The sequence below is a fragment of the Lissotriton vulgaris genome, chromosome 6 (assembly GCF_964263255.1).
Source record: "Lissotriton vulgaris chromosome 6, aLisVul1.2, whole genome shotgun sequence".
NCBI lineage: Eukaryota > Metazoa > Chordata > Amphibia > Caudata > Salamandridae > Lissotriton > Lissotriton vulgaris.
In genome coordinates this window covers 1311823198-1311895286 of record NC_141694.1, presented here as the reverse complement: position 1 = coordinate 1311895286, position 72089 = coordinate 1311823198, and positions in this window count along the sequence as shown.

Sequence of the window (72089 nt, the reverse complement as noted above, 5' to 3'; positions counted from 1 at the left end):
CAGGGCGCAGGGTATACCACCAACAATCGTACAGTACACCCTAATCCACCCCACTCCAATCCGCTCCACTCCATTCCATGCCAAACCACCCCACCTCACCCCACAACAATCTACCCCACTCAATCCAATTCACCCCAGACCAATCTAATCCACCCCACTCCAATCCAAAACCCTCACCCCAATCCAATTCACTCCAATCCGCCACACTCCAATCCTCCCAACCCACCCCACTCCAAAATAATCTACCCCACTCCAATCCAAAACAATCTGCCCCACTCCAATCCAAAACAATCTGCCCCACTCCAATACAAACCGATCGGCCCCAGTCCAATACAAAACAATCTGCCCCTCTACAGTCTGCCCAGTCCAATGCAAGAATCAACCCCACCCCAATCTACTCTATTCCCTACCAAATCCACCCCACCCCACTCCAATCCAACCCACCCCACTCCAATCCAAAACAATCCAAAACAATCTGCCTCATTCCAATCCATAACAATCTGCCCCACCCAATCCAAAACACTCTGCAGCACCAATCTAAAACAATCTGCCCCACTCAAATCCAAAACAATCTGCCCCACTCCAATCAGTCCCACACCAATCCAAAACAATCTACCCTAGTCGAATCCAAAACAATCTGCCTCACTCCAACCCAGAACAATACGCCCACTCCAATCATTCCCTTACTCCAGTCCTATCTGCCTCACCCAAATCCAATCAACCCCATTCCAGTTCAATTCACCCGACTTCAATCCAATCCACCCAACACAAATCTGATCCACCCCAATCCAGCCAAGTCCAATCTACCACACACCAATCCACCCACTGCACCCTCACTCCATTCCACCCCAATCCACCTCAAAGCAATCCACCACATTCCAGTTCACCCTCCCTCAATCTTATCCACCTCAATCCAATCCACCCCACTCAATCCAATCCACCTCATTCCACTCCAATGCAATCCACCCAATCCAATCCACCCCACTCCATTCCACCCCACTCCACCCCACCTCACTCCAGTCCAACCCATAAAATCCAATCCACCCCACTCCAATCTGCCTCTCTCCACTCCAATCCACTCAAGTCCACTTCACCCCAATCCACTCCACCCCAATTCAAACCACCCCACTCCAATCGTACCCATCCCACACAGCCCACACCACTCCAATCCACCCCACTCCACTGCAGTCCAGTCCACTCCAGTCTACCTCAATACTTCAATCCAATCTACCCCATCCCAGTTTAGTCCACACCACTCAATCCAATCCTCCCCCCCCACTCCAATCCAATCCACCCCACACAAATGTAATCCACCCCAATCCAGCCAAATCGAATCTACCCCACTCCAATCCATGCCTTCCCTCCCCACCCCACCCCATCTCCAATCCACTCCACCCCTCCCCAAACAATCCACTTCAATCCAGCTCACCCCACCTGAAGCCAATCCATCTCTAGCCAATCCACCCCACCCCACTCCATCCAATCCATCTCACTCCACTTTGATTCAAACCACTCCACAACTTTTCACCCCACTCCATTCCACCCCACGCCTGTGCACCCCACTCAGGTCCAAACCACCCCACTCCACTCCAATCCACCCCTCTCCAGTCCACTCCACCCCATTCCAATCAACCCCACCCCATTTCAACACATCCCACTCCAATCTAGTCCACCCCACTCCAATCTGCCCCACTCTACTCCAGTTCACTCCACTTTAACTCAGTCCAATCCACCCACCCCAGTTCAGTCTATCCTACTCAATCCTATTCCATCCACTCCAATCAAATCCACCCCACGACCTTTCACCTCACTCCAAACCACCCCACTCCAATCCACCCCACTCCAAATCACCCCACTCCCATCCAATCCACCCCATTCCAATCCCAAGGTGTCCCTTCCTGCACATAAACTGTCCTGAAAGGTCATTGTGTCATAAAATGCCATTTAAAAAAAAAAGATTGCTTATGTACTGGAAGGGGATCCTCTGAACTGTTGATATAAAGTAAAAAGAGGAATGGGGCCAAAATGCGCCGTCGTTGTACACCCTGAAATACTTAATACGGAAACTGCATTGCCCATCCTCACTAAATCGTACTTTAAACAAAGCGTCCCAGTGGAGGCAACGAAGAAGATCAACCAAAGCCTGCTGAACCCCAAACTCCTCCGCATATGCCAAAGTTCATATGGTTGACAGTGTCAAAGGCACAGGAGAGGTCATAAAGGCCTGTGGATGGCACCTCTCCTGGCCTTAACATACTTCCCACTAAGAAGGGGAAGGTTAAGACACTGTTCAACGCAAACTAAAGATCCAAAAGAGTGTTAGTCTCCTTAGCCCAGGCTTCCGGCTTGGACAGTAAGATCTGGCCTAATATTTTCGAAGTAGCATCAAACCAAGAAATGGGACAGCAACAGGAAGGTTTCTGTTTATCGCCCTTTCTAAGTCTTAAAAAAATGATGGCCTCTTTCCAAGAATCCGGTAAAGGCCCTTTAATAATATTTCAAAGTATGTTAGTAACAAGCGACCCCCGAGTTCGATATTAGATTTAAAAATATTAATCGGGACAGCATCTGGATGCAGTTGCTGCAGAAAGGAGAAGTATCACACATAGGGACTGCATCCAGGAAATGGACCAAGAGATAATGGGGTAAGAGAGAGCAAGAGCAGCTCTAATATCCGTGGCAAAAATGTCCCCCATCCACCTCAGGTCACTTGCCATGGTCAAGAATCTTCTTAAAGTGGTCCTCCCACCTATCTGCACTCTTAGTGACATAGCTTCACATTCTTCCAGGCCTACTATCCCGTACAACCTGGGCAGCTTCAAGTTCCTCCCAGGCATTACGTCTGATTTCATCTTTCTGGGTTTCAAGTGCTTGGCATTTGCTCCCCAGGAAGACTTAACTTCTTTGCTGCACCTGGGCCTTACCATCAGTTAGTTTGAAAGAGATTTATGAGTGGCAGAACAAGCATTATTAAACCATCTGCACTGACTAGTGCCCCCTGGCTGCTTCTTTCTCACAAGTGTTGCACAAAACATTGTGGGGCAGATTTAATAGCCCCTTGCGCCTCTTTTGCGCCACTGTTGCGTCACTTTTGTGACGCAGCGGCGGCGCAAAAGATGCGCCATGGTGCGGGCTATTTGCCTGACGCATCTGGGAGATGCGTCACATTGTAAAGCCCTGTGCCTTAAGGAGGAGTTCTGGTGCAGGGGAGGAGGAGGGGGGGGGGGGGGGCGTTCAGGCGAAGGAACGCCTCCTAAAAGTGGCTGAGTGAAATCTACAAGATTTCACTCAGTCACTTTTAGGCCAATGCTACGCCAAAACCCTGCGCCTGCTTGAAGCAGGCTTAAGGCTTGACGCAGCATTAGTAGAATGGGCCCCCCAGAGCATTGCTGGAGCTGCGTCGCACATGCGACGCAACTCCAGCAATGCGATACCTTTACGGCACAGATGCGTGACGCATCTGTGCCATTTTTACCCCATGGTGCGCCGCATTGTAAATGCGGCGCAACATGGGTGGCGGAGACATGGCGCACAATTACTGGCGCATCCCTGCTAATTTGCAGGGATGCGCCAGTAATTGTAAATATGCCCCTATAAGAATTTAATATAGAGCGTGGGTCCCCATTTGAGTTTAGAAATACACTGTGCTAGGGCGCAGATTTTATCTTGTCATTAAAAAATATTGCAGTTTTAATACAGGCCTGCATAGCGCGTCATCCTCTGTTATCATTAGAATGAATGAGGCCCACATCTGCCCTCTCAAAGGTCTTACACAAATCCAGTCTCAAAATTAGAGCAAGTGGGTTGTGGCCACTTATGCACATATTGAGAATTACAAATTCAGCCATCAAAATAACTAATCTTTTTGATATCAGAATAAAATCAATTATACTAGCAGGCCTGTTCCCATGAATGATATACGAAGGTTAGATGAGGCACAGCAAGTGGGTTGTGGCCACTTATGCACATATTGTGAATTACAAATTCAGCCATCAAAATAACTAATCTTTTTGAAGGTTAGATGAGGCACACAAGTACGGTGCAAAAAACAAAATATATTTTATGATAAGGATATTCAGTGCATCTCCATAGGGGGAGTGATCAAAGTGAGTGATATCCTCATGTTCCCAAGACAGTCACCAAAATCCGTAGATTGTTTATATTGCTTTAGGAATTTTTTTAATCTCTAGCCCGGATAATAGGTGGGTACATCATAGAAATTTCATAAAAAGATGTAATAGGACCTTCAAGTTGCCCACCCACTTCTGTAATCCTATGATCAAAAATATTACGATAGCAGTTATTAAACAAAAAAGTAAACTACAGGATAAGAGAAAGACTTGATACCATTTAGAGCTCTGGATAACGTCTACCTTTGCAAAGGATGTTTTAACCAAGATAAGCGGAGCCAATCCAACCTTTGTCCTCCCAGATGGAGATGGAATTTAATGAAGAAAAAGGAGGTAAACTCATCAATTACAAAATTCTCTACCGACCACGTTTCCTGGCAGAGGACAACGTCGCATTTGGAGTCTAGGCTGATGCATTCTGGATTTTTAGCTCAGTTCTAATTCCTGCAATGTTCGAAGTCAAGATTTTAAACCCTCGACTGCCACAGGCATCATAGACTGACACGCCCACTGGGGTAACTCAGGCTGACCTCAAAGCTGTATCACACCCCACCTCCCTAGACCTGGATCTAGTTCCCAACAAAATTCCCAGCTTAAACTCAATAGGGCCTCATTTATGAGGCTGTGCATCACTTTTACGCAACCGGTGCATCACTTTTTGTGACGCACCAGTGGCGTAAAAAATGCGCCTTGTTGCGCCATATTTGCAAAATGACGCATCTAGGTAGATGCATCACTTTGTAAACCCCTGCGCTACATTATACCTACGCCAGGTATAATGTATGCAGGGGAGGGCGTTCCGACGCAAGAAAGGGTCATAGAAGTGACGCTGTGAAATCTATAGGATTTCACTGCGCCACTTCTAGGACACAAATGCGTCAATTTCTTACGCCTGCCTCACAGCAGGCGTAGGACTGACGCAGGCCCTTTCACATGGGGCTTGCCCCATGTGAAAGGACACATTGCTGGAGTTGCGTCACTTTTGTGACACACTCCAGCAATGCGTCACTTTTGCGCCATACAGATACATCAGAAATACTGACGTATCTGTAACTCCTTGCACCATGATGTGTCATACTGTAAATATGACGCATCATTGGTGTCGCAAGGAGGGCGCAGTGAAAAGTGACGCATCGTTTTTTTCACGCAGCGATGCGTCACTTTCCATAAATGAGGCCCAATACTCCTCAAATGCTCAAAGTAAGGATTGAGTTTAGAGTCTAACAAAGTGGTGAACTTAGTGCAGAGGAGATGGGCTATGTCCGCCCCACCATAAGAACCTGACTCCTGAAGAGCCTGTGAAACTTGTGAGGCATGGGAAGCTTGCCAGGCTGACAAAGTTAGTAAAGAAACACAAATCCGGGCATCATTTGGTCTCGACGTCATATGTCACTTCACAGAAGGGGCAGGCCCAGGAGAAAAAAGGTATTGAGAGGCGTCACTCCTCAACTGCCTGGCCTGACGATCAGCATGCCGGAGATCCAGTTAGATCATTTACATAACTTGAGCAAGGCGGCAGTCGATATATCAGTTCTTACAAGGACAGAGGAGGTAGAGAGTGTCCAATAAAGGAGCGATGCCTCTCCGCAAGCTCTAGCTCCTTTGAGATAACTCCCACCGCTTGTGCCAAGAACCCTTCAATTGTAAAGCCTCTAAATACAGAGATTTGAAGAGACAGGGCGGACACCATCGCAGCATGTGCTTCCCCATCCCTTCAGACCTTAGTCTCCAAGGTCCGCAGGACTAAGTCCTTTTTAGCAACTTCCTTAATAATTTCCTTAGAAATGTAGACTTAGACAATCAACATCTTAGGTCCAGGATACAGTAAATGCTAATGGAATCTAACAAACAAACAAAAAACTGATCACTTACCTCCCTCTCCTATGAACCAACGTCCTTTTTACCAAGCTGCTGCCACCACCCCAACAGACTTAATAAACTAGACTTCACAGACAGGTGGGCATGGATCAAAAACACCCAACGTTTAGCGGTACCTCCAGGATAATATCTGTAGTCTACCTGTGCAACATCTAAGTCGAACTGCTCAAAAAAGAAAAGTAGAGGATGCACACCTGTCTCCCGGCACCCCAAGAAGCAAAACAGTAGTGGCACACCTCTGCTTGCTTCCACAGAACTCGAACAGTAACCAGCACCATCACTCGGAAAAGGCCAAGCTAAAAAGAGACAAAGGGTGGCAAGCCAGAAGAGGCTAGAAGAAGCTAGAAGAAGCAGCAAGGCAGCAGCAACACAGCAGCCGTACATCACAGGCAAAACAGGTAGAAACAGGCAGGTCAGGCTGATGCAAAAAAACTATGTCCAAACCCTGAGTCCCCCGCAGCTGCAGCCTTCTAGCTGTCATGTACGCATATTTAAAAAAAAGCTCCAGAGCTGATCCAGAGCTAACCTGGCACTGATCAGGCACCCGAGACACAAGGGACCGCCACAATGCAATCACTCAATCAAATGGGATTTGTAGAGTGCTGCTTATCATCTCTGGAGGTAGACAGTCTATGCGGGGTAGATGATCCAGCTTGAGATGAGTAAGTTAAGGAGACAAGACTTTAGGTCCTTCTTAAACACCTGCAGGTTCAGGGGTGTGCAGAGATGATAGTGGAAACCATTCCAGGACTTGGCTGCCAGGTGTGAGAAAGCGCATCCTCCACTCCGGATTCTGTGGCCACGGGTTGTGGGCCAGGAAGAGGATCAGAAGTGAAGCATGCGTATTGGTTGGTGAAAGTTCCCCCTGTGGTTGAGGTAGGCTGGACCGTTATTGTGAAGGGCTTTGTAGATGTAGGTGAGCAGTTTGAACTGGCACAGTTTGCTGATGGGGAGTCAGTGTGAAGCTTTGAGGTGCCGGGAGATGTGGTTCTGCCTCGGGAGATCGAGGATGAGCCTAGCTGCTGCGTTTATAATGGTCTGGAATCTGTGTAGTAGTTGAGCAGTGATTCCCGTGCAGAGGACGTTGACATAGTCCAGGTGGCTGGTGATAAGGCTTTGATGTTGAAAGGGAGCTTATTTTTCTGAGCAAGCACAGGGTGAAAAAGGATGAAACAGCATTTATCTGCTTCCTCATTGAGAGCTCGCTGTTGAGTATTATTCTGAGGTTTCTTGAATGCTCTGTGGGTTTGTGTGTTGGGCTGAGCTCCGTTGGCCACCATGAGTTGTCCCACAGGAAGCTGCTGCTCCCAAAAATGAGAATTTCTGTTTTGTCTGTGTTGAGTTTGAGGCACCTACTATGCATCCAGCCTGCGGCACTGGTCATTCACCAGTGGAAATTAGATTTGGTGTTAGTCATGTCTGAAGAGAGGGAGAGGATGAGGTAAGTGTCATCAACGTAGGAGAATACGTTCATGCCATGGAATCTGACGAGGGTGGCCATGGGCGCCTTGTAAGTGTTAAAAAGGGGTAGGCTTAGAGAGGATCCTGGTTGGACGCTGCAAATTATGTTTTTCAGTCCCGCAGGGAAAGGTGGGAGGTGGACGCTTTGGTGTCATATGGACAGACAGGAAGAGACCAATTCTAGAGCTTTCCCTTGGATCGCCATTTGGTGGAGACCATGCAGGGGGTGTGGTGTGACAGAGTGTTGAACGGTGCAGACAGATAGACGGGGATCAGAGCAGGGGGCTCTCTCCTGTCTATGGGGGGTCCTGAAGTTATTTGTGGCTGCAATCATGGTGGTCTCAATGCTGTGATTTGAGCTAAATCCAGATTGGGAGGGGTCTAGCTTGTTTTTCTCCAGGTGGGTGGTGAGTTGGAGGTTTATTGCTTTCTCTAGCACCTTGGCTGGAAAAGGCAGTGAGGAGATGGGGCAGTCGTTGTTTAGGTCCTTGGGGTCTGCAGTGGTTTTTTTGAGGAACGGTTTGATTTCTGTGCGTTTCCATGCTTCAGAGAAGGAGGTAGATGTGATGGATTTGTTGATGATTTTGGTGAGCTCCTTGCTGATGGTACTCTGTCCTAGGTTGAAAATCTTCCGGGTTGCAGGGATCCATGGGGGCTCCTTGGTGGATGGAGCCCATCATGGCTGCAGTTGTGTCCACAGAGAGAGATTACCCATGCTTTTAGTGAGCTTTCCTGGGGGTCGAGGCTGCTGAATAGACCATTGAGATTAGTTTTCAGGGGTCAAAGTGCTTGTAGGCATTTTCGATTTTGGTGTAAAAGAAGTGGGTGAGGGTGTTTCAAAGCTCCTAGGAGGAGGTGACGGCGTTCTTGTGGCTGTGGGATAAGAGAACTTCTTGATGATGCAGAATATTTCTTTGCTGTGGTTGATCTGGTGTCCACGCGAAGGGTTCAGGGCATTTGAAATGGCGGATTTGAGATGGTGGTTGTGCCTGTTGAGCGTTAGTTTCAAGTTGTTGAGGTCAGTCTTTGCTTTGCTGGTGTGCCAAATCCTCTCAAGTCGCTCACAGAAGTGTCTTTGGGATTTGAGGTCTGGGGTGAACTAGCTGTGTATGGAGGATCTGCTGATTTTGGAGGGTTGTTAGTGCAGCGACTTTGTCTGCCGAAATGTTGATCCATGCGCTGAAGTTTTTTGCTGCCGCCCGAGGTCTGTGGTGGTGTTGGGGGATGGGCAAGGTTTTTAGCAAGTTGGTCCAGCTGTGTTCTGTTACTCTGCTCCAGCTCCTGTAGGGGGCTTTGAGCGGGGCGGCAGGTGTGGGGGTGGTGGTTGTGATGTGGAAGCGGATGATGGAGTGTTTTCACCAGGTAATTTCAGTGGAGTGGCTAGATTTGATTCTATCTCCAGCTATGAATATGGGGTCAAGAGTGTGTCCAACAAACTGGTATCTGTGACCAGTTGGGAGAGGCCAAAGTTCTCCTTGCTGTCAAGTAGGTTGGTTGAGTTGATATACTTGGGGGTCTTCCAGGGGGTGGTTGAGGTCCCAGAGGAAGAGGAAGTCTTTGGATTTCATGGCTAGTGGGGTCATGAATCCGGCGATGGCTTTGCAGAAGGTGGGGCATGGTTGTGGGGGGTTTGTAGATGAGGGTGCCTCTGACCATTGCTTTGAAGTTGGTGTTGATCCAGAAATTGAGGGGATCCATGATAAATGTAAATGCCAGCATTTGTAAAGTGCACAGCTACCTCCAACGGAAGTGTCCCGGCGCTTTCCGTATACCGCTTAGGAACCCTTCCTGGTTTTTCCCTGTGAAATGTCCACTCCTGGGCACCCCCAGGTGAAGCCAGGCATCCCAGTGCTGTTGGGGCCGTTGTGGAGATTTAGCAAGCTCTTGCCCGGAGTTGCAGAGTGGGACCCATGATTAGAATAGGCACCGATGTGAGAATTATCAGGTCCGAGAAAATTGAGCCCAAGACCCGCCGAGGCGGGTATTGAACCCTGGTCCCGGGCCAGACCTCTGCATCAGGGTCTGCCGCTCTAACCATTGAGCCACACTTCTCCATGATGGGGGTGGAGTTGTCGGCTGTGGGTGCGCAGTTGAGGGATTCTTTGTGGATGATTTCTATTCCACCACCTTGTTTGTTGGTGCAGTCCCAGTGAATGATCTTATATCTGTATGGCATCACAGTAGCAATGTCGGACGCTGATGCCAGGTTAATTTATGTCTTGGTGAGGAAGATGATGTCAGGCTTGCGGGAAGTGATGGTGTGCCAGAACTCATTGACATGCTTGTAGAGTGATCGGGTGTTGATAAGCAGGCCCTGGAGTTGATCTGTAGTTGTGGCGGTGGGTGGATGCTCCAGGCTGAGGGTTCCGTGCTGCAATAGAATGGGAAGTGTCGGAGGAAGAAAGGCCCTGTTGTGGCTCCTGGGGAGGCGAGGATGCAGTTCTTGCATTATTCAGGGTGGAGGTCTAGAAACTTGGTGCCTGTGTGTTTGTAGATGGGCGGGGGATCAGGGGTCTGGGCACTGGGCGCTTTCCAGGCGCGGATGGGCACAGACAGGCTTGCCTTTGGCACACTACTACAAGTGCTGAAGGGAGCTGGCACAAGCACAGCTTCAGAATCGAAAAGCAGCATGGCGTGATTGAGCATCAGAGGGAAAGTGTGCGGTGGTCCGATATATAAGGATGCAGCCACATGAAAGCAATGATGTAGGGAGACATTAGAATACAGCCATAGTGATTATGGCGTTAGAGTGATAGGAACGGATTAGCATAGTAAATTAGAACATTTGAGGGATACAGTGACAAAGAGACATAGAAGACTGGAAGAAAACAATATGGACATGGAGAAAATGAGGTGGATTTATTGTGGAGGCAAGGATAGGCTAATAAGGAACTAATAGGGGAGGGAGAAAGGTGCATGGAACCACAAAGACGTTATGTGTATAATTTGGCCAGGTATTCATAGTTTGCACACATTTGAAACATTTCGAATAAGTAAGTACACAATATTTGTTTGTTATGCTTATTCATGGCAGACATTTTTTACATTTTCTGTTTCAGGATGTCTCTGAATAGATCATCTGGAGAAAGAAATGGAATGAGTAAGGCAAGGACCCCATGCCTGTCATGATCTTGGTACTTGTCAGGGTGGGCAGACATAGCATTGTTTTGACTTCAGGCGAATTCTGTGACCCTGCTGGTGTTTGGTGTCCATAGGTAATGTGTATTGTGTTTCCTGAAAGGACTAGTTGTGATTAGATGTGGTTGGTTTTCAATGTCTTGTGTCTTTTCCACGAGAGGGAACTTTGGGATCGCTGATTGTGTCTGGTGATGCCAGGGCTTCGGACAGGGAACATGTTGGGTGGCAGCCATGTTGCCCTGAACAACCCCAACAAACTTTCTTTTAAAATTGTGCACTCAATGTAGCCACCCATGGTTTTAAAAACTATTATGAAAGGTTGCTAGACTTGAGGCTAAGTAACTTCACACACTACTAAAAGACACAAGGTCAGGAGAGGATGGAAAGCACTTCTTGTTGAAATGTAAAAGGTGAAAGACAGAGGGGTCCAGGTCATGGGGATTAACAGACAGAGCAGAACGAGGCAGAAGGAGACATGAAGACAGGAGGGGCGGAGAGTAAGAGGGCATGGCCACTGGTATACAGAGACACCATAATGCATGATTTGACTTACCCTAGAACTCTAGAACTTGGCTTTGTATTCCAGAAAGCCCAACACATGCAACATTTAGGGATTAAGGTTTCACAAGTGCTCGCTGAAACTGATCTAGTGCAGCTCTAACATGCATGCTGGTCAACATTTCAGTGAACTGACTGTTCTCCTTTTGGCACTTATTTTACATCTCCAAAAGTGTACACCTTAACCTCAAGTTCCTTCACCAGGTGAACAATATGCTTGAACATCTCCTAATTGTCTACATCATTGACACTGAAAAATGTCACAATGTTCAAATCTTGATAGAAATTCACTACATATGGCACCAGGATGTCTATATCCTTTTCAGATAACTTTCTCCCCTCTTCAATGCATTGGGACCCCTCTTCTTACAATGATCATGACTAAGGTACACGTTCAACAGCAGTTCCTGTTTGTGGCTCACTGCTATGCATGATCTTAAGGTAATAGCACTTTGGTGTAGAAACGTTCAGCACTTGTTGATGGACTTTTCTTTGTATAGATTCTGCTTAGGCTCTTACATATTATAGTCTACCACGGTAATTTTCACAATTTGTCGCTATTCATGCTTACACACAGACAAAGCTGCTCATTTCGAATTATTGAATTCTACGGGCCTGATTCACAAAGGTAACCTACATGTTTAAGTAAGTTATACATTTAAATCAGTTTACTACATTTTTACCTATTCACAAATGTTAAGTTACTCAAAGGTATGAGGAAAATTACATGTGTAAATTGCTCAAAACTGTAAGTTTCCTATGTGAATCACACCTGCAGTTTCTGAAAAGCCCCAGGCCCCTTCAATTTTGTGGAGACATGTAAGTGACACTTTTGGGTTAAATTTACACCCGGAGTTTTGAATATTCACAAAGAAGTCAACTTACTCAAGAGTGTAAATTACTCAAAAGTGTAAGTTACCATTGTGAATCAGGCACATAGGGCATACATTTCTGCTTGAAGAAATATATGTGCCTTAGAGCTATGCCGATTCAGAAAAGGGGGTGGTGATGAACAGAGTGTCTGAATTAAGCAGACCACTCTTACCCAGTCCAAAGATCAGGGCTTGATCCATCGCCGTTTTTTAGCTCACTGCACCATACCAGCTCAGAACCTGGCTACATGCAAATTAGTCTGACCCTGGCCCAGTGCATCATGGGAACAGGGCAGACCAAACTACCAAGCCAATTCTTATACTGGAAAGGAAACAAGCTTCCGGGGACCGGTTTCTGGCATTTCAGCCGTCTTCGGCCCGGCTTGCTTGAATCCTGATGGTGCAATGAGCAAGGGACTCACATCTGAGTATACCCTTCCACGCTTATGGTGGACAAAAACGATTCAGAAAAGGGGGTGGTGATGAACAGAGTGTCTGAATTAAGCAGACCACTCTTACCCAGTCCAAAGATCAGGGCTTGATCCATCACCGTTTTTTAGCTCACTGCACCATCCCAGCTCAGAACCTGGCTACATGCATATTAGTCTGACCCTGGCCCAGTGCATCATGGGAACAGGGCAGACCAAACTACCAAGCCAATTCTTATACTGGGAAGGAAACAAGCTACCGGGGACCGGTTTCTGGCATTTCAGCCGTCTTCGGCCCGGCTTGCTTGAATCCTGATGGTGCAATGAGCAAAGGACTCACATCTGAGTATACCCTTCCACGCTTATGGTGGACAAAAACGATTCAGAAAGCAAGCCGGGCCGAAGACGGCTGAAATGCCAGAAACCGGTCCCTGGTAGCTTGTCTCCTTTCTGGTGAAGAATTGGCTTGGTAGTTTAGTCTGCCCTGTTCCCATGATGCACTGGGCCAGGGACAGACTGATTTGCATATAGCCAGGTTCTGAGTTGGGATGGTGCAGTGACATAAATAACGGTGATGGATCAAGCCCTGATCTTTGGACTGGGTAAGAGTGGTCTGCTTAATTCAGACACTCTGTTCATCACCACCCCCTTTTCTGAATCGTTAGAGCTATGCCTGCATCTCTAGATTTGGAATTCCCATGTATAAGCCACGTCCTATAGATCCAGTTGTGTCTATGCTAGGGTGACCAGTCCTCCTGGATTTCCTGTTTCTCACCAGCTGTCCTGCAGATTTCAATACATTTAGCTCATGTCCCAGTTTTTAGAGAGGGTGGACTGAAAACGGTGGGATGTGCCTTTTTATGTTTTTCAAAAGCAGAGATAGTTAGCAGCTGTTATAAGAAAGCAATTTAATTAACAGGCATGCTACTGGCATTAAAAATTGCCTTTTATTTATGTTCTTACTGCCTCTTCTGCAATTCTCTGCTGAGGATCGCTGTCATTTTGTGCGCTCATTTGAAGCAAAATTGTAATCCTTCTTTTTTTGTGAAAAACTCCACATAAATTCCCTTGTAATTCTCAGTCTCATTAAATCGACGCACATAGGTCAGTGTAAATTTGTGTTATGTGCAAACTCAGATTCTATATTTTATCGATTCAGGTCCTTTTTTTTTTTTTTAAAAACTTTATTGTTAGGAAGGAATAGTGTTCAATCAATTGCATACATTCAATTTGTAATCTTGCATTTCTTACATCTTATCTGTGCAATAGTTCGCGGGCTACAGATTCGCAATTAAGACATAGTTCCTGCCGTGTCACGGGTCTCGTCTAAGCATTCAATATTTGACATCTGTTTACAACGCGCATTTCTTCGATAACCCCTCCTCCCAAGTTCAGTGACGACTATGTCTCCTTCCCCTTAACTACTAAGAACAAACCCCCCAACTTATCCCCCCAACCCTGCGTCATCATATCCCCCAAATTCCCCCCACATCTCGTAGTCACCTGTGCCGCTGATCGTATCGCAAGAGATGGCCAGGCCAGTGCCACCTATGTACCCGTGTTATATGCCTGAGGCCTCCCCCTCGCAGTTGTTCATTCACTCCTCTTCCCCTTCGGAGTCAGATTCCTCTCCCTCTGGTAAGGGCTCACAAAGTTCCCCTCTGTACAAGTTCCATGCCGCCCAGACTTTGTTCCATTTCCGGGGCGCCGCTCGAAGCACATACACCGCTCTCTCTGTCACCATTAGGATGTCCATGTTTTTAGCCCACCTATTGGCGGTGGGTACTTCCGGCGCCCCCCATTTCTGTGCTATATCCCGCTTAGCTACGGTCAATGCCAGTGTCGCCCAAATCAGTTCATATCTACCCAGGTCGTTCGGGTCCCAGATGTTTAGAAGGCATTTACGCGGTTCGGGCAAAACAGAAAGTTTGAGGGCCTGGGAGATGGATCGGAGCACCTGTCTCCAGAATTCGCGTATCTGCGGGCAGTCCCATAGTGTGTGGAACAATGTCCCTTCCTCTCCGCAGCCTCACAAACAGTAGGGGTGTGGTGCTCTTTGTATTTTGTGCAGCAGTGTTCTGGTGTAATAGATGCGGTGTAAGATTTTTAGCTGTACCAGTCTGAGCCTACTAGAGATTCCCACCTCTTTCGGGGAGGCCAGGGCCTCATTCCATTCAAATTCGTCTGTCTCGCCCAGTTCCCCTTCCCATTTCTCCTTAAGTTTTAGCGTCGGGTCCTTGAGATTGTTGACTAGCTTCTTGTATGTAAGGGAGGTGGCGCTCTGGAGCATGAAGTCTGTCAGTAATCTATCTTCCAAAGGAGAGGAGTCTGGTAGTGTGGTGCCGGCAGGGATGGCCTGTAGTAATGCATGCCTAATCTGGACATACCTAAACGTTTCTGTGGGTCCGAGGTTGTATTGCTGTTGCAACTGTGGAAATGGTAATATTGTGTCGCCTTCCCAGAGGTCTCCTATCGTAGAAATACCTATTGAGTCCCACCGGTCAAACCCCTTACAGCCTCTCAGGTTCCCCAGTGCTTTCGTGTCCCACAAGGGTGTCATTTTAGTGAGTCGGCCTGCCCACCCCAGACGGGCCTGTGCCACGTGCCATAGTGCCGCCGTGTGTTTGGTCGGACCGATCAGGGCCTTCAGTTGCGACTTGTTGTAAAGTACGGACAGCATACAGTCCGTCCCCAGTTGCGACCAGTCTGCCCGATAGGCCGGGTCGTTCTTCGGGGCGTGGATCCAGTAATTTATAATCTTGAGTTGGGCCGCCCAGTAATAGAGCTGTATGTTGGGGAGCGCTATGCCACCCTCGTACCAGCTCTTTACCAGTTTGTCATAAGCTATGCGCGCCGGGCCTGTGTTCCAGAGCAGGACCGTGACCAGTGCCACTATCTGTTGAAAATAACGCTGTGGTACCAGGTGCGGAGTATTTTCCAGTACGTAAAGGAGTCCTGGGAGGGCCATCATCTTGTATAATGCCGCCCTGCCCAGTAGGGTCAGGGGGAGGGCCGCCCAGTGCTTAACATCCGCTCGTAGGCGGTCTATAGGAGGTTTTAGGTTGTTCACGAAAAAGTCTGTTTCCCCGCTCGCGATGATGATACCCAGGTACTTGAAAGAGGCCGACGTCTTAAGCATAGGACAGTTCCTCTGTAGTCTCGGCTCTGGGCCTTTTAATGTGTACATGGTGGATTTCGACCAATTGAGAGTGTAACCCGACGTGCGCCCATGTGCGTCGCAAAGGTCCAGTAGGGCTGGGATGCCGGCCTCAGGTGTGGTCATGTATATGAGCATATCGTCTGCGTATAGCGAGACTTTGTCCTCCCAACCCTCCTTCCATTTGATGCCCGCGAATAGTGGCGTTGATCTGATTTGGATGGCCAAGGGTTCAAGTACCAGCGCAAAGAGCAGGGGGGACAGGGGGCAGCCCTGTCTGGTCCCCCTGCCCAGTGGGAATCTAGGCGACGTGTGGCCGTTGGCCACCACTTGTGCCACGGGTTTTGTGTAGAGCAGCCGTATCCACCTAATGTATTTTGGGCCAAAACCCATGCGTTCCAGCACCACAAAAAGGTATTCCCATTCTACTAAGTCGAACGCCATTTTGGCGTCGAGGGAGAGGATCACCGCTTGTTCCGTGAGGAGGTGTGCACGGGCTAGCACTCCGTGGACTCTTCGGAGATTCAGCGCCGTACTCCGGTGGGGCATGAAGCCCGACTGGTCAGGGTGGATTAGGGTACTAAGATGGGGCATTAACCGGGTTGCCAGAAGTTTAGCTAGTATTTTGGCCTCGATGTTCAGTAATGATATCGGGCGGTATGAGGTGCATTCCGTCGGTGGTTTTCCGGGCTTGGGTATTGCTACAATCGTCGCTGTGCGTTGGTCCAGCGGTAGCTCTAGTTTGTCTCTGCTTTCTAAATACATAGCTAGTAGTGGGGCACTGAGGTCTACGGCCATGGACTTGTACCATTCTACCGGTATTCCATTAGGGCCCAGTGCTTTACCTGACTGTAGCGCCTGGATCGCCAGCTGGATTTCTTCCCCCGTTGGGTCTAGTTCTAGGGCGTCACTATCCTCCTGTGTAATGCTGGGGATGGTAGTGTCTGCAAGTGTCGCTATCGCCATTTGTCGTGTGACCCTCCGTCCCGGTGTATAGATGCCCTGATAATGACGAGCCAGTTCGCCCACTATTGCTTCCGGGTGTACCAGTGTCCGCCCATCCTCCGTATTGAGTCTATGGATACCTCTTACTCCATTCCCTCTCTTGTCCAGCCACGCTAGCATACGCCCCGCTTTGTCGCCCACATCATAGATTCTATGTCTAGTGTTCGCGATGTATCCCTTCTCCGTCGTTTTGAGGTGGGCTAGGTATTGTTGCTGCCGGAGCATGAGTGTGTGTGTCGTGGTCGGGGAGGGGTCTGTCATATGAGCGTTATTGGCCGTATCTAGTGCAAGTTCTAGGTCTGCAAGTTCCTTCCGTGAGTCCCGTTTGTGTCCCGTAATCGCCGCAATGGCCGCCCCCCCTAAGGACAGTTTTGTATGCCTCCCATAGGGTGGAGGGTGAATCCACCGTGCCTGTGTTTTCAGTAAAATACAGTGACGTTGTTAGTTTGAGTTTCTTTTGGATCTTGGGGATTTTCAGGAAGTTGGGGTAAATCGGGTACGGTCGTGCATGTCGTTTCCCTCCGGTGGTCAGTGATAGGACGATCGGAGAGTGATCTGAAACCCCCCTGGGTAGTGTGTCTAATTTTTCTACCATATCCAGTCCCAAACCCAATGTCATGAAGTAGTCTATGCGAGACAAGCTGTTATGTACCGCTGAGTAGTAAGTGTAGTAAGTGGTGTCTGTGTATATTTGCCGCCCGAGGTCTACAAGGCCCAGGGCTTCCACAAAATCCGACAGAGGTGCAATACCTCGCGGTCGGGTTCTGGAGGGAAAAGTGTCCTTAAGTGGATCCATGACTGCGTTAAAGTCTCCCCCAACAATCATGTCGCCATCAGGGAGATCAAGAAGGAACTTGCCTAGTGCTGGTAAGGCCACCGAGTGTAGGGCTGGGGAAATGTATACTGAAATCACATTTAGGGCCCTGCCCTCCCATTGCCCGTGGATCGCTGCAAAACGACCCTGGTCGACTGCCACACGGTTGGATACCATAAGGGGGGAGGATCTTCTCACCAGTATGCCCGTTCCCCTGGAGCCAGTAGTGAAGTCGGCGTGGATCGCCATTGTGTACCCACGTCTGTCTAAGGCTTTGCAGGTGGATCCCGTGAGATGGGTTTCCTGTAGGAGGACCACATCTGGGTTCTGCCGTTTTATGGCCTGGAGGACCAAGCCTCTCTTGATTTTGTCACCCAGGCCCCGGACATTCCACGTCATTATGCGCAGTGGGGGAATCGTTCCGGTTGCGGAGGGGCCCTCCGCGGGCGTGTGATTAAGTGGCCTGGCCATTGGGTTGATGAGGGAGTCTGGCACACAACGTGTGCTGCGGCTTAGCCCAGGTGACGACTAGTGTCGTGTCGTGTAGGAGGCACGCTGATGCCAGGGTGATATTACTGTGTAGGTGGTGAATGATGACTACAAACAAGAATAAACATTTCAGCAAAAAAACTTCAAACCCATCCCCCCTCCCTGCTACCCTGCTCCACGGACAAAAACCCGCCCGCATCCCCAACTTTGCAGAGTGCTTCAGCCCCCCCCTAAACATCTTACTTGCTCGTAGGGTTGGTGAGTCCCCTCTGGGCACTGCCTGTGCCCACCCTACTCAGCTACGTCCGAGCCACGGTTCCGCGGCCCACACAGTTCCAAGAAACAATACAGGTAAGTGTTACACCGGAGCTGATTGTCCAGAGTCCAATGGATCCCTTTCGAGGTCGGAGTCAAGTTCTGTCTCGCCTCCCTGGTGTGGTCGGTGGGAGGACTGGCTAGGCGATGTCCGTTCAGTCTGGTGTCGCGGCTGGTCTCGCTGTGAGCGGTGTCGTCGCCCTGCTGGTCGCCAGCCCTCCAGCCATTCTTGAGCCACCTCCGGCGTGTCAAAAAACCAGGTCTTCCCCTCGGCCACTATTCGAAGTTTCGCCGGGAACATCATGGAGTACGGCAATTCTCTGTCGCGCAGTGCTTTCTTAACCTCTGTGAAGGACTTACGTCGCCTGGCCACCTCTGCCGTGTAGTCCGGGAAGAACGCTAAGGTTGCATTCTGAATCCGTACTGGTGGTGAGTTCCTCGCCGCCTGTAGTATTGCGTCTCTGTCCCTGAAGTTGAATAGCCGGGCTAGGACCGGTCTTGGAGTTGCCCCCGTCTTAGGTGGGCCCCCCGGGACCCTGTGCGCTCTCTCTACCGAGAAGAAGTGCGACAGGCCCTTGGGCTGGAGCTTGTTCTTGATGAGGTCTTCTACATAGAGGTCCATGGCCCCCTTCCCCTCTGTCTCTGGAAGTCCAAGGATACGCACGTTGTTACGGCGTGAACGCCCTTCCTGGTCGTCCAGCTTGTCGTGCAGGAGTTTGGTGACTTTTTGCATCCTTTCCATGGCCAATTGGAGCTCTGAGGTGTCTTCTACGAGTGATTTTGTGACCACTTCCACCTGCGACACCCTCTCCGCCATTTTGTGAAAGTCCGCTCGCAGCAGAGATACTTCTGAGGAGATGGCGCCCACTGTGGTTTTTACTTCTGAGCGTTTTCATGATGTCTTCCAGCGTTATTGTCGTCGTCTTTTCCGCTACCTGGGCATGGCCCATGGAGGATCGCCCTGTAGTTTGCTGCTGCCCTTGGTGTCCATAGGCGAATTTATCCAGTTTGGCTTGTGTGGATCCGCTCCTGAGGCCTTTTCCCGCCATGGTGCTGGGGCCTGTGGGTGCCAGAGATATGTCCCAGGTGACCGCGGCTTGTGGGCCGATGGAGGTCTCCGATAAGCGTTATCAGCCAGCCAGGAGCAGGTCTCACTGGACGGCAACGCGGGAGTCTAGGAGCCGCTGATGCGTACCGTGTCGTTGTCCCCGATATTCTCTCTCCGGGACGGAGCCGTCACTGTGATCCCCCCCCCCCTGCTGTTCTGCACTGCACCTTAATCCGTGCACTGGACTTGCCGCCGTGCGATGGGTCACTATTGTCGTGGCGACGCTGCTGATGGCGGGCCCGGGGGTTCCCTTTGCGTTCCTCGTTGCTGCCCGGTGTTGCGTCGTCCCCCCGGGGCACCTTCCAACTGTCTTCCAATCCGGCTCGTTGTGCGGGCCCTCCGTCTCCCCGCTTGCATGCGGTGCCTGAGATTGCCCCCCGTAGCGTCGCGGCGCCAGGTACGTCTTTTTTCGGGGGGGTGGGGGGGGGGTTGCTGCAAGGCAATGTCCCCGTTCCGCGTGGCCCAGGCTGGGGTTGCACTGACCTCTGCACCGGTCTGGTCCTGCTTGGCGTTAGCGGCAGCCTGCTCGTCACCTGAGGGTTCCGCCAGTAGTTGTGGGCTTGGTCCGAAGGTAGCGCTATGCACCGGGGTGTGATCACTGTTTCCCGCTGGCTCCGCCGCACTTCCGCCGGGGCTCAGACTCTACGCAAGGCCGGTGCTTCGCCTCCCGCTGCAGGCCCCAAATCGCCTCACGATGCTGCTCGGGCTCCGGTGCTCCGATTTCTTCGAGACTTGGACCGGTGACACCGCTTGGGTCCCGGACTCGAACGCCGCCGCTTCAGGCGCGCTTGATGGCGGATATATGTGACGGATTTATGAAAAGGCTGCAGTGCCCTCGGGAGCTCTCACGCTATGCGGCCGCCATGCTTGGCTGCTAGCCACGCCCCCCCATTCAGGTCCTTTTTTAATAGATTTGCTCCATGTAAATAAATTGGACCCACAGAAATTAACAGTTTTCACTAACCCCGCTCTGTTTGGGAAGTTTGCAAATTTTTCTGCACTCCATGCTCCACGTAGATCGCAGAGTTCCTAAATACTCTGCTTCGCATCCACATCTCGGCGAGATTGCTCCAACCGCTTGTGTTGAGAAACCTTCTGTTCGCGTTGAGAAAATTTCCACCGAGCAGAGAATCTACTCGTGGGCAGAAAAGAAGCAGCGCCGTCTTGCGCTGCACATGGTGCCTTTTGCATTGATTTTCCAGAGCGGGACAAACACCCTGCACTTAAAATCAACGCAAACAGGCATGACCAATCACACTCCACCGCTTACGGAACTCTGCGTAGCTCGGCCGAGTTTTTTTGTCACTAAGCTCTTAAACCTCACCTGCGCACAACAGCCACTCAGGAATTCAAAATGCTCCTGCTAAACTGCCGCTCGCTGCCCAAACACAGCACAGAAATGGCCATACTGATAGAAGAGCACACCCCGGACCTGCTCTTCCTTACGGAAACCTGGCTTACCAGCGAATCCAATCCAGCGATAGTTGAGTCCCTCCCCACGGCTATCAAATAACTCGGCAAGACCGGCCAAAAGGGAGAGGAGGAGGCCTTGTTATCATTTACAAGGAGCAATACCTCTGTCGCCTCTCCCCGGAGTCCATCTCGGACTGCGAGAGCATGGGCTTTAACATCAACCTTTCACCCAACATCTGCTTTTCAGGCACTCTCATTTATCGTCCGCCCGGCCTTCCGAAGCAATTCCTCCTATCCCTTCCATCGAATGCGGCCAGTAGAGTCAGAACCTCTTCTAGTTACACCGTGTTAGGTGATTTGAACCTACACTTCGACTCCCCCTCTGATCTTGCAGCTGCTATCCTACTAGACGACTTAGCAGCTTTACAACTAACTCAACGCGTCCCCACTCCCACTCACGAAAAAGGTCATTTATTAGACCCAATTTTCTCAAACTGCTCTGAGATCACAGTGGACCCAGGCATCACCCTACCATGGACGGACCATTTTTTAATCCCCTTTAAATGGACCACGCTTAAACCCTCTCCTCCGGCTCCCACCACCAAACTTAGGCGGGCCTGGGCACGCCTTGAGGTGGATAAGTGGTGCACAAAACTGGCCAGCTCACAACCAGAAATCCAGGATGATCCCGCCTTAGCAAACCAGGCATATACCAGCTGGATCTCCCAAACCCTTGACTGTACGCTCCCAATGAGCAAGACTGTACTGAAGCGGCCTCAGAAAAGCGCCCCGTGGTACACCCAATCCCTCAGAGAAAAAAAGCGTCTCTGTAGAAGAGCGGAAAGAAGCTGGCGCTTAGACCGATCAGTAGATAACAAAAATCGGTACAGTGAAACCCTAAACGAGTACAAATCCCAAATAAAAACAGCACAATCGACCTTCTTCGCAAAAAAGATCCTGAACGCTAGATCGAAACCTAAAGAGATCTTTCAAATCATTAAAAAGCTAACTAATCCATCCCCAACAGCCCATGTCGAGAAATCGGTCACCCAGTGTGATGACATCGCCGAATTCTTCTACCAGAAAATAAACACAATCTACTCAACTTTTTCTTCCTCAAACACCGACCCGCCCACTCAACCTAATAACCCCTCCAGCCCACCGCCTCCCCTACCCCTTACAAATTAACTCACTTCCCCCGCTAGACCTCTCCACTTTAGAATCACTGGCCCTCAGTGTTAAGTCAGGTTCCCCGTCCGACCCTGCCCCTCCGGACATCCTAATGGCAGCATCCCACACTACCTTGCCTGTCATCAGAGAGGTTTTAAACTCCTCCATCTCCTCTGGCACTGTCCCACCCGAGTGGAAACGGGCCATGGTCAGGTCTCTGATCAAAAAACCCAATCTGGACCCGTCTGATCTGGCGAACTATCGCCCCATTTCTCTTCTCCCTTGGCTGAGCAAGGTTTTGGAGAAATATGTAAACCAACAGCTGGTGTCCTATCTTGAGGACCACCATATACTGGATCCCACTCAGACGGGTTTCAGACCCAAGCACGGGACAGAGACCGCTCTCCTCATGGTCGTAGAGGAAGCGAGAAAAATCTTGGATCAAGGAGGATCAGTGGCAGTGATCCTCCTTGATCTAAGCGCGGCTTTCGACACAGTGTGTCATGATACCTTACTAAACCGCCTGTCTAGTGTGGGGATTGTGGATGGAGCCTGGGCCTGGTTTGAATCCTTTCTGAGGAACAGGTCTTACAGGGTGTTTGACGGCGACTCAGCTTCCTCCAGTAGACCCCTAAATTGTGGAGTTCCTCAGGGCTCCTCTCTGAGCCCGGCCTTGTTCAACCTATACATGAGGCCACTGGCCAGTGTCGTCCGCCCTTTTGGAGTTACCATCATCTCATACGCGGACGACACACAGCTGGTGGTCTCACTGGCGCAAGAGTCATCCCGAACAGCGTCAGGTGGGCTCAGAGAATGCCTAGAGGAAGTGAGGAGCTGGATGGCGGCATCAGCCCTGAAACTAAATGGAGACAAAACCGAGCTAATGCTCCTAGGACCCTCAGAACCGGCTCTCCCCCCTTCCCTTTGGCCCTCCAGCCTAGGGCCGCCGCCAACCCCAAAAAACGCAATCAAAAGTCTTGGAGTGTGGCTGGACAGCTCACTCTCCTTCAATACCCAAGCCACTAAACTCTCAGCTACATGCTTTTCCATTCTGAGGGTATTAAACAAAATCTTCCCCATCCTCCCCCTGGAAGCCAAACAGGCAGCCATCCAAGGACGCATCCACTCCCGGCTTGATTTTAACAACGCACTCTACCTGGGTGCACCTGAATACACCCTTCCTAGGCTGCAAACTGTTCAGAACAGCGCTGCTCGCCTTTTACTTAAAATCCCTCACAGACACTCAGTTAGGACCGGCTTAATAGCTCCGACAGAGGGTTCTGTTCAAGGCGCTATGTATAGCCCACCAAGCCTTCTGGAACATGGGTCCTATCATCACCCGTAACCTGATCTGTCAATACATCCCGAAGCGGAATCTCCGTTCTAGCCAGACCCTCTTGGCAGTTGTCCCAAGAATAAAGAGATCCAGAACAGGCGGCAGAACGTTCATGTACAACACAGCTAAGGCCTGGAATGCTCTACCACTTCATCTTAGAGCCACCCAGAACCTTAATATATTCCGCAAACAACTGAAGACCCATCTCTTCACATCTGTTTCACTAAACTTATCCTTCTGTCCCCTTCATGTGCACTGTAGGTTTACGATTTCCCCAGCGCTTGGACGCCCACGGGCAACAACTGCGCTCTACAAATCCCCAAGTTTACAAGTTTACAAGTTTTATAACTCCACTTGTTCTTGCCAGGTAGCCCCAAATTTAGAGCGAACATGACCTAAAATTTTCATCTTATGCATAACTATTTTAAATAAATAACCAAATATGCCTTCTGTAACGAAGCATAGCCAACCTTTGTTATAAACAGCGCTGCCCTGCACTAAGGAACCAAGTGCACACCACATTATTCAAATTTAAATGAAAATAAAAACACAAACGTTAAGATGAGAATGCAGAGGGGTAGAGGCTATACATAGCAATGTTTCTGCCTCAGCTGCGATGAATATGAAATTCGTTTTCCCTTCACCTGGTTGGGTTAATGCCAGGAGAAGGGGAATCTGTTCCATTAACCGTAGTACCAACATGAGCTGTCTCCCTACTTCTGTTGAACACCTTTCAAAATAAACAATTCACGTGTCCTAATCTCCTGGACCAGCAGGGAACAGCTAAACTGGACGTTTGAATGAAAATGAATCATCCTCCAGCCAGCTGGAGCGCCGTGTCCTTCAGCGCATGAGTCACAAAAACCTTGGTTATTCCGCCTCGTACAGAGCATACACAAAAGGCCTTCAGCAGGACAAAGGAAAGTGCAATTAGACCACAAACGCACATGTGGGAAAGTGCACATGAGAAGACATGTGAACGGTCTCACGCGGAAAGATGTGCATGTGATCGGTGTGATCGCATGCATTCAGACAAACTCTGAATCAGGTGGCTGGCCATGCTTTTGCATCACATGTTCCCGCGCGTGACTTTTGAAGATGTACAGTAATACAAGAATTTTTATTTTAATTTACGCAGCAAATAGGTCTTCAGTCTATGTTATGATTTGAAAGAAATGCTAGCTTTATTTGTGAGGGATTCACCTTTCGGTGCATAATGTAATCTCTGACTGACATCATGTTCTCCTTTTCACCAATGGCCAAATTGTCTATGGGGCTTATTTCACATTTGAGACGTTTTAAGGCATGGGCAAAGTGGGCTCTGGCCCAGGGACCCAGCCTTTCAGGGGACCCCCTGAAAGAGCTAGCTCTATTCTACAGAGGCTTAGCCTGATGACCTTGAATGTTAATTAAACAGATTGTTTTAACCCCTTCCCTGCTGGGCACATTCCCCCGCTGTGCTGGAGGGGGCGGGGGGCGCGCAGTGCCCCGATGCTCATGACGAGCTCAGCTCGTCATGCAGCACAGTGCTCGTGTGCTCACGACGAGCTGAGCTCGTCATGACCACACCCGTTTCTTTAGAACGCTCGCACAGCAGGGGAATTAGCCCAGCATGCGAGCGTTCTAAAGGCCATGACGAGCTCAGCTCGTCATGAGCCACGGTGCTCCGGTGCTCTTGACGATCTGAGCTTGTCATGAGCATGCAAGGGGTTAAATACCGTTTTACTTTAATTTATTCTTTTAATGTGGGTGATGTTTGAGAGTCTATTACAGACATTTTGCAGAGAAATGTTTTTGTTTAATGCAACAACCATTAACCCTTTCGCTGCGGGGAAAATTCAACTGTGGTGCGAGGGAGGTGGGTTTGAGCTTGGCGCTCCAGTACTCATGACGGCTCCCGGCCGTCATAAATCACGATGGGCGTGTGCTCATGACTGCCGGGAGCTGTCTGACCTCTGCCCACTGATTAATTCTCCTGCACAGGTGGGGAATTAACACCGCGTGGGCGGAGTGGCAACGTTCGGACGGCTCCCGGCCATCATGAGCACACACCTACCTTGACTCATGACGGCTGGGAGCCGTCATGAGCAAGGAAGGAGTTAAAAAGTTCCTTTTAGATCAAAACAGACCCTCATATATGAGAAATGGGAGAGTGTCACAGAGATTATTTGCAACAATATTAGTACGATGCTGCTGTGTTACAATATTGAAAATATGGCATTATCCCTGAATATTAGATGCAAACACATTTAGAATTTGGACAGTGTTTCCATGCACTATCAGAGACCTGGCTAAAAAGGGCATAAAAGAACTGAGGCAATGGCATCCCCACTACCACAAAATCGCCCACATACTTAGAGATCCCTGCCTGCCTTGCGCAGATATCTGTGCCAATGCTGCTGATACTCTGTTGAGGAGAGTTGAATGCTGTGTGATGAGCAGTTGAAATATTTTCTTGGTACAGCTTGGCATTTTCTTTTGCATTTTTGAGACAAGCTCCCGGGAAGCAGTTGGTTTCCATAAACAAAACATAAGTAGTCCTTAGGTGCAAGGAGTTTTCTCCCTGCACTGCAGGACATTGTTTGATTTCTGTGCCCAGGCAGGGAAAAGCAGTGATGGCCGCCCTTCCCTAAGCAAGGTGGGGCAACTGTAGTGAAGATGCAACGCCATTACAGTAAGCAATTGTATTTATTACTCAACATCAGCAACCACCAAGTCTTTTAAGGGGGTTTAGCAGTGCTGGGTGAAGGTTTTCCACTGCCAGAGCCAGCAGATGTTCTATCTGAAGAAACATGGGGCCAAATGTACATAAACATCCGTTGGCGATTTCCTAATAGTGAATATTTGCAATTCACTATTAGGAAATCATAAACAGCTATGTACAACACGTGTTTTACACTGCGATTCCCAATGGGTCACAAGGGACCTGCCTCATTAATATTCATGAGGCAGGTCGCAATTTGTGACCCAATGGGAGTGGCCTGCGCTCACAGTGATGGAGGCCTGCTGGGGTCAGCAGACCATTGTGTCTGTGACTGCTTTTTAAATAAATGTTGGCGCCCACATTCACAAAGGGGAAGGGTCCCTTGAGGACCACTTCCCATTTGCGAATGGGTCATCACACCCTTGGCCCACCCCTTTTTATTAGCGACTCGCAAACTCGCAATGCCCTTGCCACACTGCAGTTATCACTGCTCTAGATCAGGAATATCCAATGTAGGATTTTTAGAATCAACCCTAACAGTGTGAATGAGCACCATTTAGATTCTTTTTTGTGTTTGATGTTTTGCTTATCCCAATAATACTTAGCATGTGAAACCACCTGAATGTCCCTTCAACTTGCATACACAATATATACTGTGACCAACAAATAATTCTCTTAGAAGAGACTCTTTGAGTGGCCATTTCAACGACAATATAAGGGAAACATTAAGAACATCAAAGCTGAACCAAAATATAAATTATTTTTACCCTGGGGCCAGATTATAGTCAGTCTAACTAAACCTGCTCCTTTTTGAATACTTGTTGGTCAGTCACAAATATCAGAGGCTGACAAGGCTTCACATTATCCCAACTCAAATCTTCTACCAAGCCTATGCATTCTTCACCCTTTTTTCCCCTCTACTGAATTTGCAGTTGATTTTAAGGCATCCTCCAGAATGGATATTCTTTTCCATCATGGGTAACACAGGGTAGACCAGACCAGCAATATTTCCTTGGTGAGAAAGATCTTTTCCATCACAATCAGGCTCTTACTCTATCTCATTGTTTGGCATGCTGGCTCAGTGGATAACATGATTTTGCAGCCCTCGAACTATAGATCTTTCCCCCTTTTGCTGCAACATCATACAGAAAACACATGTTAGCACCTTCCTTATCTGTCCCAAGAGGCTTTATAGACATAACATGGAAGCAATTTTTTTACATAGAGGTTGTGCTCCTGATTTAGATCCATTGTTTATAGATCCATTTTACATTAACGAGGAATGGTTTTTTAATTCAGCTACCACAACTCTGACTTGGTTCTGACTAATCAAATGTGCTAGTTGGTTTATTCTGTTGAATGAGGGCTTTATTCACTTCGACCAGGTAAGATAGTTTTTTTTCAAGATGGTGATCACCAAATCAACCTGCTTGTGGAGTTGGGTAACTCCATCTAATCTACCCTCAATGTTGCACATCATTCGCCCTCCCCTCTCCCACTGAGAAGCCCTCTTGTTTTCAATTTATAACATAGAGACTTTTGAGTACCACCCAGTGCCATCATGTCCCATGTGACTGGATGATTGATGGATTTGTAAATTTATAAAGCACAACGAATGCCCGGAGGCGTCTTGGCGCTGAGAGCTAAAAGGTCGGGTCAGGATGGGTGCGGGCGAGTTAGAGGTACAAGGGCCTCTGGTGAGGTATTTCGATGTTTCTGTTTGGGTTTTAACCCTTGTGGGTTAGACTCCCGTCTAGAGTTGTTGTATGTTATAATCTATTATGAAAGATTTTTTTATCCTAAAATCTCTCAACGGGCTAACTCTCTCGTATCTACATCAGACTACCCAGCAGGGGCGAGTCTTAGTAAGAAATATTGGGTGAGGGGGGTCTGTCTTTTAGATTATCCAACAATGATGCTGGCATATCCAGCTAAAGTAGACTATATGACAAGCATGCCATAAGGGGTGCTTAAGGGGTAGTTGCATGGGAGAGGAGTGTAGATTTTTAGGGGTACAAAGTGGCAGGAAAACAACTAACGTTCTTGAACACCTTAAACACAGGTGGGGCAGGAGGGAGAAAGGGAAGAAGGGTGCGAAAGAGAGAGAGCGACTGTGTGTATTTCATCTGTGTGCATAGTTTAAAATTCGGATGAAATCAGACAGAGACCTTACCATACCTGACTGTGAGCCCCTGTATCCAACTGTTTACTACAGAATGCATTTATTAGGGGGTGCAACACCCCATACACCCCATGAAGCTACGCCCCTGCTCTCTAGCACTATAGTATGTACTTTAAGTGGGCATTTTTCTCAATTTTTCTGCAGATAAATAAGGTAAATAAGACCCCATAAGGCTAGACCGTGGTCTGTGCACATGTGCAAATGTTTTAATCTCGTTCGAGCGTTTGAGAAAGGCGAATCTACACCCCAGTGCCACAGAACGGGCCGAATAGTTGTTCCACTATATGGATTTTGATCAATGGCTTCCTTCAGCTCAGAGACTACTGCACAACTGCATGCTGAGTGGGCATCAATGTAGGTATGGTCTCCATAGTTTTATGTTGCCTACGTGCATGGTTGTTGTGTTGAGGACTCTGCCTCTTGTTTCTGTCCTAATTTTTATATTCACCTTGCCTTAGAACATGGTTTGTATTGGTCTGATTGCCTTCCTTGGTTTGAATACTATGGCACGAAGGTGGAAACGTAAAAGTACAAGTGGAGATTTACATCTACACCATATCATACATTTATGATTTTTTAGAATCCACAAACACTCCCATAGGTGTGCCTTGAAATCAGATGCCGGTGTCCAGACATAATTCTGGGAAAGTCATGCGACACATTCCCTTAGTTCTTATTTCCATACACAGGAGATAAGAGGCTGTTGCGCCAAGGCCCATATTAAATTGCTTTATTTTCTTCCATTGCAAGATCAATTCTTGGAGTTAGATCAGAGTGTGCAAATTCCCAAAAGTATGTGTTTGTGGTGTTTACAAACTTGCAAGGCTACCCAAACCTTTTTTCTTTCCCCTTCCCACCCCTTGCCTGGACTCTATGGTGGATATTCATAAGAACGTGCGATAAATACCGTAAAATTAGCTTAAAGCAACTCCACATCGCAGTCTATTGCGGGAAAATAATGCTGTGCTAACATGGTATTCACAACAAGGCGGTACCATGCGATAGTCTCACGATAATGCATCAAATGTCCGCAATAACGTCAACGCAACACCGCAAAAATGCAAAACACGAACGCAAAACAAGTTTGATGAGGACAATCGCGATACATAAATCAGCGAAAACCAGCAACAGGCCTGTAATTCCCACGCGTCAAGCGGAAAAGGCTCCATAAAAGCAGAACAAAAACAAAGGGAAACAAAAAGAAACTGCATAGCACCATGGATGCACCCCGACCGAGTGCAGAGGTCAACGTGAACACACAAGCCCCACAGACCATCAGCAAGGAACTTCTGCGTCGGGGAAGGCAAAGAAGAGGAATAGGAAGAAGGGGTGAAGTCCGCATGAAAACCAGATCAGCGTCAGGGAGGTGACAGAACACTACCATCAACTGAACGTCAATTTGACAAACGTGAATGCAGTCGGAATGTCGAGGAGGGCAATGGAGGAGGCCAAGAGGCGCTGGCATGGTGTGAAAAACCAAACCAAGCTCAAACCCGCTGCCAACAGTAAGGCAACAACGGTGACTGGAGGTGGGAATCCTGCACCACAGGAGTGCCTGGAGGAAATGGAGGCCACAGTTATCAGTGTGGAGACGGTGCAAGGAGTTGGGAGTATGGACACAGCTCAATAGGACCTGACACAACATCAATAGGGCCAGTAACAACCAGGGACTGGAGGGGCAGGGGGAGATGGGCACAATGGCACACATGCACAATGATGTGTAGCACACTGCACACCCACAATGATCCAGGATCATGTCCCTGATCCCCATGGTACACTGCAGCACACAGACATAGCAATAACAGCACATCCAACGACAATGTGGTACAAAGTGCAACATCGACACTGCATAACAGAGGACACAACTGCGTCCGCTCATGCGCAGAAACAGGCCAATCACATCTAACATAGCAGGAAACTGTGAGATTGAAATGTATGTGTACAACCTCACATCCGTCATGTAGACCAATTGTCCACTCTCCAGAATCAAATTTTCAGCACCTCCCAAACAGTCACAATGTACATTGTCATACAGTCTGCATGTAAACAAGAAAAATGAGCCAATGTACATGTCAACACAATGTCAACATGCATCTCCCCTTCACATTGCAGAGGGACAAGCAACACCTCCAGCAGAGCAGACCAGACAACTCATCAGTGATGCTGGAGAAAACCACCATACCTTCGACACCGATGCCCTACAACAGCTCATGAACATCTTAGGCAACCCACCCCCAGGAGCAGGGCAGCCCAGCTGCATCGAGGAGACCCCACCCCCTGCACAGACCACACAGCAGGAAGACGCCGCCACCACGGCTGGCTCCCAGCACTCCACTGAGGCACACATCACATTCCAATGCCAGGTATCAGAATGCCAAAAGGAGGTGGCTGAACAGGTGCGGGTGGGGTCAGAACTCATGGAAGACGAACCACATCACATAGGTGGGTGTCTACGTTCCATCAAGGACCGCCTCCACCCCACAAAGGAGACCCACACAAGAGACACATGCATTTGCACATTTCCTGTGCTGAACAACGCCCAAAGCCCCGGAATTATCATTCACACACCCATGCTGGACCTCCGTACGATGCCCAGTCCACTCCTCTTACGTATTGAGTGGGTGAGTATAAAGCTACATGTCCAAGGTCGTACCTGCAGCCAGCGGGGACATGGTTGCGTCCGCAGTACACAGCACAATGTAATGCTGTAGTGCCCGGGGCCCTCATGCATACATTATGACCACACAGACAAACGCAGATAGTTTGTGTGACTGGCTACGGGCACATGCGCCCAACCCCTTTATTGGCAGGATCCCATGTACAGTGATGCCTGTGCTGGATGTGTGTGAGGTGAGTGTAAGCCAGCCCGCAAGGAGTGGTTGGTGCTGGCAACACCTACAACAGTGAACACTTTTAAAATGGAAACATAAAACACCAGCCTTACAGAGACAGCTGCGGAGCAGCATGGTGGTAGTTGGAGCAAGTATAGAGGTCACCCAATGAGCAAACAGAAGTGTCCTTGAGTTGCAGTGCATTGAGTTTGGGGCACTAGAGCTGAACGCACTTATGTAAAGAAAATGTCTAGGATTGTGTCCCTATAGGATATTCCTGATGCAGCTGCAGTGGGGTGTGTTACACCTTCATCATCTTCCTCATCATCGTCCCAGGTCTCCCACACTGCCTGAGGTGACATTGCTGCAGGAGCTCTCCACAGCTCAAAACTCAATCAGAAATGGTCCATGAGTTGTGGTGCACTGAGTTAGTGGCACCTGGAGAGCTGAGCAAGGGATCAGGTGGATGATGGGATCCACAACAGGTGTGAGCAACTCTGATAGTCTGGCAGTAAGACTCTTTCTGCTCTGGCAGTTGGCATTTGGAGGTGGTCCTGGCGGTGGTGGCGTGTGCCTCCTGCGGCGATGTGACGTCCGGGCCGGTCAGGGCTCAATTTGATGTGTGAGCCCTGGTGGACTGCATTTGTGGACAGAGGCAGCGGACAGCGCAGGGCCACATACACAAGGCGTTGATGACCCAAGGCCATCGTCTTAGAGGTTATCCAATATCTCAGCAGACAGGGTCCCTGACTTGAGCTGCACAGAGTTAGTGGCCCAGGGTGCACTGCAGCCAGCACAGGCACACCGCCACGGGGCGGTGAGTTGCAGTTTACTGAGGTAGGGCCACGTGGACTGGGCAGGTCCTCATCGATTTGGAAGGTGAATGTGGCGGAGGGTTGCAGGGGACAGTGGAAGGTGTCCTCCAGGACATGATGCAGAGGGCAGAGGTCATCCGAAAGCAGCAAATGGAGGAATGGAATGCTAGAGCCTCGTTTTCACCACCAATTCGGTATCAGCTACATGGGGATGAAGACAGCCCCCAGTGCAGATGCCACCAAAGTTCAACCAGAGAGTGTCCATGAATGTCGGGGAACAGACTTAGCAGCACCGAGGCTGAGAGGGGATGCAGTCTGTGAAGAAGCTGGTACAATGATATGAACTCTGCCATTGCTAAATCAAGACTCTTTTCCAAATCTGTGACCTACTCGAGCGCAGTGTGGCCCGAGAGCAGGTAGTTCACGTGGGACCACACACATATGTGGTTGGAATGCAGACACACAATTGGTGGCACCACGTGGAAGGGAGTATAGTGATATAAACTCTGCCATAAACATTGTACTCTGCCATAGTGTAATCAAGACTTAGTTCCAAATGTGTGTCTTACTAGTCCACTGTGTATGCCGGTGGAGTACATAAATGAGAAAGGAGTATTGCAGGCCTTTGTTGCGGATGGTCGGAGCAGGCTGCCATGGTCGCCGGCCTTGGGCTTGGAGCTTGCACCAGCACATGGTCGGCCCTCGGCCCGGGGTGCAGTAAGCGCACTGGATCACAGGCAACACTGCTCACGGAGATAATGTCGGCCTCGTGGCGGAGTGAGAGGTGCCGCCCTGGAAGAGACATTGGGCATTTCTGAAGAGAACCACACCCAGAGCTACATACTTTTTATTCACAACCCTACGCTGGCCTGGCATATGCCGGGCCAGCCCACTCTGCTCACGCTTACGGGGGGAAGGTAACAAGCTACATTTCCGCAATCTTCCCCACTGGCTGGGGTGACATAGTTGCGTCCACTGTCCACTACACTCCATACACTAGCAGTGCATGTTGACATTGATATGTGTGTGGTCTGCATACTGCAGTTTGGCCATCACATCCACGCCACACTTGGCATTGTGTACCTTCTCATTCATGGGTCACTTGCCTCCTTCGCACATGCCTAGTCCCCACCTCTCCCCAGAATCTGCTATTGTGTGGCTGAGCTGCCATGCCATTGATGGCTTATGTACATGGCTGGCCCAGGTTCCCACAGTAAGTTGTGCTGTTGTGTCTGGTGGATGGGCATGTTTCGCATGTTGTATGTGAGTTTGTAATGTGTACATTCCCACAGTTGTGAGGTGCATGATTGTGGAGTTGAGGTGTGTGGCGTGTTCATTTGGTACTTGCCAATGAGCATTGCTTTTCCATGGGTGCCATCCTGGTAGTGCTGGTTGATGATGGACTCTCAGTAGATGTAGGAATCATGCACACTGCCTGGGTAGTTGGCGACGATGATGGTGGAGATTCCCTGGTGGTCCACTATTGCCTGCTTATTGATGGGATGTGTGTGCTTTCTGTTGCGGTTATTGTGTGCAGTGTTGCCAGGGAGCACAAGTAGGACATGTGTGAAGTCAATTGCCCCCTAACACATGTGGGGAGCCAGCTATGGTATAGACTCCTTGCTTGGTCTCCAGCTCTTCCTGTGCAGTGTGGGGGAAGTATAGGTAGTGGGGTACCAAGCTGATGATGTCATCCAAGACTGTTGTGAGGAACTTCGATTGGGCTGGCTGTGAGACTCCTCCGACTCTGTTGGTTGAGGGTTGAATCTACCAGAGGCCAACAGGTGCAGCACAGCCAGCAGCTTTGTCTAAGGTGGGATGTTGGTTGTCCGCAGTGATGGTACCGTCAGCCTGTGGGCAATGATGTTCAGGATACGGAGGTTGGTTGTCCTTTTGAGCCTGTAATGGGCAATGCCATTCTCTGGTGTTGGGTTTGTGAGGTTGGTGCATTTTCTAAAGGTTGCTGTCTTTGTCTGCGCTGCCACTGTGGTGGTTTGGGGATGGGTGTGGGTCCGTAGTGGGGGGTTCCTGGGGGAGGTGGCATAGGCGTTGTGGCCCTCTTGTGGCCCGGGCTGCAAGATCAGTGGCTCCATGTCATCTGTTGTTCTTCAGGTGTGGCTCTGGGCTGGGCTCCCTTTTCTGGTGCAGGCTGTCGTCTGACTTTACCCCAAGTCAGAGCAGGTGTTACTTTCCTGCTGCTAATACGCCTTATCACCTGTTTTGGGTTCTTATTGCCGATCTAGCTGGTCATAGAAAATTTTGTGGAGTGATGTTATTGTGACTTTAAGCACGAGAATGCTTACTCTGCATCTCATTAGCAATAGTTTCTGGGGTCATCTGTGGCGATGTTTTTTGTGGCTGCTATCGCAGGTAAACTGGTGCTATGGGCTGTTAGCACCAGCTTGTGAATGGGGCGATGAACTTATCGCCACTTTGGCTGTGATAAAGTGCTGATAACTCGGAGATACATCCTTGAGAATATGCCCCTGAATCCCTACTCCAAAGGTTTTTGCCATCCATCAAAAAGAAAAAAGGAGCAAAAGTAGTGGTGCATGTCCTTCCTCAAACAACAAACGTTTTGCAAATTATTGCATTTAACTTATTTAATTTTTCCAACAAGGTAGAAATTCCAAGGGTGTGGTGTGGATGCAGTAAAGATTGCAGACAAAAAGAGAGTGATGCCTTTCCTCTAAAAATCCAAATGCAAAATGACCAAGGGCAGTACAAAGTAGAGCAAGGAGCCTTAAGGACATGAAGGGAAAGTACCTACTGAATGTACAGTAGTCTGTTTGTCTTTTTGGCACTCTCCTACTGAAGAAAAATGAGGAAAGGGCATTACACACAAAAAAATGACACAAGTGGTCAACTCAGGTAAAGATTCCACTTGGAAAAAAGAATAAACAAGCATTTACGATGCAACGGTTTCGCCTTTGGAAAATTTAGAGCTATTGGCAATGTAAATGACAATGCCATTTATTTATCTGTTTTCAAAACCAACACATAAATACAAATTTTTTCATTTACAACGCCAATAGCTCAAACCTTTCCAAAGGCGAAACCGTTGCATTGTAAATGCGTGTTTGTTTTACTTGCGGCTAGCATCACATGTACGTTCTGAGAAAAGGAATGAAGTTAGTGTGAAAATGCAAAAAGAAACAAAAAAAATAGTGTCAAAATCCTTTTATGCAGTCTTAAAAAGCTGGATCTAGGCCCAGAGGCATTGGAGCGCTTTATGCGAGTACCAGAAAACATTACATAGGGTCATATATATATATTTTGTTTAGTTTCATGTAGATTAAGTGATTGCCCAGAATCACAGGATGTTGAATTGACGCTAAACTTGAACCTAGTTTCCCAGTTTCGAAGTCAACTATGGACACAACATGTCCTGGTTGACTAAAGTAATTGTCATCTGGCAGACAAAGGAGAAGCGCAGAGCCTGATATCTACTTTGCTTGTATGGAGTGGATGAGTACAAAATTAAACTGAAGAGTTCCCTTGCTGGCCCTCACCAACCTCCACCACCCATTGCTGAAGTCCTCTCCCCTGCTGCAGTACCCTGAAAAGTAAGTGCTAAAGGCTTCCCTTTAGCAGCTCTTTGCAGACATTCACACCTGGAGGGAAGGGAGGCAGGCACAGCTCACGCTGTGACAGTCGGAATGGAGCAGCCCATTGTCATTCTGCCTCGAACATTGGCCTGCTGGCATGACTTCATGGGCATGAGAGGGCCTGTTTGCTAGGGCTGTAACAACAGCCGTTGACGCTGTGCACCAGGGGTGGAGTCCATAGTAGGCCAAAAAAACAGTTCCCCAACTGGCCTCAGCCAGAGGCCCATCAGCCGATGCCAGACTGCCTGCCTTGTCAATCCGAGGCTGCTCTTAGAACTCTATTACCTAATTAAGATAGACCATACTCACGAGCAGGACTTTAAGCAGGATGAAAAAACTGGGGAGTTTGCAATGGCCGATGCAATTAAAGGCGTGACTTATAAAAACATAAGCTAAAAATCTCAGGGTAGTGTGCCGCCCGACTGGTATTTTGCTTTTTCTGCATCCAGATATATGATACAACAAATAACATTATACCTACAACAAGCCAGGGCTATTGGCTTTGTCAGTGGTTTTTAGTTGCATAAGATAAATAAGCAGCAACCATGGCTTTGTTGTTTATAATAATGAAATTGCTTCAGTCCTCAAATTATGAGACTGTGAAAGAATAAAAAGCGTTTCTGTGAAGTTATATCAAAGGTTTTGAGCAGTGATTCTGCAGCAGAATTACGTTTTTTTCATCCAGAAGGATAGGGCAAAAATGGAAAGCCAATAGGGACCTGTCTCAGCGCCCACTTTTAAGAACTGACGGTGCTGAGCACCAGAATGGCCCGGCCCACTTACAGCCCTGCCCATTAGCACTTAAAAGAAGCCCCCAACATCCTGCACTGTAAAGAGAAAAGAAAATACACACGATAAGGTGAAATGTTATGAAGTCGTTTCTACCATATTCCTAGTTTTTTCTGTTAGCAGCGACATCAGGTCAGTACAATGTTTTAAATAAGCTGGTACCGAGTACTGGCAATTTTATTTATTGAGGGAGCGTACCTGCACTGCTGAAGAAAAACCTAATACTTTTAGTTGGAGAGTACCGGCACTTCTCAGAAACAACCAGGTACAGCACTTCTATTTTTCCATTTCAATACCTGCACTTCTATTATTCAATTTCAAGCACTGGGTCTGTACTTAATGGTAATGCAAAATGAAAACATTGTATCCCTTTAATAAATAATTGAAGACGGTTTGCGTTTCCAAAAATAGCCCCGTCATGAAAAAGACTCCAATTTTGAGTAAATTGCATTTTCCCCACATATTCTACTACTGTTAGAACATGCCTCCACCAAATCCTCTGAACGGAAATGAAAGTGGTGTCAGATTAACAAGGACAGTTACTTGGGGGCACGGGAAAAACCATCATTTTCAACCAAACCACCACAAACACCTGTGGCCACCGCTCTGGCTGAGAGCATCATAAGGACACGGTGGTACCAGCTGACAAATTTGCACACCATTCAGCGTTACTGTACAGTCTCCTGATAGGAAAACCGCGCGGTTATTCCAGTACCTGTCAGCCAGCTCCAGCACCTCTTGCACATTGCCGGTGCAGACGCGGATGCTGCCAGTGTACATGTACTGGATGACGGCCTCAACTGTCTCCATGTCGGGGCCAGTCTCGGAGCTACACTTGCGCATCTCCACGCAGCCGGAACGCGCCTCCTGGAAGTGGCCAGACAGCAGCGGGCTGAAGTAGTCAGTGGCTGCGGCAAGTACTGACCGGTGCGCCCGAAACTCGCGACCCTCTTCTCCAAAGGCCAGCGTCACGTCGCAGAAGAGCCCCTGACGCCGCTGCTCATTCTGCCGTGCCAAGAGCTCAGCGCAATGCCGGGGGCAGCGCAGTTCCTCCGCCTTGGCCTCTGCCCCGCCTGGGGCTTCCGCCTCCTTGTCCATGGAGCCGTAACTTGGCCTTCGACGGCCCCCGGTCCGGGACTCTGTGGCTTCGGGGAGCCTGAGGCTGCCACTGTCGCCATCTTTCCTACCCTGTCAAAGCTCTGCACCGCCCAGCAATGGCGGGTGCCAAGGAAGTGATGTCAGGACGTTACGTGCAGTGGCGACGGGCTGAAGGTCAAACACAAGTTGAAGTGTCATAGTGTGACCAGGTACAACAAGTCAGATCCCGGGCCGGCAGCCAATCACAGCGTGGCCCGGGGAATGACGACACGGGGGTGTCCCGGCCGGCAGATTCGGGGGCGTGTGTTTCGCGCTCTCCCCTTCCCATTGGCTGTAAGGTAAAATTCCAGCCAATGGGAAGAGGAGAGGGCGGTACTTACAAAAAGACACAGAAACGCCCCCGAATCGCGTTTTCACGGGGAAAGCGTGATTGACCGCCACTGTCTTCCAATGGCCAGCCTCCATTTATGGAGCTAGCCAATGGAAGAAGGGGCGGATTCAAGTCCCCCCTACTGTAAACAAAAGCTTTCGCCTGGGCGGGGCACTGCTTCGCAGTGCTCCGGCCAGGTCGAAACCTACAAAACTGCTCTATTTTTCTTAGTTCCCAATACACACTTTCCATCCAGCCATAGTCAAAAAATACTGCACAGGATCCACATTGGGTCCTGAGCCCTGCCCCACCCTGAGTCAACCAATGGAATACCCATGAGAGTGCTACGCAAACAAATGAAGGACGGAATGCTGAATAAATCATTCATTCACCCCCAGTCAAGAGATCCAGCTCTCTGATACCTTAGGGGGATTTATGCACTATATAAATGTAATTTACATTACATTACATTACAAATCCATTGTTCTTTAGCTCACCATGCCATTTCAGGTTAGACCCAGCCTTATGCAAACCAGTCTTGACCCTGTGCCTCATGCGAACAGTCTAGACCAAACTGCCAAGCCAGGTCCTCCCTGGACTGGAAACAAGCATCCTGGGTCCGGTTTCTGGGTATTACCCTTCATCAGCCAGGTTAGCTTGAATCCAGTGGCACAGTGAGCAAGGGACCCACGTCTGGGCATACCCATCCCACTTAGGCCTGGCAGATCGGGCTGGATTCTTCCCATCGGGCGGAGGGTTAAGACTGATTTACATATGGCTGGGTCCAAATTAGAATGGCATGGTCAGCATTTTGTCCATCAATTGTTCTTTTTGTATTTGTCACCTCAAGTGGGACGGGTATGCCCAGACGTGGGTCCTGTGCTCTCCATGCCACTGGAGTCAAGCTATCCTGGCTGATGAGGGCTGGAAGCCCGAAACCGGTACTAGGATGCTTGTTTCCAGTCCAAGGAGGACCTGGACTGGCAGTTTGGGCTGGATATTCTCATCGGGTGCAGGGTCAAGACCGATATGCATATGGCTGGGTCCAAACTGGACTGGGATTGTACGCAAAAAACAATGGATTTAGGCCCAGATCTCTGTACTGGGGTGAATGTATGGCAATGTTCTGCATTCTGTCCATCAATTGTTCTTTTTGCATACCCATCAGAGTGACCATGGAGCCACCCAAGGTTCCTCCACCAACATTTCTCTCCAACCACAACATCTCACCATACTCCCGACTGTGTTATAGTCTAGGCACAGAGTTGGAGATAGCTACTTGTGCCAGGAATGTGAAGCTTGGCAGATTTGGTTTGTTGTCCCGTATTTCTTAGTGGCATGCAGAAGAGAACTGCAATTCTCACTAGAGTAACATCTGGATTGCAAGATTTGTGGCCCCAGACATTTTAACCATGCACAGCTTCCAGCTTGTGCCACTCCTTCAAGGTGGTCTTGCTTGAGGAGGTCACTGGTTCTACTTCTTTTGTGGACATCTTGAACCAATTCCGGAACATCTTGCTCCCACTCTTGATTCTTGATACTAGGAGAGGAAAAAGATAACAGAAAAGGTTAGTGTTGACTTTGCTCTGCAATTAAATTTGAGTGATGTACTCACTTGTCAAGACAATGCCCCATCACAGGCAGCATACTCACTGTGCCTGCTGCTGAATTCCTGAAAAAGAGACCAGACAGTCAATCAATGCAGGTCAATCCTAGGGGATATACTTGCATGTGTACATGAAGAATGGGCAGATTTTAACAGTGCATGAGTACTACAGACTATCCTGAAAAGTCTAATAAACTACTTCAAGCAAGTGAACTAGTCTCAGTGAACATAATACAAACCAAAGAGGGATAAATTGGGCAGAAGCTGAATAAATTAATTATCTTAGGTCAGTCAGTGTTACATCTTCTGGTTAAGTTTGTAGACTTCACTGCCTCACCTAACAGTAATAGAAGCAAGAAATTACTATCGTTCGCAGCTGTCAAATCACCATGAAATAAGGAGTTATATGATTATAGGGCAGGTCGACATTTAAAAGCTTACAATTACATGATCAGGGCCATACCTACTATTATTGAAGCAGGTGCATGCATTTCTGGGGCCCAGTAGTTTTAGGAATCTCTGCACCAAAATTATGACTAAACCTAACTATCCATCCAATGGTCAGGCACATAGATATAAGCCTCTCTGTTGGTGTGAACGTCCAAGCCCAGTGTTGGAATATTGCTTAAGCGAGATGAGGCATCATGAGATTTGCATCTATCCTGCAAAGACCCAATATCACAAAGGTAACTGCACTTGTGAGTCCTGAAATGGAAAGAACCTGGGAATATTCTTCCAGAAAGGATGAAACCCTCTTTGCCACAAAGTGACATTTTCTCACCTCATCTAAACTTCTCCATGTAAATCAAATAGTCCATGTTGTCAAATGTTGAGTATAGATTCAACAGATCATGCTATCTGTGTTGGCATTACACTGTTATATTTCATATCGGTACTAACCCTGGGCGTAGTTCGTGTCTTAGCGTTACACGTAGCTATGCGAAGTGCACTATGCACTAAGCGAGCTACGCGTAGCTATGCGAACTGCGTAGTGCACTGTGCAAAATACTATTCGCACTGATTGCACAATGCCATATGCTTGTCCGCACTGTGTAATCAGTGCAAACCGCATCTTGCACAGTGAAAGCGGTTGCTTTCTGCCGCTCGAGTAGATTTCTATTTGGGCGGCAGCTTTCTCAATGCGGACTGGTAGTTTCTCATCGCGAGTGGTCGAGACCACACGCGACCACTCTCAATGAGAAACCTGACATCCGTGCGTTGAGAATCTCGCTGGGAGGTTCATTTTCCACGCTTGCGAAGGGCAACTTGATGTTGCTGATCGTGAACGAGGAAAAAGTCTTGCCAGCATGTCATTTTGCTTGCTCGCGGTCACAGTGCTACGTGTAGTGCGAAATAGCGCAAACTTAGCAAACTACGCAAGCATAGCGTAGTACTTCGCCCAGGGTTAATCATTACCCTGATATTGGTGTAGGGAACATTGTACACTTTCCCTCCATCATCTCCCCATCATTTCATATGAACAAGCCTTATATGGACACAACTCCAAATAAGGGCAGACTGCCTTGTATGGACACAACACTTTATAATGACTATAGCCTTTTATGGACTAAACCGTTCACTTATTTCCATGCCGAGGGTGAGTTTTTCCTAATCTATATTGCTAAGACGTCATCCACAGCACATATGAATTCCATAGCACATATGAATAATTTATTAGTATACTCTCTAGGAGGTCCACTTCACCTCTCCCATCGACGCACAAGGTTTAATCCCCAACGTCATCCTCATAATGAACAATGAGGAACATACGCACATAGACTGTATAACTACAGCACCTCTTGCTATCAGTGGTCAGGAGGAAACAGAGACTTCAAGGCTGACACACTGACCAGAGACATTGCGGCTTCAGCATGCGATCGTTCCAGCTGACAGTGGTCTAATGATCCCTTTTGGGGTGTCCAATTCAAGTCCAGGACGAAGTCCCACACTCCCACTATTCAGGTATGGGGGATTGACTAAATCCTAGTGGGATTCTTGGCTCTTAGAGTTATCCTCTTAGACTTAGGCTATTTCACACCTACTCACATGCTGGTTACACTTAGATACAGCTAGACAGGCATCTTAGGAGTACGCCCTTTATGTTATAAATGCATTTCATATTCATGTATGTGTTCTAGACTATTGCAAAATGGTAGAACAATACTATTTTTTCTTATTCACTGTATTGCTGGTTCTATATCCCTGCTACTGTGTTACAGTTGTAGCAGCGCGCTTATTATACATGAGAAGAACTATGGTACAATAAATTATATTTGTAAACACGCTCGACAGTTTCTTCTGTGTATCTCTCTGAGAGCAAAATAAGCAAGTACGAGTGACTGGGTGAAAATTAGTATATTGTTTCCACGAGTCTGAGGGTATTATGTTCTGAAGTTGCTAAAACTAATCTCTCTGATAACAGGAGATTCTAGTAGCACTGTGAGCTAGTTAATGCGAAAATATAGGCTGCCATATTTGGTGGGGGTGTACAGACTCAGTTTGCCACCAAGCCCACAGTATATGCTATCTGTAAACAGAGTAGGTCCTGCATGAAAGGGTACTATTGGAACTACACTGCAGCACCAGATCCTCCTTATGCAGCCATTACAGTAACAAGGATGGTTGTGGTGCACTACTATGGACCACGTTTTTTCAGTACTCTCTTGTAGTATCATGTTTAAAATATGTAACTAATGTATTAAATTACATGTTTGTTAGAAAATATTGCACATGTTAATAATAGTTGTATAACACAAATAGAAATGTATGTAAACTACAACAATAGTATATGTGTAATGTTAATGAACATAAGTATTTTTTCTTAGTAATGAGAAATAATCCAAACACCTGTTGTAAATATTGAAATACTGTAGAAATACATTCACAAGCAAAGAAACAATCCATACTATAAATTATTATAATATTTGAATATACAAAATATTTTTTAATATGCTAACAGGTAAACTATATCACATTTGATATCCCCCCCCAGAAAATGCCACGTTAGTTAAAGTGTTATATTTTGGGGAAGGTCTATTTTACTACTACGTTGGATTTGGAGTGGTTCATAAGCCTCTCCCTCATGTAGAAAGTGAAAAGAGAGCCAACTACACACCCATTGCAGCTGAACTACTAAATATTGTTTTTCCAGATATGGCAAACCAAGGCTTCCACTCAATATTGTGTTGCTAAAAGAGAAAAGCCATAGTAAAGGAAGCTAAACATTGCTTTTATCTGCCAATGCATGACAAAAACATTTTCTAGCTTGGATTTCAGAAGTGAAGAACTTAACAGTCCTTCTGACTATTGTTTTAAATCTGGCGGGTGTCAGCAAATAAACTTCAAAGCGTGTTTCTCGGAAAGGCTTGATCAATTACCGAAGGCGCCACCTGCGTTCTACCGTAATATGACAGAAATCTGGGTGATCAAAAAGAAGGTCCAGCATAAAGGATTGAATATCATTCCTCCCATGCCTTCCGCAATACCAAGAAAACGGAGATTAGTCCTTCTCTGCTGTTTTTCCAAATCTTCTAGCTTCCACAGGACATCATTCAGTTGGGCATCATGTGACTTAGCTTGCTCTTTCACAGTTAACAAATCAGTTTCCACAACTGTGGTCCTTTCCTCAATGCAGTTGAGCCACTCACCAGTCTCAGAACAAACCTTTAAAATCTTCCTGACAGCGCCTTCCAGCTTCTTTGTTGCCTGCCTAGCTATTTTGCCATCTGCAGAGGTCTCAGCGCGATTTGCTTTAATTGACTTCAAATGAAGCCCAAAGCAGGATTTAAGGCCGCAATTCCCACAGCCTGCGGTGCTGATAGAGCCATCTCTGCCTGGAGCAGTCAGTGCTTCTGGCGTCCCGAGTATCTTTATATGAGAGTAGTCCTATTTTAGCTGATCGGCGATAGTTTGCTTGTCCCTACTTTTTCAGGAGTCTGTGTTGCCCTTGGAGCCCTTTTGATGCTTTTGGCATTTAAAGGCTGTCTCAAGTGCTTCTAGTGAACAGGAACCAGATGCTGAGGAGCTTCCCCTGGCCTGAGCCATCCGTGAGCCCCATCAGATGTAAGTTCCACAGCAGCAGCCAATCTGGGTAACATGTGTAGCCTTTCACTCTTTTCCACGAGTCACCTGAAAGGTCTCTGTAGTGCTACTAGCCACTTCTCCCCGTTTGCCAAACACCATTTGTGAGGGCTGCCCAATGCCCATGAAGATGATACCTCTATATTCACCACCTCAGGGCCCTCTAGCAACACCAGGAATCCCCCACACAAGTCATCAGCAGCTGGGCCAGCGCCCAGTCCCGTCTTGTTGATATCAAGCTTTTTAGCACTCTCCTGGGGGGCAGGCCCCCCCCCACTGTGTTTTTAACTATAAAAACTCAGTGATTGCTGGATGAGGTGGTGGTTGGAATTTTTTAAACCAGGTTTTTTAGCCACGATCTGAGAACGATCTGGCAGATTCCTTCTTCACTCATCACCCAAGTTTTCTGCCCGATTTTTCTTAGAGCGAGAGTCATTCGGCTTTCGTGCACTATCACCAGCATGATCTAGGGGAGATGCCTGTCTTGATCCCAGTGCCAGTGCAGCTGACCACGATGAGCATGATGGCACTTCTCCCTTCTCCTTTGAATGCTTGGCAGCCTTGGGGTCCATAATATGAACAGCACACAGCAATATAAGAGTCCAAACCGTGGGAAGAAACTGAACCGGAGACTCTTCTGGCAAGGCCCACTCACCTGTTCAGCGCGATGCAACACATCCGGGTCAGATGCTCCATGATCCCGACCAACACTCCGGCACAGCCACTTGAGGCGACCACAATGCGAGAGGATCCCAGCTCCACAACCATGCCGCGCCAGGTGTCATAACAGGCACCAAGCCGATCCGGACGGCAACACCAGGGCTGGACGGCACCTCATCGATCGATACGTTAAGATGACCAGGGGAGAAGAGCCATAGGTGGGAGCTCAGCCACTGTACTCCTACCCTGGATCCGATGTGAACTCGGGATCGAATTACAGTGTACCTTGTTGCGAGTGTCCGAGGCGTTTCAGGCACGGCCTCAGGTGAGGGCGGACTCAGAACGAGGCCTGCGGTTCTCCTGGGGTTTATCCGGCTCGGAGCCCCCTCGAGGTGCGAGGCGGGTGAGCAGGACGGTGGAGGGTTGCGGCGATCCAGGGTCTGGAGCAACTCACGGGGCGAGGCGCCGTTCAGGCCTCCGGGACGTACTTCTTCTTAGTACGCCAGGTCGCACCTGTGGATCTGAGTGGGACGTCGTGTTCTCGGGCAGACGGTTGTAGCAACGGGCCTTCGGTACCAATGTACGGAAGACCTTCTTGAGGTGCGGCAAGGGTCTTGGTATGCAGGAGGGCAAAGCGAGACAGTCGGGTCCGATTCGACGTACGGACCGTCCGAGGCTATTAGATGCGCTCCGTGCATATTCCGGTGGCAGAAGATGAGGGGCGCACAATGTGCTCCGTAGCAGGCGAGGTGTCAGGAGAGCGGGCGGCCCGGCACTGAAGTGGGGAGCTACTCAAGCTTGAGCGGGACTCTCTGCGGCGGGTCGACCAGGCTCCGAGCTGTCACGACCTTAGGAGTGGGAAGGCACCCGAGTCACAACTCCGGCGAGGGAATAAGAACTTAAGGGCTCAACAGCAGACAGGCACAGGCAGAATTGAACCCAATTGTCCTGGGGTTCAGGTCAGGGGGCAAGCTTGAGATTAAGCCCTTGGAGATCGTTTCAGGCACAAGTCTTCAAAGTCCTCTCTGGTCTTTTCCTCTCCGTTCTCAGCAAGGCACCACTGCAGGTTTCCTTTCCTCAGCTTCTCTTGGTCCTTCTAGTCAGGCAGAGGTTCATCGTGGTCAAAACAGGATCTGCTTTGGTAGGAGCGGAGCTCCTCTTTTTATACACTGTTTCTTTTGTCTTTCCCGGCCAAGGGGGGCCTTTGCATAGTCCATCGCAGCTCTTGAGTACTTTGTTTTGCGAAGTCTGGGTTTTCCTTTCAGTGAGCAGGGCAGGCCTCGCAGACGCTCCGCAGGAGGTGAAGCCAGCATTGTGACGACAAGTACAGTCCAGGAGTATTCTGTTGACGGTCTTCCCCTCTCTCATTACAAGGTGTAGGGAAGACGTCAGCCGCTCCCCAGGGGGCTGAGCCGGCATTGAGGTGGCAGAGCACAGGCCTATTCAGAGTCAAGGGGCACTCCCCCCACCCAACCTGGTGTAATCTTTCTATTCACCACTTGTCTTCTCCCAGCCCTGTCACTCACACAAACCAGACAGCAAATACACATACGAGCAGAGGCGGGCCGAGATGGTTAGGCCAGCAAAGGCTAACTTTCTAAAAGTAGCATTTGCAAACACAGTATTTTAAAATAAACTTTACTAAAAGAAGTATTTTATTATTCTGAGTTCAGGCATACTAAACCTGACTTCCTACCATGTTCCCTGAGTTAACTGGGATTATAGAGTGTAATAATCCAACAGCCCATTCTGGCCTACGAGAACAGGTAGCCTTGCAATAGTGAAGAACGAGAATGGCTCTAATTCACTATTAGGACATGCCACGCACATCAGAGCTTGTCCTACCTTATGCTTACAATGCACCCTGCCCGTGGGCCTACCAAAGGGGTGACTGATATGAAGTAAAGGGACTGGTCAGAGGCTGGTAAGTGTGTGCACTTACCCAGCCGGCATGACAGTACGAGACTGCACACAGGTTCGGCAATGGCAGACCTTAGACACATTTTACAAGGCGGCTTCTGTGAGTGGCGCAACCCACGTTGCAGCCCCACGAGCCATATCGGTATTTACACGCCCTGGCACTCCTGGTGCACTTTACTGGGGACTGACAGTAAATCCAATAAGCCAATCATGGAAATCAATTACACGTATACACTTTACATTGGGAGCACTTGCACTGCGGCACAGATTGGCAATGGCGCAGTGCCCTGAGCGTCGAATACCAGCAAAACATCTGAGGCACATCAGCAAAAAGTGGAAGGGAGACTCACGCCAAAGTGCCAGGTCTAACAATCTCCCATCTGCAAATACTGTGGGAACTGATTCTATTCCTTTGGAATTTTATAAGGTTTTCTATGCAGAACTTCTTCGTGAGATGTTGGGGCTTTTTAAGGAAGTTAGAGATTAGGCATCCCCCCTGGGTCCTGGGGTACTGCAAATGTAGTTTGTCAAGCATCCTACAGCTTTGGGCTCTTATAGGCCAATTGCATTACTTGATAGAGATGTTAAGTTTTACGCTTTTGCCAGCCAGCTGGGTAGTGTAGTACAGCGATAATAGTGTCGGTCCGGCAGCTTGGTTTATCCCAAGGAGAGGGACCTCGGATCACGTGTGGCGAGTAATGTCATTCTTTGATGCCACTGAGGTCCTTGCCAAACCCATGGGGATTGTCCTGCTTGACGCCAAGAAGGCTTTCAACAGGGTGTTGTGGAATTACCTCTGGCAGGCTATGAAGGCTAATAGCCTGGGGGGACCTCTATTAATGCAATATGGGTAATGTATCTTAATCCTATAGCTTGTTTACAAATAATGCAAATGCATTGAAACCCTTTCAAGGAGCTGCAGTTCCACTAGTCGTTACTAGGTGTCCCTCACGAGTCAAATGCAAAAGCATTGAAATTATTACATCAAGCTGCAGTTCAACTAGTCGTTGCTAGGTGTCCCTTAAGTCAAATGCTTTTGCATTTGACTCGTGAGTTTTTGTTCAACTTCGTGGAATTCTGCTCAGCAGTACTCCGCCAACTTGGCCACCTTTCCCAGGAACAGGGAAAATTGCCAGGTGCCACCGCAATTTACGTCCTTTGTCCATTAATACGCATCCCTGATTGACTGTCCTCTAATGTTTGTGGGTCCCTAGACATAGATGAGTTTTTCCGAGTGATGGGCAAAAACAGTGTGAATCTCAGTTACACAGACAGCTACCACTCTGTTGCAACCATGACTCAAAGTGATGACATTAATCCACATCCCTGATTAACTGTCCTCTAATGTTTGTGGGTCCCTAGACATAGATGAGTTTTTCCGAGTGATGGGCAAAAACAGTGTGAATCTCAGTTACACAGACAGCTACCACTCTGTTGCAACCATGACTCAAAGTGATGACCTTTAAAAAGATCAGTGCTTGGAGAACGAAAACAACAAGCAGAGAAGTTGGTAGAAACAAAGTTCAAAACGGCAGTACAATCTCACAATTTAACTCCTTCTAGAGAACATCTGTGTTAGAAATGGGGTTTCTGTTTGTCATAGTAGTTACCCGATACAAGCAGGAATCACCACTCTAGTCAAGATAAGCAAGATAGACACTAAAAGATAACCTGTGCTCACCCATGAGAAGTTTGGCACAGGCTAGTGGGGCTTAATATGTAAAGTATTTGATCAACACACATACACAGTAACACAATGAAAACTCCCCACAGGAATGGGGAAATAGAATATATTTTAAGGAATAGAACGAGACCAAAACAACAAAAATCCGATCAGTAGAACCAGAGTTATGAATTTGTAAAGAATAAATAAAAAACTAGTGCTTAGAAGAAAATAGCGCTTAAGGGTTACTGGCGGTCGCGCTGGACCGGGGTAAATACGAAGTTCAGTCCCAGTGATGGAGGGCAGACCGGCTTATGGACTCATTCCGGTCCCACTGAAAAAGTACCTTAGATAGAGCAAGCTTTGACGTTGAAGACTTGATGTGTCGTTTCTGAACCACGCAGTTGATGAAGGCTTTGTCAACTAACCCCTTCACGATGTAGGTACTGGGTTATAGTTGAGGCACACGATCTGTTGTCATCGAGTTGCATGTCCGTCGAAGTGATATTGTCAATCAGTTCATGCGTTGAAGGGCAATGTGTTGGTTCCGGTCATTTCGAAGTCATCACTGCATCGAGTTTTAAAGTTCTGTACAGTAAACGTTATGTTTTTGGGCCCAGTACTGGATTTTGACCTTTTGGCAGGGCAAGACACACAGATGACAGTATCCAGGTGTTGTTGCAGGGTTGAAGGAATATTTTATTGGCCCTGAGAATAAGAACAGGGGGCAACCCAGCAAGCTCTTGGAGTCACATTGGGTTCAAGTGAGATGGGCCCAAACATGGTCCTCAGTGGAGAGAGATCACCAGGCAGCAGAGTGGCACCAGAAAGCAGAAAAACAGTTCTTGCAGAGCAGCAGTCAATCAGAGTGGCAATCCTTGTGGAACTGCAGTCTTTACTGCTGGCAGAGTTCTTCACAGGTCCAGTTGTGTACTGTCTTGGTGGGGTCAAAGTCCCAGTACTTATACCAAGTTGTACCTTTAAAGTAGGAGTGACTTCAAAGCAGGCCCCTGAAGGTCCCCCTTTCCTCCCAGCCCTGGCATCAGACTATCAGTAGGGGGTAATCAGATTTTGTATGGGAAACAGGATACTGCCTATTGAGGTATACGTGTCTACTACTTCTTCCCTCTCTTCCTGCACAGGAAGAGCTATCAGAATATAGATGAATGCAGATGAGTTCTCTGTCACACCCACCCTTACTGTGTTTGTGACTGTCTAGAGGGACGCACAAAGTGTAGCTGTCACCTACCCGAAATGTGTATTGGAGACAGGCTTCAATGCACACAGAGCAGTAAGACCAGAGAAAGACCCACTTTCTAAAAGTGTCTTTTCTAAAATAGTATTATTAAATCAATTTTTACCATTGTCATTACTATTCCAAAGACATAAATCATGATTCAGCTACCCCTTTCTGATCAGGAATTGCAGCTCAAAATTGTATTAAGGAATTCCGCCAGCCTATGAGAGGAGTAGGCCTAACAGCAGTGAAAAATTAATGTAGCTGTTTGTCTCTACCAGAACATATAAAACTTAAAAGTACATGTCCTACCATCTATTTACAAAGTACCCTGCCATTAGGGCTACCTAGGGCCTACATTAGGGGTGACTTAAGTGTAATAAAAGGGTAATTTAAGGCTTGGAAAGTAGTTTTAAATGCCAAGGCGAGGTGGCAGTAAACTGTACACCCAGGCTTTGCAATGGCAGGCCTGAGACAGGTCTGAAAGACTACTTGTGTGGGTGGCACAACTGGTGCTGCAGGTCCAATAGTAGCGTTTGATTTACAGGCCCTGGGTAAATGGTATACCACCTTAGAAGGGACTTCCAAGCAAACTAAATATGCAAATTGTGTATACACCAATTACACACATGTTCAGGGGAGAAGCACATGAACTCTAGCACTGGTAAGTAGTGGTAAAGTGCTCATAGTCCTGAGGCCAACATAAAGGTTCAGCAAAAAGACCATCCTAAGGAATACTGGCCTAACAATCTGTTTCTGCCTTTAATTGCTCTCCACACATAATACCTTTTTTTCTGTCTCTTACTTGCTGTCACTGTCCTGCGATGTACTAGTGCTTATATGGTTTAATTTTCTTTATTGAATTTTCAACAGGGTAAAAGGAAAGGGGGGAAATGTGCATCAGTGGTTTAAAGCTCGTTGAATACAGGGCTCTGTGTAGTATGAAGTAACAACTCAAACTCCCCTACCCCTGGACCTGATAATCGAAGGAAGAAGAACAAGCATTTGCAATGCAATGGTCTCGGCATCATTAAAGGTAGAGCTATTGGCATTGCTCATGACATTTTTTTTCTTTAAATCATAAATAAATGGCATTGTCATTTACATTGCCAATACGTAGCACTCTGCACTCAACAGCACACACCACTCTGCACCTGCACTCACTACTCTGCACTCACTACACTGCACTCACTACTCTGCACTCACTACTCTGCACTCACTACTCTGCATTCTGCACACTCACTCTGCACTCACTACTCTGCACTCACTACTCTGCACTCACTACTCTGCACTCACTACTCTGCATTCTGCACACTCACTCTGCACTCACTACTCTGCACTCACTACTCTGCACTCACTACTCTGCACTCACTACTCTGCACTCACTACTCTGCACTCACAAGAACTTACAAAAGAACAAAGTGAGACAAAAATAGCAGCTTGTGTTTTTGCAGTGCTGGAGACAGCCATGCTTCAGCTTGTAAAATAAGTACTTAAAGCAACAACAACAAATCTATACCAGTGCTGCATGCGGTGACTTCCTGAACATCTCAAAACCAGCGTTCATTGTGTAGCAATTCGAGAACGCGCTTTGAAGGCGAACAATTTTCAAGGACGAACATTAAAGATATTTTACCCTTAGACTGTAAGTTTACAGTTTTCTCGAAAATTGAAGCAAGCATCAAACCTTGAAGGACTTGATCGAGCATGGTTGGGGAAAAACATCTTGACCAACCACCTGTGTAGCTGCCCACGTGTGAATCGAGCAGCGGATGCCGTTTCTTCGGGCATGATTCACACAAGTAAATAAATATGCAGCTCAAGTGTGTGATGAGGTCACTGGATGGGCACGTGCAGAAAGAACCGAGGGTGTAGTCGTGAACACTGCCAAAACAGCTTTCAGACAAGGGCTTCAAGAGAGGTTTAGTGCACTAAAGTTTGGCGCGCATTCCAACAAGCACTGGTGAAGCCAAAAGGTGTTGCCTTTTAATCAGATTGTCAAGTTATTGACTTTGCAAATGCTTGCTAGCAAAGAATTGTGTAAAAAATAAAAAAAAACTGTTCAAAATACTGGAGGAATAGGAAATGCATATCTTATGGTGATTCGAAAATGTATAGTGAATTCACTATTTTCAGTATTTGATTTTTTTGGGTGCTTTATTTTGCAAATACTTCTTGCTCAAGAAAGTCTGAACATCATTTAAAAAGAAAAGGGAACAGCCATAATTTAAAGGAGAACACTGCGAAAAGCCTAATTTACTTTCCACCACGCTCAGTAGTAAAATAAATGTTCCAACTTTTCGGTCTTAGCAGTAGCCCAGGGTGCAGATCAATCAGCCTGCAGAAGAGACAGCACCTTCTGTTCCAAACACTAGTTAAGTGAGGGCATCGGCTAGCCACTCCCCCAGCGCCTTAAAAGCCTTTATGTGTCAAGGCCTGAGCTTTCATGCTATATGTGGACTGTAGGAGATACAACAAAAACAACACTTAAAGTCTGCCCTTTAGCCATACCCGGGAAAAAATATATATGTTGCTGTGTGTTTACAGACAAGCTGGGACGGATGGAGAAGAACAGAGTCCTGGGGTAAGTATCCGAGTGGGAAAGCAGCACGAGGGTTAGGGCAAAAAACGTGCTCTTGGGGAGTAACGAATTAAAAAGGAAATATTCGTTCCCTGAATGCAAGCAGTGGAAGGCTACATATTGCCCTTACCTCAGGGGGTGTGCCAGGGTGAACCGCCGCTGCACCTGGCTGCTCCGATTCAACAGCAGCTTCCGAAACAGCAGAGGCGAGTTGCGGGGCGAGTTCAGCGGCGAGTTGCGGGGCGAGTGGCGGGGGGAGCTGAGCGGGAAGGTCCGCAGAGAGATCCGCGGTGACATGACCCGCGCCACCGGGGTCGGGACCTTCTTGGAATTCAGCATCTTTGGCGTCCGGGGGCCACAAATCCTCTCGAGAGTCAAAAGCCACCAATTGGGGGGCGCCCGCTCCACAGCCAGGTGGAGTAACTCCCACTGCCCCCGGAATTCCGCCGCGGCCGCACCGGAAGTCAGGCAAGGTCGCCCATGACGGGGGCGGAGCCGCGACCGGAAGAGGAGGCAGGCGGAGGAAATGCGTGGAGCGGCCCGGGGCTCCTGCGAGCGTGGAGAGCCCCGGGGCCGACAACAGGACGTTGCACACGTGTTGCGGGGCTCCCTTGACCAAGAGGGAGTCCCGGGAAAGGAGCCGCAGCGTCAACTCTCCCTGCCGGTGCGGAGAGCGGAGTCCCCCAGATCGCCACAGTAAGTTAAAGGGGAGAGGGGGGGGCCGGTGCGCGCGCGCGCGTGTGTGTGTGTGTGTGTGTGTGTGTGTGTGTGTGTGTGTGTGTGTGTGTGTGTGTGTGAGTGGGGGGGTTCTGTATGTATGTGCGTGCGTGAGCGCTTCTGTTTCTATGTATGCGCATGCATGTGTTGTGTGGGAGCCTCGCGCAGCGCTCGTACTAATGCGCATGCCAGTTTAGATTCGCCTGCGCGCGGCCAGGAGTGTCTCCTGGGAAGCACGCTCGGTGACATAAGATCTCGGCGGAGACGCGCTTCCGCGCGTCTTTAGCCGAGACCTAAAAAGGAAACAAGTAGCTTGGTTACCCTTTTGTGGGATGATCTCATGTAATGGCTCTTAGGTGGAAGCAAAGTGGGCCTCAGACAGACGCAGCAGCCATAGGTATTTAGGACAAGTGAGTTCCTGAAACTCCAGTGTCAAGAGGGTCAAAAATGGTCCACATAGTTTAGAAAATGCCTCCCCCTGATGTGACAGAGACAGAATGATGTGTTCCATCCCTAGTATGTACCACATACAGTGTGACCAACCTAGATGCTATGGGATCTGCCCTGAACCCCAGTAAGAAAAAATGTTTGGTAAGGCCACTCCCAAGGCCTTGCCCCGTTATGACTTAAGAGGAAATGTGAGAGGGCTAGGAAGACCTAATATTAGGTAGGAGGGAAACCTAGGACATTCTGTGTCAAAGTGAGTATCAATATCTGTGAGCACCTGTGACCAATAGGTGCTGAGTTTCGGGCAATCCCATAAAATGTACATATCTGGGGATCCACATTGACCCCAGCATTCCGGGGATTTGGACTGGTTGCATCTATAAAGCCGGTGTGCTGTATGGTACCAGTAGGTGTTGTTTTTCGCAGCTGTCTCAATACTGACAATGTTTTAGGCAGTGTGCGGGCCCTATAATAGATGTCTCCCCATTCTTTGGTCATAAGTTCCCTGACTATTTCTGATTCCCATCTTGCTTGGCATTTGGATCTGGGGACCTACGCAGGCAGGTGTATCAGGTTGTACAGGCCCGAGGTCATGCGCCTGTCGGATGTCCTTGACAGGAGCCAGCGTTCGAAAAGTGTGAGGTGTCATTCTGCGCCCGGGCAAATAGAGGGGTGCAGCACCCAGTTGTGAATCTGGATTTAATGCCATTGCTCCATTTCTGGGAGCTTATACTCTGTATGCAGGGACTCAACAGAAAGAGGGCCTTCCAGATCAAACAAGTGGCTGACCGACCTGCAGCCTGCTTGCATCCAAGCCTGGAATGTGGGATCCCGGATACCCGGGTGAATATCTGGATCCTCAACTATGGGGGTTAGAGGTGAAGGAAAGGATGCAAGGTCCCTGTGTGTCTCTATTCAATCCCAGACCTCCAGTGATGCCTAAGTGATGGGGGAAAGATTAGGCAATTTGGGCCTTGCTTGTTTGGGGAGGAAGGGAATGCACCATAGAGTTTGACCCGCCAATGCACAGTCAATAAACAACCAGTTACTTTCAGATTCTACATGTGACCATTCCACAAAGACCCTTAGTTTACTGGCTTGAAAGTAGCGATGAAGGTCGAGGATTCCCAGCCCCCCCCCTCATCCGGGGATCTATAACTAAGGTCTCTGCGGATGCAGAGGCGCTTATCTGCCCACACAAATCTATTAAACTCCTGTTGAAGGAAGGGGGCGTCCTGGGCAGGGGAGCAGCCGAAGGCACCTGGAAGAGAAACAGGATCTTGGGAAGGATCATCATTTTAATCGCCGATATCCGCCTAGTCAGGATAGAGAGTAGAACCACCAATGACACAGATCGGATTTGATCTGTTTGGTTAATTTTTGGTGATTGAGGACTACGGTGTCTGCAATAGTGGAGGTTATCTGTAGGTCTAGGTGCATGATGGAAGTCGAAGCCCATTGTATGGGAATGGTTTGTCGCAAGTTGTCTAGGGTTTGTGTTGATTTTTGTATATTTATCTTAAAGCCTAATGCCAGACCAAATGCCCCCAGCTAAGTCAAGAAGGCAGGCAGTGAGGTGGAAGGCTCCTCTAAGAATGCTATAACGTTGTCAAAGCAACGGCATATGGTATGCAGTTCCCCTCCAAATTGGTCTCCTTTTATCTGTGGATTTGAGTTGACTTTTTGGGCGATGGGTTCCATATAAAGGGCGAACAGCAAGGACGACAACGGGCACCCCTGCCCAGTACCCCTGCTGATATGGAAAGCGGGCGGGTGAGCATCCATTGACACAGACTACAGCTGTGCGGTGGTTGTAGCTACTAAGGATCCACTTTTGTAGCGATCTCCCAGACCGAAGTGCACCAGAGTTACTGCCAAGAATGGCCAGTGGACCTTATTGAATGCCTTCTCGGCATCAACTGTGAAAAGCATTCTTTCTTGGGTGCACCTTTGAGATTTATCAATAATGTGCAGTATCCGCCTAGTGTTAATGCTGCACTCCTGTTGGGGCACACATCTAGCCTGATCAGGATCAATGAGGCCCGGGAGGGGAGGACTAAGCCGTGCCACGAGAATACAAGCAAAGATCTTGAGGTCAGTATTCAAAAGGGAGATGGGTCGGTATGAAGAGCAATGGGTCTTATCCTTTCCTGGTTTGGCAATTACTGCTATTGCCTCTTGGAACATTGAGGAGGGGAGCTGGGCTGCATTCCCTATCGCATTAAAAAGCCTAGTAAGAATGGGGGTAAGACTATGGTAAAAGGCCCGGAGTCTTGGATAACGTTTGGCGGGCTATACTAGAAGTAACTTCTTCGATATGAATCGGTTGATCCAGGTCAGACACTTGCTCGGACATCAGGGAGGCAGTAGCGACCTTTTTAATGTATTCAGGAATACAGTCTGAGTGGACATCCTGAGCTGCATAGAGAGTCTGGTAATATTCACAGAAGGACTCCACTATGTGCACATCATCCATCCGTTCCTCTTCCTCCTTGTCTAGAACCTTTCAGACCCCTATCTCCTGACGTTGGGCCCTAAGTCAATTCGCCAGGAGGCGACCCGAGCGGTCGCCTCCAGAAAATAACGGTGCCAGAGTCTAAGTGTGGCATCCTCTGCCCTATCCACGTCCAGTCCAGCCAATTGGGTTCGGGCTGCTTCTAGCTGCCTCCTAATCCTAGGAGCCTCTGTTTTCTAGTGTATATGCTCCAGTTCCGCCACTTGGCGGGACATGCTCTCCCTTTTTACACAGAAGATTCTATTATCTGCGGCAGCTATGGCTATGAATTCCCCCTGACAAGTGTTTTTAGAGCATCCCACAACAGGGAGATTGAAACCTCAGGGGTGTCGTTAATCTCCAAATAATTTTTATTTGTCTCAGTGATCTGGTCTATAATCTCTGGGCATTGGATTATGGTGTCCCAAAGTCTTCAAGTTCTGTGGTATGGGCTAGGGGACGGTAGTGTGAGTGTCACTGTTGCTGCGGCATGATCCGATAGGGAGCGTTGCTCAATCTCTATCCACTGGACCACCAAAGCCACTTCGGAGTTCCTAAGAAATAATCAAGTCTGGCAAATGTTTTATTGGCATGGGAATAATAGGTAAAATCTCGAGATTCAGGGTGAGACATTCTCCAAAGGTTTGCTAGGCGCACGTCTCCCAACCAGGTCCGTCCCGCTAAAAAATAGGTCCCTGCCTGCCCATGACGTTGCACCGATCTATCTGAGTCAGCGTTGAATACCAGATTCAGATCTCCCCCCATAAGCACCAGCCTATCCCGTATGCACAAAGTCTCTATCACTGCTTTGCAGAGGAAGGATTCCTGTCCCTAATTGGGGAAGAATATTGTTCCCACTGTGATGGTACTGGACCCAATATGTAGGGAGTATGCTAGAAGCCTGCCTTTAATCTCTGCCTGTTTGGGCCCCACTTTTCCCTTAAATGTCTGTGAGATCAGGATCGCCACATCAGCAGTCTTGGATGGGAGAGAAGAGAAGAATTGATGCGGGAATGCCTTTGAGTGAAGTCTATGTTAATCTTTGGGGACAAGGTGCATCTCTTGTAGCAAACATATGTGTGCCCCAGAGTTTTCTAAGTAGGATAGGATAGAACTCTATTTTAGCGAGTGGTTGAGGCCTTTGACATTAAGTGTGAGACTCACTAGTTGATTAGTCATGGTAGTTTCCAATAGGGAGCAGCATTTTGTTTAGGCCTGAACTGTCCTGACCTAGACCTGTCTGGTCTGGGCGTACAGACAATCAGAATGCGTGTGTGACAGCAGAAGTGAAGTGTGCATAAGCGCCGGGTCACCACGTCCAACAAACCCATGTAACAAAAGGACCTAGAGGCCCAAATAAACAAAAAACTTTATTGTCCCAAGGAAGAATATTGTCCAGGGTGGGTGTCTCCATGGAAAAAAGTAGAAGAGGAGGAATCTCCGTGGCCCCCTTCCCTGCCCCCATCGAACCCCGCTAGCTAAAGAGGAGAAAGCAAATATGAGGAGGACAACAATGAAAAGGGAGAACAGGTAACAATGTACATTACGCAGTCGTCGGCCCTGCTGAGTCTCCCTCCAGGTTAACTTGGACCGCCTGCCTCTCCCTGGCAACGGTGTCGGGATCCGTGTGCAGACCTGGCCGCGGGGACCGTGAACGTCCCTGGCCGCAAGGGTCCCCTCCACCACCTTGCCTCCTGGTACTGGAACGCTCCGGGGGGGCGGGGGGGTCTTTCAGGTTCAGTAGGCGACATGCTTCATCCTGTGAGTGGAGTTGGTGCAACTTCCCCTGCAATCGAAAAACAATGCAAAATCAGTGTCCCCATGAATAGGGAACCCCCAGTTCTTTAAGGTGCGAGGTAACAGGTCGGAAGGCTCTGTGCTTCTGGAGATTGGACGCTGCCAGATCCTGATACAGAAGATTGAAGGTCACCTTGCAGCATTGCGAAGAGCGCCTCTAGGTATGGGCAAATGATGGGTGCCTCCGCCTGTGTGGTGTCTGTCAGGTTTTCCATGTTCAAGGTGGAGGCTGAGTCCCCAGTGTGGGCACCTGTTTGTTTGAGGAGCACATCTTTTACAGTCCAGTCCCTTTTTTCTTCCTCAAGGCCATGAGAGGGGCCAGGAAGTCCATCACCCCCACAGATGTCTGCGCCTGAGCCAATCCCAAAGGCTCAGGCTAGTGGGGGTGTGACTGCAGCATCAGATTTCAGCCTCAGAGAGTCCCAGGGCTTCGAGTCAATACAGTCCAAGGAAGGTTCGCCTCACACAGAGAGGCCCATGGAGGTGGGACACTCCACTTCCACAGCGGAAACGAGCTAGGGGAACGGGTCTCCACGTTGCAGGTCAGAGGCAGGCAATAGAAACTAGATCCCCAACTGAGCCCCAAATCATGGGGACACATAGGGTGTGGTCCTCCAGAGGTCTCACTCCAGTTGGGGCCAGGCTAGGGGAGGGCAATGGTGTGGTGTTATCTTCAGTGCCAGCTCGACACCCGGGCAAGCCCGGTGCCTTCAAGTGCCCTCATGGCCTTGTGGAGGTGCCCACATTGGTCTCTGCAGGGGCCTGCTTATATTGGAAGATGGCAAAACAGGGGGGGGGGGGGGGGCTCACACAAACAGCACCTCCAACGCCAACCCCCCCTTCTCCTCACCTCCTTTGGCGACTTCACACAGGAAGTCCTCGTCTTTGCCCCTCCTCAGTCCCCGGCCTGGTTGAAGACCCTGTAACCCCCCGTATCTCTGGTGAGCCCTGAGGTAAGCCACTCAAACTGTGGGTGGTGGGCAGAAGGTCCCCCACCGCTCGGCCTCCGGAGCATGTTCCTCCAGACTCCAATAAGCAGCAACAGCAATGCTGTCAAGGGCACGTCTCCCAAACCTCCAATTGGCGGACGCTGTCTGCGTAGCCACTCTCAGGGGCATATTACCAACAACTAGTGATAATTATCGCTATGTTGGCTTAGCGGCAATATTTTTATCGCCGAGCTGCGGCGATTTTTATCGCTTAGGAACCTTGCTATTATCAAGGTTTATCTCCTAAGCGATAAACATCGGCCGAAATGCATGAATATCGCTGAAAAGTCAGCAATATTCATGCATTACCGAGCAAATGCTATTAGCCATGTTATCCACCTACCATTGGATAACATGGCTAAGAACTGCTCTGGGGCAGGTGTTAGCTTTTGGAGATATTCGCGCTTGGCGCGAATATCTCCAAAAGTTTGTAATAGGAGATAGCGATGTTAGCGACTGTTTCCAGTCACTAACATCTTGGCACGCCCACTTTGCATGTCATTAGTGATACATTTCACTGACATGCAAAGCGGGGCCCAAGATGGTCGCTATCTCCTACTAGCTGTCGCTAACTGGTGTTAGCGACAGCTAGGTAATAGGGAGATAATTTTATCTCCACTTTCTTGGCTTTTAAAGCCAAAAAATCGGAGATAAACCCCCTTGATAATATGCCCCTCAGTTCCCTGCCCTCTCCGTCCATGTGGGAGGGCCTGAACAGCTGTCAGGGTGATCCCTTGACTCTGAGGGTCCCTCTGCTTCAAGCGGTAGCTCAACTTCCCTGCTTTGGAGGCAGCTATTGGTGGGGCCTGTGGGCAGGGAGAGACGAAAATGCATCTCACCCGTCTTCCGTCTTGGCCACGCCCACTAGTGCTTTTAAACACTTATATTACTTTTAGAAAACCTGGGTAGTATTCATTTTGTAGACCCGAGAAGATTGAAAATCTGAGCCATCTTAAAAGGAACAGAGCCTGTAACTTACAGGCTACATGCGCAACGGGCATCGCAGCAGCGCATTATTGCAGTGAACTATCTTACAGGCTTTAGGAGCATGAGAGAGATGGCCTCTATAAAGTGATCTTAATTACCTATTCACATATGCGTGGTTGTAGCTAGCTATCATTAGTTCAGCCTATGCAGTGACTACAAGACCAGTCATGCAAGAGACCCACTTCTATCACCCCAAGTATGGCTGTCTTTTTCTCCCCTACAGTGGGGCATGGCACACATCTTCCTTGCCTTACAACCTGTGGCACCCTTGCTGCTCTTTGCACTCACTCACATACTAAATTCACATTGACACTGGGACATGCAATTATCTCTGGCAAACTTACATAGTGAATTGTCTTCTCCAAAATAGAAGGACAAACGCATTCTGCCTAATACAACAACAACCATATTTACATGCTCAGCATTTGCGCCAGTGTGTTGCATATTCACAGGTGTTTCACCCCTATTCCTCCAGTATTCCCCATAATTCTAATACCCCTCCCTATTAATGTTGGTATCCAAGTTAGAGCTCACAACGACGAAGCATTCCACAGTGCAGTGAACCAACGTTTAAAGAAAAGCACCAGCTTTTACGCAGAAGTAAACAATAGCATTCTTTCATGTTTTTGTGTCGGTTCCTGGAAAAGAGATTAGCCGAAGAGCAATGAACCAAGCCGTGGCATTTTTGAAAGTAGCCAAAGTTTAAACTCTATGGTCTTAACACCTAATACCATATTTAATGCAGCCCTTTAACGCGGTTGGCACATTTACGAGATAACGTTGACGTTCCTGATTTGCTGCGTTGCATTTGCTTTTTGGGTGTGTCGAGAGGCCAGCACGACCCCCGCCCTAAACAGAGGGCATTTACACAAAGAATCTGTCCCTCATTTGTATCTCAATGGGGCAGCACCTGCAAACGTTGTGCTCTGGACTTGTTAGTAATAGTAAGCACTTCACCTTAAAATGATTTCTCCAACTAAGACCCTGGGATAATCTTTTAAGGACCAATTCTAAATATAGGCTTAGTGTGTGCAGGAGGCTGCAGGTGGTAGGTAACAGCCACCTTTTCCATGCACTAGTTCCTATTTTTTATATTAAAATTTGGACCAGAATGAGAGAGAGGGAGAAAGGGAACGAAGATAAATAGAGAAAATATAGGAAAACAACAAGGGATGGAAAAAAGAGGGGTGATTAAGAACCTGCAAGAGATAGGCAAAGAAACAAGAATGCGTAGGGTAGTAGAAAGAGGTATAAGGCAGATTCATAATAAGGTCGTCTTTGTATTCAGCACTGTGCTCCATCCAGTGATGAAGCTACATTTTCTTTTCAATTGTAGGTGTGTATCATAATCACGTTTAGAGCACATCCGCATATAATCACTTGTACTAATGAGAAGTGTTAGAATTTTGGAATGTATTAACATAAATATGAGGTGTATTTTAGGTCATTCACAATTAATATGAAGGATTTACATAGAAAATGAATGTAACAAGTGTGACGCATTAATGAAGAACTTGTGTTGTGCAAGTGACAATCATTCATTTATTTCGTGTGACGTCCTTTCATTTAAGTAAATGCATGAATTGAAATTGCATTAATGCTATGTGATTTCCCAAAAGATCATATGTTATTTTCTTGTTAACTACATTTCGTTGGCCTGAAATGCAAGTCTCTGAAAACTCTCACTTTGGATTTAACAGTTTGAATTTCATGTGAGCTGTGGAGTTTGTTTTTTCTCAAGTTTTGTGTTGCAGGTGAAGAAGCACTCATTTAGATGGAAGAATGTCTTTCGATTACTAGTCAGGCAAGGAGAGAAGAAGTTTCAATAGTGTGATTGGAGTCAAAAAAGGAAGGTTGTTGTGCTTCAAACTGGAGAAGGCCTGGTAACCAAGGACAAATGCTATCGAGGAAGGTACACCGACAACATTGTGGAACATTTCCTTCAGGACTGTACCCAGGGTGGATGGTGTGATCCGAGGTGCATAATGGGAGTGCCACCTGAGAAAAATTGTATGATGGAATTAGGGATAGTGCGTCACTTCTTTTCTTACCTTCAGAGAGTGAGAGAGCATCTTAGAACAAGCTCTGTCTTTCATAGCTTTATGCTTCTCGATCTATTGATTATGGGGATCACTCTTAGTGAGACTCCACGTGCTGACACCTTTTACTCTTCCTCCTGAAAATGCGTATTTATGGATGTCACCTTAGTGATAGTGTAGGGATAGATTTAATGCTTTTTACCCAGCAACCCTAGATTCAGGGAAATTTGGACCCATGCTTCCTGATTTTCTGTATCTTATTTCTTGAATTGATTGTGTTGTTCATGCTGCACTGTCAAAAGTTGATGGATAAGCAGATTTGCCTTCGTGCTGATCCCTCTTTATCTCTAAGCACTTATGTTGAGGTGTCTCTCGCAGTTCTTTTTGGCTTTGTAACAAATTAACCAACCTTAATCAGTTGTCCGTGGGTTATACGGTATTCAAAGGAATTTATGGCTAATTCATTGTTTCCATACCGATTTTACTACTCTTTACACTTTCATGCTGCGCAAAAGTTGAGGTAGTAACTTGATGAATGGTGCACTGTGCTATCATACTGAGTCAAAGCACTGGCCTTAATAAAGGATGTAAAAGTTCTCATCAGTTTCTCAAATGGATTGCTGGACATCCCTTCTTCTTCCCGTTAGCATCCACAGACATTTTAAGACTTGGGAAAAATGAGCAATGGCCCAGGATCTCCACCTTTCAAAGACGTCCAAGGAAAGTGATCTTTCTATTGATCTTAACTTTCTATACTTTCTTATCTCAACTGCTCCCCCTCTCTCTGCCTACCACTACCCCACTTGATCTTTCTCTAACCAGTGTCATCCTCGGAAGGCTTGAAACACCTGTCAAAACATATTTCAGCTACTTTTGTGTGATCCAATCTCGGAAAGTTTAACTATAATTCATTCTGTTTCAAATACTGTATTTCGGTCAACGACCCTCAAAGTAGCAAGTCAATAATTTATGCAGGGGTGTGGCCATGATGGCTGCACGGATGTGAAGATCCAGCGCAGTTTGCCCACATCTGATGGATTTATACACTCCAACGTGATCCAGCAGCATCCGCAGGCAGCACTCCTGAGCCCCCAACACCAGTGGAGCACAGATGTGCCTGTAGCGGCCTGCTGTTTAGTCATCCTTCAGGACTCTCGGGGGCACCGCGACGACGGGGGCCAGGGCGAGCCTGGGACCGTATGCTACCGAGCTTCACTGGGTCCTCCGCCCATGTCCCAATGACCCTCCATCCAAATTGCCTGGTGCTCACATTGACTCCACTGCCCTCCAGCTCAACAGCTTGCAGGCCGCGCCATCCTAAAGGTGAGAGCCTTGTGGCCTTAAGGCGCGGATCCCACCTTGTTGCCCGGACTGTAGGTGAGCTTCTCTGTGTCCCCTTCATTTGCCTGGTAAGGGGCCCCTCCTAGTTTGGTACCAGGTGGTTCCAAAACATCACCTGCCTCGGCTAGCCACACTGCTGGGGGCCCAGGGGCTATATGTGTCTCTAATCCCAGCCTCATTGCTGGGACTGCACCGGTGTATACAAACGTGGAAACCCAATTTACCCTTGTAGGCTTGGGCAGTCAGTAGTCAAAGTAAGGAGTAGCTACAAGGGGTTTTGTTCAGAATCTTACTCAATTATTTTTTAGATTCTTGGTTCTAACAATAGAACCCAAAGTATCCTCAGGATAACCTAATAACTTGGTTAGACGCTTTTATCAAATGACAGTACATTCATTCTTGACAAGTTTAAAAAGTAACAAAAAAGTAAAAAAGGCACACAGCAAGGAAGGGTGTTATATTAAAAGGATTATTTATATTGATATAAATCACAAAGAGAAACAAGCATTTACAATGCAACGGTTTCGCCTTTGGAAATGTTAAAGCTATTTGCAATGTAAATGACAATGCCAATTATTTATCTGTTTTCAAAACCAACACATAAATACAAATGTTGTCATTTACAATGCCAATAACTCAAACTTTTCCAAAGGCGAAACCGTTGCATTGTAAATGCTTGTTGTTTTATGTTTCTTTTTATTTTGGTTCTTGTGTTTTTTTTCTGGGGGCCAGTTGATTACTATTATTTTTTAACTGGGTTTATGTAAGCAAACATGCATAGCAGTAGTGGCCCCAAAGAAGGGGGAGCATGGTGTTCCATAACTTCACAATACATTTCAAGGGGCCAGTTGATTTAAGACTTACAGAACTCTAATTTTTTAGCACTTGAAGAGCTGCTTATGGCAGAGACAAGATGCCCCATGATCAGGAGACGTTTGTGATAAATATTGAGCTTCTTCACTTAATCGTCAACACTGGTGCTTATAGCACAAACTCGAACCAAAGGGATTGGAGCGCTTTTCATTGGCACACATTCATTTTTTGTAGGCATGGGAAGATTAAGGGATTTGCCCAGAAATACAGGATGTTGAGCCTTCGCCGGGACTCGAACCTGGTTCCCCAGCTCCAAAGGCAGCAGTTCCGGCCGTTATGCCACATCCTCGCACCGCTTGAAGGGTTTCATGTTTAGTAGTAGTTCTGTTATAAGTGGCGCGCATAGGAACAATGGACGAGGGACCAGGCACTTTTTTCACAATTTAACCACTGCATATCATGGATCTGCTAACGTGGTCTTTTGTCCATCCACAGTTCCTAAAATTAATAATAGCTGTGATAAATGTGCTGGGTTCTAAGTAAATTGTTATACATCGCCATTTGTACAGCGCCTTGTGCCATTCAGATGCCACTCAAGCCTTTTAATATATATTACCTTTTCATACGGTGCGGATATTTCCCTCCAAAGGTTACATACATACAGCTGTCTCGAATTATTGGTCATTAGCGCGGTTGCATATTTTGGTGGCCATTGGCACGCGCACCGAACCCCTGCCCACTTGCGCCTTCTAAGACACACACAGGCAGCATCGATTGGCCCAGCTGTTTGAAGCTGCCAGGCCCGGCTCCTCCAGCTGAGCGCTCTTTGTGAGCCCGGGCCTGTTGCCTAGCAACCGGCCTCCGCAGCTGCCATGCGTGGCAGGTCTGAGGGAAAGGAAGCACATGCTCGGGAGGCAGGGTGGGGCACCAGCGCGGTGCCATCCTGCAGCAAAAAATACACACTGCACCCACGACCAGGGACCATCAGCAAGCGGGCGCCTCGACTCCACGCAGCGCCCTCTGCCTCGCAAGGAATCAAAACCATCTGAAACAAAACCCAGCCAGCCCAGAGCACTGGTTTGGATTTAAAAATAGCCCTGTGAGTGGGAGAGAGCCAGGAAGCCGCAGCGTTTAAGGCTGCTTGCAGAACCGAAGGGTGTGCGGGAAATAAATCAATGGCGCTTGTCACTTCCAGCTGTCTCGAGCTTGGTAAACCGCGCGATGCTTCCCCCTCTGCCTTATACTCTGTGTTTCAAGAAATTAAAACTAGGGCAACAACTGTCTCGTCTGCCAATGAGGACGTGGGCTTAGCTCAGTGGGGTGGAAGGCGGGGGGTGTGGGTGTTAAACAGTTGAGCGTGATCTGCGTCGGACTAATGAGGAGGTGCAGTATAGAGGTGCCTATATGCCGCCGCGTAATTAAAGAGTGTTTATGTCAACAGTGTGCCACGGGCTGCGCGGGGACTGTATATTGTGGCACTGCGAGCAGCTCTGACGGGGATCCCTGGTGAGTGAATCCTACGGAAAGGGAGCCGGCAGGTCAAACACCTGCTGCCGCGATCTGGCCCGGGCCCGAGATCGAACCGGGAGATAAACGGCTCGGCTCGTCCACGGTAAATAAATAAATAAATCCCTAAAATGAGCACACTGAGAGGTGGATATAACTAAAGCTCCGGGCCGCGCTGTGATTGGCTGACGTCACGGGGGTGTCCCGGGCCGGCAGCCAATCACAGCGCGGCCCTGGAATGACATCACGGGGTGTCCCGGGCCGGCAGCCAATGGCAGCGCGGCCCGGGACAAAGGGGCGGGGCTTAAAAAAAGCACCAGAAACGCCCCCGAATCGCGTTTTCGAGAGAAAACGCGATTGACAGCCTCTGCCTCCCAATGGCTAGCCTCCATTTATGGAGCTAGCCAATTGGAAAACAGAGGCTGTCCTAACCTCACTATTAAAAACAACAGATTTCGATCTGGGAGAGGCTTCGCTCCTCGCCAGGTTACGAAACCTAAAAATATCATTCAATGGGGATACAGGTTGAACAAAACTAAAAAAAGGCTATTATGAAGAGCAACGAATATGCATTTCAATGACAATTCATAACAGTAAAGTCAGTTCCAAAAAATATATATATATGAGGAAACCAAATACACAAATATATCTAGGTGTCCTATGGCAGAAATGCCTGAGGAGATGATCTTTAGGTCGACGTTTCGGTCTTTTAGGCTGTCGTCAACAAGACCATCATCAGGACTAGTATTTTTGAGGAAAGGACCCCTTGAAAGGACCAGAGAAAGTAAATGGTCTGGCAACATCGTACATGTGGCTTTGCTTTAAATAAGTTTGAATCATTCTTACAAAAGTCCTCTTCAAGGAGAGATACGTCTCACGACTCTTAGCAATCCTCTCAGCGTGATTTAAAAACCACCTCAGAGCGAAACTCCACCCATTTCATTAAGACCATTTACTTTCTCTGGTCCTTTCAAGGGGTCCTTTCCTCAAAAATACTAGTCCTGATGATGGTCTTGTTGACGACAGCCTAAAAGACCGAAGCGTCGACCTAAAGATCATCTCCTCAGGCATTTCTGCCATAGGACACCTAGATATATTTGTGTATTTGGTTTCCTCATATATATATATATTTTTTGGAGCTGACTTTACTGTTATGAATTGTCATTGAAATGCATATTCGTTGCTCTTCATAATAGCCTGTTTTTAGTTTTGTTCAACCTGTATCCCCATTGAATTATATTTTTTCTCTTTGTGATTTATATCAATATAAATAATCCTTTTAATATAACACCCTTCCTTGCTGTGTGCCTTTTTTACTTTTTTGTTACTTTTTAAACTTGTCAAGAATGAATGTACTGTCATTTGATAAAAGCGTCTAACCAAGTCATTAAGTTATCCTGAGGATACTTTGGGTTCTATTGTTAGAACCAAGAATCTAAAAAATAATTGAGTAAGATTCTGAACAAAACCCCTTGTAGCTACTCCTTACTTTGACTAGGGACTGCACCGGAGCACCTGGAGGGCCATTGGGGCAAATCTTGGCTGTTATAGCCCTCTCATCCGCCCTCCACACTTGGTCCCCTGTGGCAGTTGGGGCCCCCGCCCATACCACCGATTGCGGCCATGGTGAGGAAGCGGACATGAATATGAGGCTTGCTTCCCCTGGGCTCTCTGCATGTGGCCCCTGACTCTGCCCTTTATTATAACTGCTCTGCAGTTGCACTACTGAGTTTCCAGCCTGTGCATGTTGGCTGGGCTCATTGCCTTGTGGCCCCCTTTGGAGTTTTGACCCCTGTGGTGGGGTCTTGAATGTTACCTCTGTGTTGGCCTGCTGACCTCTCAGATCATGCCTAGGGTCTACCCCCTCACTACGCCATTCAATACCCCTGTGAAGGCTGAGCTGAGGTTGAGCCATTTCCTTCGATGCCACTCCCCTTAATATTATTCTCACATTGCTGGTGCCCTCATCCTGAGCACCCCCTCATTCGCATTTTCTGCACTGGATGGCCTCTGGCACTGGCTTTGGTTGCTGGCCGGTTTCCACCTCCTCTGCCATAATCACTGCATTATCATAATTTTCGATTCTTCCTTTGCCACTACTGCAACTTTGGTGGCCCGGGGTGTGGGGACCCCAAGCACCACAAGCTCACCTTTGACCGCTCAAATGCGACAGGAAGGTCTGACTCCCTCTCTGATGTAGTAGATGGGTATGGTGCAACTTAGCTCACCGACCCACAGAGGGGCTTAGCTGCCATCATGGCAGAGTTCTTGTCTTGCTTCATACGCCATCGATGCCCATTTTGAAACCCTGGATGCATGACTAGACCACATGGGTAAATGATTGGAGGGCCATGGTACTCATCGAGATGCGTGGAGGAGTGTATCTCCGGCTTGGAAGATGGTGAGAACTCCTTGAATCAGCGCCCGGAAAACGGAGCCTTCTGAAGGCGGTGGCTATAAAGAATTAGGACCTCGAAGCACGCTCACGCAGGAACAACATGCGCATAGTGAGCATCGCCGAATCCACAGAAATGGGGTGCCCTGACAATTTTGTGGAGAGACTGCTCTCTGAACTCTTTGGCATCCAACATGTCACATTTACATAAGTGGTGAAAACGGCACACAGGTCTGTAGGACCTTGTCCCCCTCCGGGAACTGCCTGCCCCACTTTGGCTAATGTGCTTAACTACAGGGACAGTGAAACAGTACTTTGGCCCGGGAGCAAGGCCCCCTGTAGTACGAGGGCACCACAATTTCAATTCAGACCAACTTTACACGTGCCATCCGAGAGGCGCAGCGGAAAACCAGTGACGCAAACGCCCTGCTACGTAAACACGAACTCAAATATTGCATGCTGTACCCGGCACGGCTCAGGGTGGTTACAAATGGCAAAAGCCTAATTCTTCAATGCCTTGGCAGAGGTATTTACTTTTTGCAAGCAGGTGGGCTCTACTAAACCTTCTTCATCTATCTTATTGCCAGAGTGCTCCTCTGCGAAATCTCTATGTTTCAGCCAGCGCTAACGCTTTCCTACAGGCTGAACTGCACCTAGACTCATCCATTGATGCTGCTGTTCGATTATATAGTGTCAGCTGACTGCTCCACCTTGTTAGATACCTATTCTATATTCAGCTTCAAATGACCCTTCTCAGGAAACCCTATATATGTGAATCCATGTACTCCTCCACTCTTCGGTATGGGCACGGCGTTACCCACTCCCTCAGGAGTATTCCATGTTGTACTCATTGGGTTTTCTGTTTGTTGTTTGGATATTGCTGGGATTCACTGGGTCTCTATTGCCTACTGTGGGTGAGGGGTGGCTTATTTTGTTTTCTGTGGATATTACTTCCTGTTTACCGTTTGTTTCTATAGTATATTGGGCAAGACCACTCCTATCTTGAAACACATGACTTGACCTGCATGAGCACTCTTTCATATTGATGCGGGAGGAAACAGACAGTACTGGAACTCATGTTTTTTGCCATGAAGTATTTGTGATCTTAACAATCAGCGGTAAGGCAAACAGGTATCGTCTTATCTCTTTAGACAAGGTGTCAATGTCACATTTTTACAAGAAATGGACCTCCCTCCCGACTCCTCCCCAACATTTGAGGCTTCCTGGGGACCCTACAGATACTTTGCCAGTTATTGTATGTATTCATGTGAGCTTTGCATATTCCTTCAAAAAGTATCCCCTTCTGCCACCAATCCACATTTGCAGATGAGAATGGGAATTACCTCCTTGTGACTGGTACCTTGTTAGGGGTGCAGGTCCTCCTATTGAATGTCTACACCCCTAATGTGGACGATCCTCTTTTCTCTTCTGATCTGACGGCTCGGCTCTGTCAATTCGACGCAGATATTGTTTTCTTGGATGGTGACATGAATTTAGTCTTTGACCCCTCACTGGACACTACTAGTGTACATTCTGGTGGCAAACCATGCTAGTTGTGTGTCCTCTGTTATAATATTTACACACATGCTTATAAAGAGTATTTTGCAACACGTGGGGGTACTCCGTGAAATCCACAACAATATGTTGTGCATTGAGGTAGAACTCTTCAATATAGACAGGGCCAAATCCCAAAATGTCAATTCTCCATCCCTCTACAGATGCTCTATCCTCATTGCAGAATTTCAGGTCCTAGCTGAGAGGGAAATCGCTTATCTAGGTAAATACTCCAGGGACCCCAGATATGGTGAGTGGGAATGTCCCGACCGCACCTTAGCCCGTCTCCTGCTGCCCACCTGGGGCCAAAGTGTATCACCGAACTCCTCTTCAACGGTGACATCCATGTTATCGCCAACTAAGATATTCTCCATGAATTAGTGTCTTATTATACGCATCTTTACACTTTGCAGGTGGATTCTGACAAGACATCACATTTGACTTATTTTGAGGAATTAGCTGTGATCTGACTTACACTGGGGCAGGACCAATTCCTGAGCACCCTTTACCAGTGATGAGATTTCTCAAGCCATCAACTCTGGTGATGGCTGAAAAGCCCCTGGTCCTGATGACCTCACGGGGTACCTTTTATAGGCATACAAGGGTGTACTCGTCCCGCACCTGCTGCACATGTATGCCGAGGCAATTTAGGGCTGGGCGTAGTTTGCGAAGTAGCGCTATGCGAGCTACGCGAGCTACACGTACACTACGTGAACTGCGTAGTACCCTGTTAACACTGTGCAATGATTTTCAATGATTGCACAGTGCGGACATGCATCCGGCACTGTGTAATCATTGAAAACGGCATCTTGCTGTCATTTTCTGCCGCTCAAGTAGGTTTTTACTCGAGCGGCAGCTTTCTCAACACTGACTGGTAGTTTCTCTTCGTGAGCGGTCACGAGCATATGCGACCACTGACCACTCACAATGAGAAACCTGACCTCCCAGCGTTGAGAATCTCGCCGGTAGGTTTATTTTCCACGCTCGCGATCGACAACTTGATGTTGCTGATCGCGAGCAAACAAAAAGTGAAGTAAAGGTCTCGCCGGGATGTAATTTTCCTTTCTCACAGTCGCCAACTTGGTGTTAAGGAACGCGAGCAAACAAAAAGTGACTGCTGCACTACGCTAAGCTACGCATGTTTGCACTGTGCTACATGCAGTTTGCGTAGTGCAAAGTATCACAAACTTTGCAAACTACGTGAGCGTAGCGTAGTGCTTTGCCCAGGGTTGCAATCAATGCTGAGATTCTCCCATCTACACGGGGGGAAGCAGTGATCTCCTTACTGCTTAAACATGGCCAGGACCCATGCCACTGTGTCTCTTAGAGGCCATTCTCCTTGCTTACATTTGAAAATAAGATCCTTGCCAAATCAGTGGCCAACAGATTGTCTTTGTTGCTTCAGCAGATCATTTTACACATCCAAACCGGAATTGTCCTTCACAGGTCTACTTCTCTGAACTTGCGGGTAGTATTCTCCATCCTGAAAAGGGTCTCCCTGGATTTGCCTCAGCCATCGCTCTTGTTGATGTGGAGGAAGCTTTTGATTATTTAGAATGGACCTTCCTACATGCAACATTACGGAGGCTAGGATTCCGTAGTGTACTCTTCACCCTCATCTCCTTTCTATATTCAGGCCTGGTGGCTCGCATTTGGGTGAATGGTTCTCCTTCTGAACCTTTTACCATCTCTAGAGGCACTAGGCAGGTCTGTTCCCTTTAACCGCGACTATTTATCATAGCCATGGACCCTCTGGTCCGCCATCCTCAAGATAATCACATACACTGTGGTCTTCATTTTTTCCCTGACCCATTACTCATATCCATGTATGAAAATGATATTCTGGTGTTTATCCGGCAATCCTCTACCAATTTGGCCCCCCTGGTGCAGGAGAATGTTCATTTTGGTGGCCACCCTAGTCTACAGGATCACTTGGCAAACTCAGAGATTTCCCCCTCACGGATGTCACTATTCATACTCCCTGATAATATCCCCTCAACTACCCCATGCTATTGATAGGCTCTTGATCCGAATTGAACATCAAATTAGGCTCCCTTTATCCATGGCAGGCCGGATTGCCATGATTAAAATGGCTATCTATTCTCCCCCACTTTTTATATTTGTTTTTTAATATACCCTTCCCCTTGACAAACTGTGCAGTTTCTCACACTACGCAGTCTCCTTTTAAAAGGGTTTTGGGCAGGTCACAGACCCCGTATTGCTTGGAATGCCTTTATTCTTCCATACGACTGGGGTGGGTTTGCTGTCCCCTTCTTCCGGAAGTCCTACCTTGTAGCTCAGGCCCAGTATATGTATCATTGGTCCCATCTAGATGCCCACATGCCTTATGCCAAACCCGAACTTGACCTGGCGGGTACTCCCTCCCTGGCAGCTCTATTGCCCCAGGGTCTTAGGCTAGATCCCTCGGATATCCAGACATTGTCTACTACGTGCTGGGCCTGCTGAAAGCTTAGTCTGATCCTGGGCTGTGACTTTTTGTACTCGCCTGCGCTTCCTCTATTACAAAATCCATCGATGCCTCTAACACTCTGAAAACATGCCCAACAAACACTGCCACAACATGAACTTCACACGCTGGGAGGTTTATTCCCGGATGGCTATGTGCTTTCCCACTCGTGTGGAATTTGACTAAAAAGCTCTCTTTTTCTCTGGTGTCTCATCATGCACCCTATCCTCCCTGACATCGACCAGGCAAGCCGATCCTCCTACTTCAAGCACAAACCCCGTTGTACCCCCTCTTGCCTGCTCTCTTTCCGTAAAGCGAGGACAGCCACGGGTTGGGTTAACAGCCAAGGGAAAACCTAATCACACACACAAGACAGCCACGAAGAAGAATAGTTTACTACAGCCCATTCTCCTTCTTCCCCGCTGCACACACATACCATTGTGAGACATCACCGCCCTTGTGTACGAAGTAAAGAACGCACAATGCCTCGTCCTCTTTACCTTCCCGACAGAAATGACCCTGTGACAATGCCTCGATTCTCTGTCCTCAGATACCAGCAACTCTGTAACCTGTCACCACAATCACCCCGATGCAATATGTTTGTCTATGTGTAAATGCTATTCAGGTTATTCATCAAACGAGAACAAGTATGCTATGTTTACTGCATGATTACATCCTGAAATGATTGAATCGAGTCTAAGGGAAACTCCTTATTTTCGATTGTACTCGTATTGTATAAAAATGCTGATATGTTTCAAGCAAAGTAGACTACTCCTGAACCCGCTTGGTGAAGGAGCTCTCCCTTAACTCGAGTTCTGGAATAAAACCTTTTCAACTCGAAGACCACGGACTCTGCTCCTCATTTTATGCATTACCATTTCCTTGGGTAATTATAGAAATTCTGAACGGCGTAAATAACTAGCTTTTTATTTACCACATTAATAGGCGCCTGAACAGGCACGCTCCCTCTTCCCTACGCGCCGGCGATGTAAGTAGGGTCTTTGTCCCTTCCATACTTTCGACGGACTTTAAGTGCACAACAGCGGGGTGTTCCCGCTAACTCCCTCGAGACGAGGAGGAGGCAGACTGCGACTGATCATCCACACGAGGCGGTGAAGAAGATAGCG